The sequence below is a fragment of the Alnus glutinosa genome, chromosome 14 (genome assembly GCF_958979055.1).
Source record: "Alnus glutinosa chromosome 14, dhAlnGlut1.1, whole genome shotgun sequence".
Taxonomy (NCBI): Eukaryota; Viridiplantae; Streptophyta; class Magnoliopsida; order Fagales; family Betulaceae; genus Alnus; species Alnus glutinosa.
This window is the reverse complement of record NC_084899.1, coordinates 12,131,892-12,203,980: the sequence shown is the minus strand read 5'-3', so window position 1 is coordinate 12,203,980 and position 72,089 is coordinate 12,131,892. Positions and strand designations below refer to the sequence as shown.

The 72,089-nt window shown below is 38.1% G+C and overlaps 1 protein-coding gene across 1 annotated transcript; it reads right to left on the bottom strand.

Moving 5' to 3' along the window:
• Positions 1-25,687: 25,687 nt before the first annotated feature.
• Positions 25,688-71,087, bottom strand: LOC133856929 (ultraviolet-B receptor UVR8). The gene is made up of 11 exons (XM_062291986.1): positions 70,705-71,087; positions 55,384-55,570; positions 54,480-54,626; positions 43,474-43,555; positions 42,951-43,106; positions 32,720-32,893; positions 30,341-30,412; positions 29,599-29,960; positions 26,708-26,793; positions 26,562-26,614; positions 25,688-26,105 (listed from the first exon to the last, which is right to left on the bottom strand). The coding sequence occupies exons 1-8, from the start codon at positions 70,793-70,795 to the stop codon at positions 29,847-29,849; spliced, it is 1,023 nt and encodes a 340-aa protein (XP_062147970.1). The 5' UTR covers positions 70,796-71,087; the 3' UTR covers positions 25,688-26,105; positions 26,562-26,614; positions 26,708-26,793; positions 29,599-29,846.
• Between the last annotated feature and the right edge of the window lie 1,002 nt (positions 71,088-72,089).

The window sequence follows — 72,089 nt, the reverse complement described above, 5'->3', positions numbered from 1 at the left end:
CGAGAAGAAAATAAAAGAAAAGAAAGAAAGAGGGAGATAGTGGGACACGTGGCAGTGTCTGTGTGGTTGTGAGAAGATAATGCTATCTTCTCTCAGCCAACCGGATGCTGACACGTGGCAAGGGGATTTCCTTTTATTTTAAAACTTCAACTTTCATTAATTACATCAAGACCTTTATTTCTAATAACTCTATCATTTAACCATTTACATTAACCCCCACATATTTTAATTACATTCAATCCATTCAATTAATTATTTATTCTATTATAACCCATTATTATTATTACTATAGTTCTATTATTTTAACATAGACTTATTTTGTTTCTTAACATAAATATTACTACCTAGAATATAATTATTTGTCCCATCTATTTAATAAATATAATTTAAACTCCATATTTAATTTCTTGGTCTTTACAATATATGTGTATGTATGTATGTTTTTGAGTTCTTGCCTTTGTTTGTTAACAGAAGAATCTCGGGCCCAAAACCAGTAGCCAAATCAGTAAGTTCAAGCTTTGAAATATGATATGGATTATACATATAAGTTGGTTTTATGAATGATAAGAATAAGTGTATATATATATATATATATATATGGTTTTTCATATGTTTTTCAAAAGAGTGTGCGAGTGCTGGAAAGTGATTGTTGATGAAGTGTTTGAGTGAAAACAAAAGTGTGTGAATACTGGAAAATGAGTGACAGTGAGTGGCTTGAATGTTTAAGAAAAGATAAGAGAGAAGAGAGGAAGGAAACGTGGGTGTGTGTGCTGTGTAGGTTCAGCTAGAGAAGAGTAAATATGTGTGTAAAGTGTTTGAGTGTTGGCTAAGAGAAAAGGGAGAGATTAAATAAAAAATATGAGAATGGGTGGGTGCTGGACATGCAAAGGCAGCATGTGTATGTGAGGTGTTTTCAGTGAAAATGGATGAGAGTGATGGGTAATTTTTGGATGAAAAAGAAAGGTGTGTTGTGTGTATATTGGGTGGGGACAGTAGGTGAGTTTGAGAGAGAGAAAGACGTTTATGTGTGTTGGGGACTTTTGTAAAAACATGTGTGTGTTGGGGATATTTCTAAAAAGGGAATGGATATGTGTATATATACATGTATATATATTTGTATATAAATGTGTTTTATAAACTATTATGTATGTATATATGTATATAGTGATGTTTTAAAAAGAAAAGAAAAGGGAATATTTTGTAGCACCATTACACTTCACAAATGTTTTAAAAATAATATTTGGCATTTAATATATTATTGTCTTTATTCTGTCTAATTTAAAAGGATAGAATAATAATATTTTATACCACAGTTTGTATTTGGGTAAAAGAATATTTTATAAATATAAGATGAGGTTATATTTGTAGCCGTTGTAATAAGACAATAAATAAGTAGGTTCATTTAGTAATAGTTACTAATTTATTAATGTATAAATGTAATTATGCAGTTACTTGAAAAATTCTACGAACAAGAACTGTAAGTATCTTTATACTTACGGAGGATGATGCTGGTGGACTTTTCCTTAATATTATGTTTACTGTTTTGTTTATTTGGTTGTGCATGTGAATTTACATGTTTTCTATTTTAATTAAACTGTTTATTAACAAAGCTGGTAGGCAGAGGTGGTATTGGCCAGTGGGACCTTTGGATTCCATGTTAACTTAATAAATAACTGACTCTGTGACCTTTGGCTTCTAGTAACAAACCAATAAGTTTTAAGTAAGGGGACCTTTGCCTCCCAAGACAACACGTTAATCCGGACCGTTGGATTCATTACGAAAGGAGTGCAAAAGAAGAATAATTAACACATTGTATATAAAAATGCCATATCACTGCTTTAGGGTTATATTGATATTCAATCTATGTCTGTGATTCATGACCTTAGACTATATATTGCATATACACGTGACCATGAGGCTATATTTCATTATGTTGCATTTCATAAATAAATCAGCATTCATCATATTATTGAAAACAGTTGACTCACTTAGGTATTTTCTTTTGTACTATTCTTTTCTTGATATTAAACATTAATACAGGTTATGAGGATGGGGAGTATCAGGATTTCCTAGATGGTTAGACAGATCCTTATAGTAGTTTTTGAGGCTGACTTGCGTCCAATTTTGTGGACCACTATGTAGTAGTCCATTAGGTTATTATTCGGATATATTATATTTATATTTCAATTGTATTGTAATAATAATACTTTTGCTGACATGATTGTATATTATTCGTGCCCTGCGTGGCACAAGTATTATCGTATGTGTAATTATCTAATTACACTTACTTATCTATTATGAGGTATTTTTATTAGAAGTTCTGATGTGTTGACTATGTTAAGTTTATTAGATAATTAAATATATTCCGATGCCATTTTGTAACTCTGATGATGTCATAACGACACATGCAAAAATTAAAATTTTTCACTTACACCTTTTTGTAAAAGGTGGGTCATTACAAAGTATGAGTTCACCAGTCTCAGTGGTATAAGACTCACTAAGTTTACTCATAAAATGGCATTTTACTTAGCCTCTTGTTTACAATAACAATTATTGTTTTGGTTATGAAAACCTGTCTCTTGAAATCACATCATTGTAGATAGAGTAAACGTAGACATAACATAACAATATTGTTCTTATTCTACATGCTCACATACAAATTCATACTATATTTCAATCAACTATTCATAACTATATCTCAATTATTAATTCTTAGCTATATCTCAATCAACCATTCATAACAATATCTCAATCATCATCTCATATCAGCATATCATAAACAACGCTAAGCATGCTCAATTACCAACCCAATCCAATACAAAGCAATGCAGTGCCAAAGGGGATACAAGCCCATTGATCTACCCAAAGTTGCGCCATAGGGGATACAAGCTCATTGGTCTTTAAAGCTATGCCATAGGGGATACAAGCTCATTGGTCTTTAATCCTATGTCATAGGAGATACAAGTCCATTGGTCTTTAAAGCTATGCCATAGCGGATGCAAGCCCATTGGTATTTAACCTAGCCATAGGGGATACAAACTCATTAGTCTTTAATCCCATGCCATAGGGGATGCAAGCCCATTGGTCTTTAATCTTATGCCATAGGGGATACAAGCTCATTGGTCTTTCACAATCTATGCTAAAGGAGATACCGGCCTTACATTCTTTCTAACCCAATGCTTTATGCTCAAAACCATATAACTTTGCTTTTCAAGAACTACGCCTTTAACACATGCTTTCATTATAAAACAGTAACCAATCAACATGTTATTTTAGTAAATCATAATTTGTATAATTTAAATCCCAACAACAGTAGGCTGTCAAACATTTCCATTCACAATTCAAATCACACTTTTCAATCATACTTCAACTCTCATAAATAATTGTTAGTATGTAATTGGCTACACTCTGTTGGAAAAAATCATTTTTATATAAATGATGCTTGTATACAGGGATTCAGCTATTCAGAGTTTTTCTAGAAGATTCTGCACAGTCTACAAGTCAGTGAAATCGGATCCCTTGAAGCCGTCCGGATGACGTGACATACCGTCCAAACGCTTAACTGTCCAAACATCATCTGTCCGGATGACGAGAACTTCCCATCCAGACATTCCTCTGTGTCGAGAAGCTTTGAACTGTTCTAGCTTGCAGCACGTCCGAACGCCACTCAATGTTCGATTAGCTATGAGATTCCTTTCCAAAACACAGATATGGGAAGACAGCTACAATCGTCCTGACGATGTGGATTCCCGTCCGAACGCGCTCATCCATAAGGCAAGTCATTCATTTAAAATCAAGACATCCAGATGCCAGTCTTCATGGTCCGAACGCGCGAGCTACATATATGGAAATTACGTGCATCAGATCAACCGTCCGAACGACATGTTCTATGGTCCGGACGCACAAAGCCTTGATATGGAAATTGCGTACAACTAAAGTGCAACTGTGCGGACGACAGGGCAACACCGTCCGAACGTGGCTTAATTAAGGAAAGAATGTCTGTGAAATTTAGAATGCCGATCTCACAGTTGTCCGTCCAGACGCCTTATGTCTACAGTTCGGACAGCTCCTCGGTATTTCAAGCTAGACACTCATTTGAACCTGCAGCCTATAAATAGAGGTCCCTATGCTTGAGAACAGCAAGAATTCGGTAGTGAATTCAGTAGTGCTTAGAGAGTTATATTTTAGAGTTACTGCGCTGATCTGCTCACTCTCAAGCCGTTGCCAAGTGCTATTGTTGTACTTAAACTGAAGTCTATCTTAGGGGTTGGCCCTAAGGTAAAGGATTCTGAAAAATGAAATTTGACTTCTAAAATTAAATAGCAAGTGTGTGCACAAAGTGTCAACAAAAATAACTATGCGAAAAATAAATGACACAAAGATTTTTGTTAACGAAGTGGAAACTCGATTAAGAGAAAAACCACTCTGAGGCAGCCAAACCCAGGATATCCACTATCAGAAGACAAAGCTAGATACAAGATAGTAACACTCACATATAACCGATACAGTAGTCGTACCTTGCTCTCTAACGTGTAACCCAACACTAACGCTTCCCAACCAGGTCTCCCACCTGAAGGGGTCTTTAATGGAATTTACCTTAAGGCTAACCCCTAAGATAGACTTCAGTTGTAGCGTAGCAACATCACACTTGCAATGGCTTCAGAGGAAACTAAATTAGCTCAACAATCTTCAAAATAACTTCTCTGAGCACTTGTGGAATTCAATACCGAATTCTTGCAGTTCTCAATGCCTAGGGGCCTCTATTTATAGGCTGAGGTGCAGAATGGGCGACTGCTGTAATATGTACGGACGCCGTCCTGACGATGTACCTGGGCCATCCGGACGGACAACAGTGCGACAGAATTTTCTGAGATTTTCGCTGAAAATCTTTCCTGTTTAAGAGCCGAGTCCGGACGGTAAGATACAGTCGTCCGGACGGTCGCACGTCCACTACAAGTAACTTCCATATAAGGCTTCGTACATCCGGACCATGGGGTATGAGCATCCGGACGGCTGAACTTCAACACGCAATTTCCATATCTGCTATGCGCGCGTCCAGACTATTGAAGTCGAATCGGCAATTTCCTTAGCTGATGAACGGGCGTCCGGACCAAGGCTGACTATCATCCGGACGGTGATATTTGAATTGCGATTCTTGCCTTATGTATGAGCGCGTTCGGACGGAAAATGCACGTCGTCCGGACGGATGATGCTTGGTCTGTCTGGCGTCCGGACAGTAAGGCACATCGTCTGGACGGATGGAACAGTGGACAGATGGGCATCCGGACGGGATGACACGTCGTCCAGACGGCTGACAGGGACTCTGAAATCTTCAGTCTTGAAAGTAGTGCAAAACCATCTGAAACACTTCTGAATAGTGGAATCCCTGTTTAAAAAACATCTTTACAAACAAGTGATTTTGTCCAAACACAGAATGAGGCCAATCACAAACTAATAGATTCCATTGAAGACTCTTTCAAGTAGGAGACCTAGTTGGGAGGCATTCATGTTGGGTTACACGTTAGAGTTCAAGGTACAACCACTGCATAAGGGTATGTGAGTGCTACTACTTTGTAACTAGCTTTGTCTTCTGAATAGTGGATATCCTAGGTTTGGCTGCCCCGGAGTGATTTTTCTCTTAATTGAGTTTCCACTTCGTCAACAAAATATCTGTCTCTTTATTTTTCGCATTGTGATATTTTGTTGCACACTATTGCACACACTTGATAAATTAGAAGTCATTCATTTTTCAATAACATTGATATATCTTAACATAATTGAAACTACTTAAATCATCCAAAACATATAGTCAACATATTGTTTTATTTTTATAAAATGCATAAATTTAGTATCATTTTCTCAGTGAGTGGAATACTCACCTTGGCTGGGCGGATAACAAACTCAACTAAGCTTCTTAGACAATTTATCGCAATGTGCCATTGTAAAATAACACATTGCAATTACTAAACATTTTTCTAAAACTAAACTAATATTTTAGCTCTTAAATTACCAAAGAGCTAACCAATTGGAAAACCCATAGAATTTTCTAGGATTTCAAACATATAACCATAAACCTTATTTACTTAATTTAACGACAATACTATTAACCCAAAACACTTATTTAGGGTTAAACATTAAAATCACATCCTAAATAATTACCCATAACATTGAACACTAACCCATAAATTATTTTCATTTACCTAATCACATAAAACACTAACATATTTAAAATAACATTAACCCATAAGAAAATCTTAGGGTTAATTTCACAAAATACCATTTAAATTAAATACCCATAATCTAGGGTTTAAAGGAACTTACCCCAAAATTTACCCAAACAATACCTGGAGTTTGGAAAATTTTTGCAAGCTCCAAATAGCACAGAACATAAAGAATAATCAAGATTAAACTCACATTTTACAAGATTTCACCAAAAATCTCTAAAACACGAGTTTAACGATTTACCTCAAAACGATCGGTCAAAACGTAGATCCTCATGCGTAGATCACATTTATGAAGTTAGATTTGAGGTATAGGGCTTAAGATTTCGTAGATATAGGGTTTTCTCTAAAAACCCTAAGAGAAAATGAGAAAAATGCCTTAAACTTTTAACTGGAGTGCCGTCCGTTATTTCTTTCTTCCTTTCTTGAAATGTCATTTGTGTCCCTTTTTTTTGAAAGGCCGATTGTGCCTTTGTTTCTTAATGGCTGTCAGGCCCTTTCATTTTAAATGGCCGCATGTTTTAAAATCAAAGGTCATCCGGCCCTTCTTTTATTTTTTTGACCGTGTCTGTGTCTTTTAAATGTCCATTTGGCCTTTTAGTTTTAATGGCTGTGTCTCTCTCTTTTAAATGGTCATGTCCTTTTTTCGTTGTTTTCATCTGATTTTTACTTTATTAAATTTTTCTTTTCTTATTTTAATTTTATTTCATTTTCTATTTCCATTTTATCTCCTATTTCTTTTCTATTATTTCTATTTCCTATTTTCTTTTTCTTTTCTACTTCTTTTCTTTTATATTTTCTTTGGACCTAAAAGTATCACTTATATTTTCTTTTTATGGTTACCATTTACAACTCCATAGGATAAAAATAAAACACTTTGTTTTATTTTACCGTACTAAATAGTCTTATTTTTATTTACTCCTAATAAATCCATTAAATATTTTCTTGGACATTACATGAGGAGTTCATTGGAGATTATTAGTATAAAATCCGTCAAAGCTAGAATTGGATTAATTTTAGAAGCTTCTGATTTACCATTTTGGATTAATTTACTCCTATTCCAACCTTGAAGAATTTTATGACAAGTTTTGGCTAACAAGATAAATATTAAGCATTAGTATGGAATTTACAATGGCTAATGACTTATATGATGATTATGAACCTTAGCCAAATGAATTGAGGACCTTGATATTATTTTAGATGATCTGTTATGGACATAGATAAATTTTAATTGAGGATTTACAAATTGATTTACATTGGCTAAGCTTGAGGAATGAAAAAGGATTAAATATTGATTCTATGATATCAGTCCAAGATTAAAACTTTGATGATAGGTTTATATTTTGAGATGATTTTAAATCATTGGATTAAAAAGATATGATTTTAGATATTGAAAGAATTATGATGTCATTATAGAGATATGATTTGAATATTTATTGTTGAAGAACAATATGTTGTGATTAAATCCATTTTGAGGTATATTTGGATTGAAATCTTATTTATGGGATACTGCTGTTAAATTCATTTGATTATAATCATATTGGCATGGTTATGACAAATGTGGAGACTAGGTTATGATTCATTACTAATATCGACGCCTAGTTGATTTTTAGGGAAGTAAGAAATGCTACATGGTAGATAAAAAGAATGTTGTTCTTAAATCAAGTAACAAGAACAAGGTAACTAATTTATGGTATTTAATGTTTATACCTTGATAATCCTAAAGATTGTTGCATTGCTGATTTACTGAATTCGGTACTAGGTATATATCTGAGTATCAGTTGAATTGTGTTTGAGGTTGAACCATACAATGGAACATATCTATAATGTATGAATTATAGACCTTGATCTATAGAATGATTGAAGATAAGTTTGAGAAACATTATTTTCTTACACCCTTTTTGAGGATAAAGAAAACAAGAATTATTTATAAGACTTGATTTTAAGCCTTACATCTCAAATTGATGATAGCATGAATTTAAATGATAGTCATGATTGAATAGACCAAAGTACCTACAGATCTAAGATCGAGGTAAAAATTCTGAGATGTATGATGTTAATTTGATTGAGTGCACAAGACAAACAACTACTTGGTGTGTTCATTGGAGAATCCCATAAATTAAAATGTATTTGAGGTAAATGTCTCAATCTTTCACTAAGCTGCATTTGAGGATGATTGAGGTAGGCACAATCTTAATTTATATTTCTTGCTTAGTGTGAATTACTGTGAATGATATGATTTATGTTTTCGAGGTCTGAAGAATTAAGGACTATTACTTGAAGAATAGCATTGGTAGACCCAAATTAATGTTTAAAGATTTTCTAATGGAAAGAAACTTTGACCCTATGGATAACTAAGGACGAACATTTTAATTAAGACGTTAGACCTTGAACTAGTTTCTTCCCTGGAATTGGGAGGTAGAATTTCAATAACATAAGATGAAATTTTAACAATAGAAGATAAGAAGAAATTCTAGTATATTACTTAAGGTATTTGAAAATATAATGATCTGATCAGACATTGCTGACAACGGACAAAGCAAGTAGACAAAGTCTATGATAAGAGCAGACCTTTACATTGAAGTAGAGAAATGGAAATGATGTGGATGGTGAAAGTTAAATGTTCACCATATAGTTTAAAGTTGAATTACTTGATGAGGTACAGAAAAGGAATGTGCATTATTTTCTTACATCATTTTTCCTTATGTAGAATATTTCTAAGATTAGAAGTGATGTACCACCCATGTTTAGCAACTTAATACTATGTTTAAAATCTGAATTGCTCAATTTAGATTTAGAAATCTAAATCCTCCTTTAATGTAAACTTTATGTGTTGTATAGTTTACGAATTTCAATGACAAAATTCTGTTAAGGGGGGAGGGATGTAGTGCCCCACATTTTAAACTCAAGATCATACCGTCTTAAATTAGAATTTAAGACTAAATAAAATGACTCTGATATTTATGAATACTTATGAATATAAATATTCACTAGTTTCATAAACTCTAGTTTAATAAAATGATTACTAAACACTGAATAATTAATAAAAATGACTCTAATTATATCACAGAATAATTAAATAGATAGACTAGAATATTCAGTAGTTAAATTTGAGTAATATTATTAGTATAATAATATTACTAATTCAATTGATGTTATTATAATATTTATTATTGTGCATAAATATTATTGAGCATAATATTATTCGGTATAATAATATTATCAGTGTAACAATATTAATTATGAAAGAAACTAGACTCAAAATAGGTTTAAAAGTATACCCTAATGAGATATTAAATGGTAAGAACCTAATATAAAATACCTACAGAGATATTTTATCTGTAGATTAACTGAATCTATAACTTAACACGTAAACTCAACGCATGGTGAGAAATATCTGTCTAAACTTAGCGTGTAAGTTTAGGAGATATCTGCTCCTCTCCCCTGTCTATATAACAAGCATCCCCCTTCAGTGTAAACTCGCACCTCTCAGTTAAAATTATTGAGCTTTTCTTTCTTCTTCATTTCTCTCTTCTTTCTTCTCCTTTTTAGTTCTGTTCTTCCTTTTCTATCTCTCATCCGAGAGATTACAAAGAGTCATCGGTGCCTTCTTCCTTTCTCCCAAGATTTCTTCTCTTCTTTCCTTTTTCTTTTTTCATCTTCCTGGTACTTCCTTTTCTCTTCCACCAGAGAGAGGACCAAATCAAAGAGTGAAAAAGGGAGATCAAGAGGAGAGGGAGAGAACTGGGAGGAAAAATCTGAGGAAGACTCGAGAGATCCATGTAACCCGAGTGAGAAGGAAACCCGATTCCCTAAAGGTTCGAATTCCCGTCAATGTCCAGTGGGTCTGAGTAGAGAAGACCGAACCCGTGAGGAAGAGAGGCTGGCCAGAGAGCTGCGTTCGACAAATCGCCAGTGGGTCAACGGTGGAGCATGGGACACAATTTTTGGCAAATCAGAACTGGTTTTCCAACAATTTTCAATAAGATTTCCGGTTGGGTGATTTTGATGATTTTGGTAATTTCTGAGGGGTTCTCTATAGGTAATTTCAATAAATCGATTTGATTTATACTTATTAATTTCAATAAATCGATTTGATTGGCTAATTTGGGTTGAGATTTTGCTTGTGTTCCCTGTTATTGGCCGAATCAGTGTGTGTGTGTGTGTGTGTGTGTGTGTGTGTGTAGTGTTTTGACCAGATGGAGGTGTGTGAAGTGTTTTGGGTTTGCTAATGATTTCCAGGTGAAATAGGTTTTGGAAACTCCTGTAATCCTCTGATTTATTTAGTATGGTATTTATGATGGTTTTCTTGGAGCTTTTTAGATATTGATTTATGGGTTTTTAATCGGTGGTGGATGATTTTGAAATGGGATTTCTGTGGGTGTGTGTTAATTGTGTGGTGTTTGATCGTATCCCCTGTTTCGGTTATATATAGTATTTTAGCCGGATGTATGTCGTTTACCCAGTTGTGTATGTGAATCCCTATTCCGGTTATGTAATGTTTCGGCCAGTTGAGTGTGTGTGTAGATGTTTCAGTCTAAGCCAGGTTTCGGATTGTGGATTTAGGTCCTTGTTGATCGATTGTGTTGATTGAAAGTTGGTTGATTTGAGTTTAGGATTTTGAAGCTGGCTGTGGGATGTTTCGGCCGTATATGGATTATCGAATGTGTACCTGATCAGTGCTGAATGTTACACATTCAAGCCCCTTAATTTACATATGTTAAACTCTTAGTTTTGTTATAGTTTGATGTTTTGTGTTGTTTTTGTGTTTTATTGTATTTTACAGGTTTTGGAAGAAAATTCATCACATATCAAGATTATAACAAATTTGACAAACTCACTTTTGGAAAGATTGAACTCCAAATCAATTTTGAATTTAAGGAAAGAGAAGTCGGCAAAAATTCTTTATTTTTGGAAAGAATCCAGAATGAGTATGTCTCAGTAATTTAATCATAATTTTCAGCTCAAATATTAAATTACGACAAAATTAGTGGCATTAGAAAGCTAAGACAAAATGCAACAAATATGTTAGAAATAGGTTTTTCCTAATTCGAATGTTTATCATGCCAAAATCACCCCAAAATAAAATACCGCAAATCTATACGAATTTTGGAATCCTTTTCCTACTTGGATGAAAATTTTAGAAAATGAAAAGACTTATACTTATTCTATTTTGACTAGAATACCTATTTATAATTGTTCTAGGATTTATAGAGCTTCTAGAGTTTCTCTAATCCCTATAAATAGGCCTTTAACCTTTGAATAAAAATACACACAAGCTTTGAGGAAGAATCAAAGGCTGCATCAAGAAAGAGGTTCTTTCTAGTTTTTATTTTGTCTTCCTTTTTTTATTTTCTGTATGTATATAATTTTAATTTATATTAGTTGTAACTAATACTTTAGTTAGGGCTCGATTGAAGCCCTAATTATGTTTCGTTAAGGTTTTCAATTGGCGCCTTTACTACAATTCATATATTGATGATTAACTTGATTATTTCCTATTTTTTTGAATTCCTCTCATGTTTATGCTTGATCATCATATGCATGTGGTATGGATTTGTTATTTATGTCAATTTGGATGACCGAGTCTTAGGCATAATAAAGTAACAAAAGAACCCCATCACAGGTCCTTAGATTAATCAACATAAAGACAACTGGAATAGATACCATGTTCCAATCTGAGTGTGTTTACCGATTTCCATAGATTTATACTTTCTTGAAAATACCATTCTAAATCCTTTAAGGAAGAAAAGAGTTAGAGTAGATACCATGCCTAACTCGTTGCTCAGGAAAATCAATAGCTTTAGGAGAAGATACCATTCCCTTGTGGCTGGTAAGCATTAAGTATCAAGTTATGATTGTATTATTGGCATTGTGAATCTTAATTGAGTATGATTAACAATGGATATCGAAGTCCTGCCTTATCTCCTATTATATTTCTTCAATATTTTTATCTCTTTTCTTATTAGATCTGATTAATATTTTTATTGATTTTCACTCATCTTAATTATTTAGGAAATCTTTTAAGCATAATTTACCAATCCTCGTGGGAATGATCTCGTATTTGCTTACTCTATCGTTTTGATCTTGTGCACTTGCGAGTAAAACGTACAAGTATTTGCCTATTTATTTAGGTAGATATTTGCACAATAGTACCCAGTTGTGTGTATGTGTCACGACTGAACCATGCGTATGGTTTAGTGTGTGTTCAGTTATTTTTATTTTTAGGGGTTTGATTGTTAATGATTTTTGGGTAAAAACCCATGTAGTTGAGTCAGCAGTGTTCTTTGTTTGTGAATTTTCCTGTTTTGGGTTATGGTGTTGAATTTGAGTACTTATTATTTTAGTTTGAGCGATTTTATGCTTATAAATACTATCAGAGTCTTGGTTTGATGATTTTGGAGTTAATAATTGAATGGATAAAAAGAAGTGTTTTCCTGGCTATTTGAGTTATTTTAATATTAAATGTTTTGGGATTTTATTACTCGGGTAAAAATGGTTTAGTTACATATTAAGGGATCTTTATTAATATTTTTAAAATAACCTTTTTTGAGAGAAAATGTTGAATATTGTTGATTGAGTTTTAATGTTTATGGGTTGGATTCCATTAATCAAATATCAAGTTCCTTAAAACTCATAAATGATTTTCTAAGTATAAAAAAAAAAAGATAATTGTCTCTATGTGAATATGATTAGAATTTATGAACTGAAGATATTGACATTCTATGCACGTATATATATGTTTTTATTACAAATAATGAGCTATGAGAACTGCACCAAAGTACTATGAGTATTCCTTACTCACTGAGAGTGATACTAGTTGGTTTTTAATAGAATCATGGTTATGGATTTATTTATGAGAACTTCTACGCATCCTCCCCTCATCCTCCCCTTATCACCCTTTTATAATAAAAAAATTGATTTTTATTAAAAAGTTGTCTCTGATGTCACATCAGAGACAACTTTTTTAATAAAAATCAATTCTTTTAAGGAAAAGAGGGTGATAAGGGGAGGATGAGGGGAGGATCTTTAGCATTTCCCTTTATTTATTTGTTTGTGCATGTGAATTTATATATATTTCATTTTATTTTTAATTAATGAAGCTATGCAACAAAGCTGGCAAAACTACCAGTGGGTATAGAGTCCCGTGAAAGATTAATATTGAAAAATTGGAGGTGTCCGGGGTGAACAAATAAGTTATTAGTATGAAGAGCTGGTGCACTAGAAACCCGTTAAAATACATGAGACTGCAACGAGATGAGCAAAAGCAAGATAATCTTTTAAGACTTGCATTAAGACTATCACTGTATCATTACTTTATAGATATATTTATATTCAACTCATGACCACAGACCATGAATTGCACATACATATAGATATAGAGTTATATTACATTGTGCAAAATATTTTCTAAACAAAATTATAAGCATCTTATAATTGAAGACGGTTGACTCACAGAAATAAAGTATAGGATTGTGGAAGTATCCGCAATCACATACTCATTGATGCAAGCTCTAAAGAGGAAAGAATGGACTATGCTAGCATTAAAGATTTAGAGTTAATGTAGTTGTTATTATTTCCTTATAATTGTTAATGTTTTGTATTCTTTTGGAATGTAACATGATTAAAAATGTTTGTATGTAGTATATTTTCAATGTATGCTTATGTGTTTCTGACGACACATGCTTTTATGTAATTAATGTAAAGAGAAAGTATGACTCATAATAAATGTCTAGAGGTATTTTAGTCAGCTCAACATGTTATGGTATAAATTCTTAAGTCTTTAAGTATAAAAATATATTCTGCTGTCAAATCTTAACTCTGATAATGTAGTAATGTCCCGTAAAAATTCGAAAATTTCACTTATGCCTTTTTGTAAAAGGCGGGATGTTACATGTCCAGACACAGGTATAGCCTGTTTGGACACAACCCACAGAGAGTGAAATTTCACTCTCGAGAACTTGCATCCTGTCTCGCGTCCTATGCCTGTCCGGACATGACTCCTAGAAACTTGATTATATTTTTTTCTTGGTATTTTCTTGACATTTTACTAACTCTAATTATTCATTTAATCAAATTTATATTTTAAATATCCAATTAATGTCTTGGACATTACATCAAGAACACTAAATACCTAAAGAGATTGAGATATTAAGCTCAAACATCTAAGGATTTACTCAAAATCTAGCAAAGTTAGAATTTTCGAAATTACCTCAAAATGATTGGTGAAAACGTGGATTCTACCTTGAGGATCACGTTTTCGAAGTCAGATTTGTGTTTAAAGGCTTCAATGAGAGAGAGAGAGAGAGAGAGAGAGAAAGCGGGTGAAAAGGGCTGAAAAACTTGCTCAGCCATTAACAATAAAGGCCTGTACGGACATGCGTGTGAGGAATAGCAGCTACGGACTTTCTGTAAGGCCCGTCAGGACACTCGTGAAGGTAGGGACTCACTGGGAGTCCCGTCCGCTGGCCCGTCCAGACACAGCAGCGAACACAAGATTCCTGCCAAGCCCATTCAGACTCTAAAAAGGAAAAACAAGAAGGCAAAGGGGGTCGAATTTAACCCTCAAATTTCAAGTTACAGATTTATAGGTACAAAGGAGCTATCTTAGAGATAGGGAGACAACCCTACAGATAAAACAAGACTGGGAGAAAGCCCTCGGTTTTAAGGTTTAACCCTTGTTTTTCTGGTTTAAACATCAATTTTCAGGTCTAACCCGTATGAGGGGTACATATTATGTTGTGCGTTAACAAATTTGATTGCAGAAATCACAAAGGCATTACACAATGTCAGAAGATATTACAGGAAAAAGCTCTTTCATTCATTGCTGGGAGAATATTACAAAGTTCACTAAGGAGCACTACCCTCGGCAACTTCAGACCCAAGACATTCAAAGGTAGGAAGCTAAAGATTGTTCAAGCCAAGGCTTGGTTTTTCTTAAACATAAAATTCTCATTATCCGAGCATGGCTTGGATAAGAAAATTAGGGGGTAACTGTTTGGAATAATTCTACTCTAAGTTGAATTGGGTAGTAGTCTCAATCTGGGTCCAATAAGGACTTCTTTAAGAATCTGGTCAATAATCCAACTCTCAATTGAATGGGGATAGGACTCTTAGAACAAATGAAACTCCAGGCACTCCTAGTTTAAGTGGGAGTAGTAAACCTAATTTAGGTTCCACTCCACCTTTTTACCTATAAAAAGGCTCATACCAATAAACGATAGGCTGAATAAAATAAAATAAAATCTATTATAGCAGTGAGCACATGTTTTGGTAGCCGTGAAGGTAGCAGCCGGACCTAGTCATTCAGCCTAAGGAAAAACAAGAAGGCATGGGGGGCAGATTTAATCCTCGGTTTTCAGGTTACAGATTAATAGGTACAAGGGTGCTATCTTGGAGACAAGAAGACAACCCTGTAGAGAAAACAAGACCGTGACCTCATTTTTCAAGTCTAACCCAGGCTATGGGGGTTGCATATTATGTTGTACGTTAACAAGTTTGATTGCAGAAATCACAAAGGTATCACACAATTTCAAAAGATATTACAAGAAAAAGCTCTTTCATTCATTACCGAGAGAAGATTAGTTCACTAAGGAGCACCACCCTTGGCAACTTCAAACCGAGACATTCGAAGGTTCCTAGCTAAAGATTGTTCAAGACTCAGAACAAGCCAAGGCTCGGATTTTTCATGACATAAAATCTACCTGAGCATACCTCGGATAAGGGAATTGGGGGGTAACTGTTTAGAAACTCCAAGTCGAATTGGGTAGTAGTCCCAATCAGTGTCCAATAAGAACTACTTGAAGAATCTAGTCAACAATCCAACTCCTAGTTGAATAGGGATAGGACTCGCAAACCAAATCAAACTCCAGGCACTCCTAGTTTAAGTGGGAGTAGCAGGTTTAACTCTATCTCTTTGCCTATAAATAGGCCCATACCCCAGGTATAAACGACAAACTGAATATTTTATGCATAAAGCATACTTTTCTCTCAGAAACTGACTTAGGCATCAGAGCAAGACCCCCCAAAAGGGTTTCTTGATTTTAGTTATTTTTTAGTATTCTTTGGGAGCGTGAAGAACATTAAAGAACCTGTCGTTCACACCATACCAGAAATTGTTCTAACAATAGGCCATGCCTATGAACGATGAATTGTTCTACATCCTAGTTTTGTTTAATTTAAGTAGACCATTCATGTCTTGCCGAAAGATGAGTCATATGTATCCATTGATTGCGTGTATGCTAATTAAGCGATTTTATAGTTCATACCTAGGGAAGACGAATCGTACCGCATCTTAGTAGTTAGGTGGACGATACGTGCCTACCGAAGATAGGTCTTATTTCTTATTAAAAGTGTTTTCTTGACGACATTATTGGATGCTTGACAAATACATACAAGTCATATCATTTATGTAAGTGAAATTCCCATGTTAACTACGGTTTACCATCATTATGAGGTTAGTAGTGAAGTCAATCCTCTATATCTTCTCCATCTTATCTTACTTTTACTTTTACGTTGTTATTTAATTTCAACTGCAATTGAAAATCAATCATCTTTTTTGAATTAAATCAGAATTAATCTTGATAACTTAACAACCAAAACCTGCAATCCTTGAGGTTCGACACCCTCACATAGACCTATCCTATAAAGATTCGTACTATTACGAGTGGTAATTTTATTATTGATATATACATACACTTAAATCCCCAGTCATAACCTTAAGTCAATAAATATAAGTTAGTAATATTATAGAAATACATAATGGGCTTTGTATCCATTTAGAGAAGTAACCAAATATTTAATGCAGTAATTCATGCAATAAAAGTATGTTTGGTCCATACATATATAAATATGGACCAAACATACTTTGTCAACTTAAATAGATAAAGCAAGGGACTTTGAATGCAAAGATGGAATCTCTTAAGTATATAGTCGATAATCAAGTCAGCACAATGTGTAAAAATATAGTAACCCTTAGGTGTCTTAGGGTAAACTAATTAATTAGAGTAAGTTCTTAAATGCGTTATCTTGCAAGAGGATAACTGTTCTTAGCTAGTTTTAAGAAAACGAGAAACGCTATGTGAGAGCACGCAGATAGTTTTATGAGATTAGAGATATGAGGTTTAGGGTTCAATAGCTTAACAAAGTCTAACAGTGCAAATTATTGCAGTCATGTAATGCAATATTGGAGGCTGGAGGCTCAAACTAGTCCTCTAATGTAGAGTACAACGTAACTGGAACGAGGATGAGTACTTGAGTCGTGAGGCCTATTCAGTCTACTAAAGGTGAGTATATTTAACTCACTAAGAAATGATACTAAGTTTTTGTGGTTTTATGTTGATACAAAATTGCTATAGTTGTTTTAATTCGAGCCGATAATATTTTGGAATGATATATGTTTGAGAATGCTTTCAATACTTTGAATTTTGTATGATTTGATGATGGTTTATGAGTTTTAAAGTATGCTTATAAAATTGAGAATTGAGATATCTCTCGTGAAGTTTTATGATGAGTTAAGAATTCATGTTATAGAGAAAATGGTATGAAAAGCATATGATGTTAAGTGTATAAGTGTGTGAAAGCATGTGTTTGATGATTATAGCACGAAAACATGAGTATGAAATAAAAACATAAACGCTGAACTTAAGACCATTTGGGTTGAAGTCCCATTGGCACTCAAGTATAAGACAGGTTGGGTTAAAGTCCCTTTAGCATCAGCAACAAAATAAGTCAACTTAAGGCTGGTTGGGTTAAAGTCCCATTGGCATTCAAGTGTAAGACTGGTTGGGTTAAAGTTCCTTCGGCATCAACAACAAAACATGGAAAATGGATGAAAGGCAAGTATGGCCATGATGATGATGTGTGACATGATTATTATGGTTTTCATGCTAGATGTATCAGCATGTATATGAGTTTGACTGGAATAGAACATATGTATGTATACCGTTATAGCTAGATTACAAAGAATGATTTATGTGGTATTTCATGCTAGATGTATCGATATGCCTATGAGTTTGAATGGAACAAAACATAGGTATATTATTACAGCTGGTTTGCATATGATGATTTGTAAGGCCTTGTGCTTAAATGTGCTTGTATGCTTGTAAGCTTGTATTTCCTAAAGGTTTGGAAAGTTTGTATACTAGTATAGATGAGTCACATGATATATATATTTAGATGGGTTTGTATGTATGTGCTACCAAGCGGGAGATTTGGACATGTATATATAAACTCACAGCTACGAAGTATGATTTCATTTGTTTATAAACGTTATATTGTAGGGTGTTGTACATGTTTACTAAACGTTATGTTGTAGTGACTTGTACATTGTGATAGTAAATTGAGAAATATTTTTATTGTATAATGATATAGAAGCTCTAGTTAGTTTGTTGGATATGTTTATTTGGTCAATACAAAGGCAAAAATTATTATAGGCCACTGCGTTAATCATTTTAAGGATGTAGAAGTAGCGTCTGTTGATAATTGTGTAAATTTTCCTTTTCACCCTTGAATTTAGGGTGGGACGTTATAGCCACTCTTTGGCTATTTGGAAAACTTTTCTTCTTGCTCCAATAGAAATCACGTGTAACCTCAAGGATTTCAAAAACTTTCAAGTCTTCTCACCAATGACTAAGAATAACCAGAGTGTGGTCTCTTATCTTGTTCTTCAAAGCTTTTAACTTATTCTTGAAAATACTCAAGAATATAAAGTTTTCAATAAGTACTAAAGAACTAGAGTGATTTGTGAGAGCTACAAGGTTAGTAGAGAAGGAGAGGAAATAGATTTTAGCAATGTCAGACTGTAGTCCCACTACATAGTGGACGACTAGTGTTGAAAAACCCTAGCCTCCACTAGTTAAAGATCCCCAGCCTAGGTGCCTCCTATAGTGTTCTTGGGCTTGGGTTTTATCCCAAGTCCAATCTCCTATACATGCACCTCATATACTATTTCTCTCTAACTCATGTTTTAATAAATAAAAACAAGCCGTCCAATAAATAAAAAGCTTGACCTGGTTAATTTACATTACCTTGATGAGGGATCCAAAAGAAAAAAGAAAAACTAGCTTTAAATAGGCTTGATTGTCACAAGTCCCTATTTTATTACAATTAATTTCACTAAACAATTGTAATTGCACTATAATTTATATTTTTTTTATTAAATCAATTAATCCCTTAGGCTTTTCTTAATATTAACATTTGATTCATCCATGAAATTTCTGTAGCAAAATTAAAGCCCATGCCACTATCACTTTAATTCTCTACCTCTTTATCCTTGAGTAACTAATTTCACTTATTATTCTCGTACTTGTAGAAACATTTTCACCATGTACATCAGTATTTTGGTATCCTTACGAAAATTGTAATATCCAAGATATTAAATAAGTGTTTAAAGTAAAAATTAGAGTAATTAAATGATTAGGGTTAATTAGATGTCAAGAAAATGCAAGAAAACACTTAAAAAGTTCAAGAAATTGAGTTTCTAGACACCGCGTCCAGAGAGGCACTGAACGGGAACCACAAAGAGCAAACATTTGCTCTTTGGGTTGGGTGTCCGGACAGCTATAACTTCCGTTCGGATGGCAGCCATATAGAAGAAGTTCTACGATTTAAACCACGCGTGTCCGGACCCTATCATATTCCATCTGGACAGCTCTGCACTTAAAACCCAAGAATGAGTCTTTTGGCTCATTTTCTTCCAGTTTTTCTCCCTATTCTCACCGTTTTCTCTTAGTTTTTCACCTAGAATTGCTAATCTACGAAGATCTAGCCTTTCAACCTCATCCGACTTCGGAAACGTGATCTATAAAGCCCGATCTACGTTTTGACTGATTATTTTGAGATAAAGCGCTAAACTTGTATTTTTGAGATTTTTGGTTAAATCTTGTAAAATATGAGTTTAATCTTGATTATTCTTTAAGTTTTGTGTTATTTAGAGCTTGCAAAAATCCCCCAAACTTCGGGTATTGTTTGGATGAATTTTTGGGTAAGTTTCTTCAAACTTTAATTTATGGATATTTAGTTTAATTGGTATTTTATGAGTTTAATCCTAAGATTTTCTTATGGGTTAATGTTATTTTGAATATGTTAGTGTTCTATGTTATGGGTTAGTTTTTATTGTGATTAGGTTAGTGAATATAATTTATGGGTTAGAGTTTATTGTTATGGATATTTGTTTAGGTTGTGATTTTTAGTGTCTAACCCTAAGCAAATGTTTTCGGTTAGTGGTATTTTGGTTGGTTAAGTATTTTTCTATTATAGGTATGTGTTTGGAACCCTAGAAATTTTATGGGTTTTCCATGGGTCTAGCTCTTGAGCGATTTAAGAACTAATTGTAAGTCTAGTTATAGAAAATGCTAAGGGTTGTGCAATGTGTAATTTTACAGTGGCACGTTGCGTAGAGTTGTCTAGGAGACCTAGTGAAGCCCAATATTCATGCAGCCAAGGTGAGTATTTACTCACTGAGAAACCAAAGTATTTTTAAGATTAATTTGTTATATGATTAATGCCCCGAGCCAACGGTATTTTTGGATGATGATATTGTGTTTGATCTTGTTTGCTATATCTCAAAGAATGATAGAAAAGAACGTAGAAATGAATAGTAGGAAATAAAAGATAAGTAGGAAAAGATAGCAAGAAAAGAGAATAGGAGAATAACTGAAATGGTTTGATGTGTTGTGCTTGATTGCAATGATAGTTGGATGAATGATAGGTAAAGTTAAGATAATGAAATTGTTAATGTATAGGTGGTTTAGAATGTGTGAATATAATGTAAGAAATATAACGAATGAACTGAGATAGAAGATGCTATCCTAGGAGAGGAAAATAAAGAATAGAATAAGAGAATATAATGCATAAATGGGAAAAGAGAAGTAGAAATGCATGAAATTGAATGATTTGCATGTGACACATCATGGACACAAGAATAGGTAGTGCAGAAGCACATAGTAGGAACACATGGCCCAAATAGTGTTGAAGCACATAGCATGGACAAGCACAGATAGTGTTGATGCACTTGCATAACGAAGCACGTACACAGAACAGTCCCTAGGGTTGATGGCTCATGGGTGGCAACAAGGGGCCGATGCCTCGAAAACAAGGGTTGATGCCACAAAGATAAAGAATGATCCTTAGGGTGGATGCCTCATGGGTGGAAACAAAAGGTAGACGCCTTAGAAACGAGGTTGATGCCATAGAACAAGGTGGATGCCTTAAAAAGCTAAAGAACAATTTCTAGGGTGGATGCTTGATGGGGGGGCTCAAGAGGGTTGATGCCTTAAAAACAATGGTTGATGCCTATAGAACAAGAACGAGAAACGAAACAAAAGCATACATAGCATTGTGATGGATGAATTGATTGTGCTAGACATATTGGTATGTGATGCGGGCCAGCTAACATGGGTATACCCAACAAGGATGATTTAACAAAGGCCCATGTTTCAGCCCAATTAAGTCTATAGGCTCAACAGAATGTAAAGGCCCAAATTGAAGAAATCCTGATGCAGTCTAGAGAATTCTAAAAACCTTTGTGGCCGTCCAATTACCCATCATTTCCAACAAATTCTAATTTGAAGTACAGAATCTTGTTTTATTCCAAATGGAGTTGTGTGCCAAAAGGTATAAATGTTTGAAGTTTAGTGGTCAGACTTCTAGGGAATATGCATTAAGGTGGTTGTTTGTCCCCTTATCTTCTGCCCCTAATTGATGATTGTTTTCTGTCATTATTACTTGTTTAACTCCATTAAATACTTATCATATGCTTATAGGGTTGTTCTAAGCTTATATAATTCTTGTGTGTGCAAGTGTAAGGTAAATTAGAGTTTTGTGTTAAACACCAGTTTTGTGTCAATTCTTATATCTCTGTATCTCTTTGGTGTGATCCTTAGAGTGATGAGTTTCTAAAGTTCTGTATCCCTTATTGTAATCCCTTTGGGTGGTGATATTTTGTATCCCTTTGGTGTTATATCTTGGGTGGTGAACATTTATCTTTCATTTTGAGCGTGATTTGGAGTAGTTGTTTCCATCACCATTTCTGTCCGATATCAGTATGCCTATGTTTCCTAGTATGGGATAGGGAGCATATGTATAGTGATATCGGACTAGTTTGTATGACATTGATTGTGTTGATTGTTTTGTGTGCATTGCATTGATGTAAAGTTTTGGAGTGTATTCATACACGTCTTCCTCATAGGAACGGAAGAAATGCATGGGCACAAATCCGGAATGTTATATCAATTGCCTCTAAGCGATACCACGTTTGGGAGTGTGCGTATATTAGGATTGCCCAAAAGCACGGATGACTCTTATGCGCATGCGGTTGAAACGTAGTGACACTCAATGCTTAGATGCTCACTTATGCTTATAATTCCTCAAAAGTACGGAAGGGCTTGCGTATGGGAATGTTTGAGCCTTACACTCTATTTATATTTATTGTTTTCGAACATATATTATCATGGTTTACTTTATCGACGAAGAAACATATTTATAAACTTACTCCTTAATGATAGCCGTTATTGTAAACATATGGTAATGATAAAAAGGGTTGGCTCACTGTGAAAACCAGTGAGCACTATACTACTGATACCTCAGTATTTATACTGAGGTAGTGAACTCATACATTCACCTGTACGGATGTAGTTAACCCCACAACTGCACAAATGCTGATGCTTTGGCTGCAGGTTTAGCGGATGTAGAAGGTGACCCCGTAGCACAGTATTTGGGGCACTGCGACTGAGGCATATAGCTGGAGCCGTAGTGATGCGGACTTGGATGTCCCCTTTTGATATACTTTTGTAGTTGGCTCGTGTCCTACGTGACACTTGTATTTTGTAGAGCCAATCTTATGGGTATGTAATTAGATTAATATGTATGGATGCCTTAAACAGATAGACGTGTAAATGGCTCTTATTTTTTATTAACAGTTATGTTTATATAGACGTATTTCCGGTTTGATATGTGTTTGACTACACATTGATTATTGTATTCCACTGTTAAATGTAACTCTGATTATCAGGTACATGTTATGGGATGTGTATCGTATGTTAACTTAGCGACAAGTAGTCGTGCCACTATGATAATCCATTTTGTATGTTTACACAAAAAAAAAAAAAAAAAGGGTGGTCACAAAAATGCCCTAGCTATAATTTAATCCAAAAATCTATGTGAAGGAAAAATTTCTTATCCTTCGAATTAAGGACTTTGATTCTTTCTTAAAAAAAGTGTTCTCATAATGCTAGATGTGATCACCCAACACATCGAGAATTTTGACTGCAATAAATGTCTTACTACTAAATGCATCAAAGTGACCTCCACTTGACATATGAATTCTCAATCCTCTTAGGATTTAGAACCAATATCATAAGAAGTCTCGGGAGTTACAATCATTCCTATTAACAGTAGTTTTAAGGAAAAACATTTCTCATGGTCCGTTCAGTGCATTACACTAATACATCAACCCGAAGTCTTCAACTTCGCTTGACAGAGATAAATCATCATGATTGATGTGTAACAGTCCTCACAAATGGAATGCCCAATTCCTTTACTGATTGCGAACAAAAAAATATTTAAAACTACAAGGTTTATGGCCTAAGAACTTGTGTGATAAACTCGTTACTCACACTTAGACCATATTCAGTGTAATCTTAGGACCATTCACATGCACAATATGAATGGCTAAATCTCTAGCTAAAGCTAGGGGTGGAGCCTAGTATTTTTATTATGTGTTTTTTAGACTATTTTATTTTTTCTTCACATATTAATGATTAAATTTTGGGGATGGTTTTTATTTGAGAGTAATTTAATTAGACAAATTTATTTTGATTCATGAAACACTAAGGTTTCAGAGATCCACATAGAATTATATTACGTATTCCTGACAAATATATTTTAAACTCAACTAGGTAGAGAATCAACTCTCATAATTAAAAGATAGAAACAATTAGGTACGAATCAATTATAAAATAAATCGAACATGGGTTGATTGAGAATTTGATTTCAAAATCATGTTACAATAAATTATGTATTCAATATATTCTCGAATCATAACAAATCAACCGAAGTAACTATTTGATATAAACAAAAATCATAGTGAATCATTAATTTTCTCTAATTCACTTTTTATTAATTTAGTTTAGTTAATTTAATTTTAGTTTACCATCTCTCCATTGGTCAACTTTTTAGTGGAAAAACAGCTCAATTTACTTTTCTGCTCAATAATCGAAATTTTACTTAGTATCTACCATTCCCTGTGGGTCGATCTCGTACTTATGAAAAATTCATTACTTACGAAAGCTTACACCTGAGTTTGCACTCTTTTAACTCAGTAGTTAGTGGAAGGTGTTTTGACGCCTTCGTATTTTCATTGAATATCGTGAAGAAACCTTTTAGAGGCATCATGGACGTGCACTATGCTGTAATGTTTTTTACATGCAGAAATTAGGTATTTCCATCATTTCTCTACAAAAGGGATGTTCTTAGTTAATTGGGGTCTAAGGCTAAGCCTTCATAGAGTCTAAACACTTTGCTTAGCTTCATCTTTTATGTGTACCAAAAGAGTTTTGTTGTAGAGCTTCTACTGCTATCTCTCTTGGAGTGGTTTTTACTTTCCAGGCCACAATCATCGTTCTTTCAACCTTGAAGTCCACCAGTGGGTTGGTAAGGATTCCATAAAAAAAAGATCGGCCAATGAGGAGTTGGAGCTGCCGTGGGCAAGAGGCCAGCAAGGAGTTTGTCTTCGCACAGTTTGTTTCAGTTGTGTTACAAAATATTATAAGTGTATTATGCTTGTGTATTGAATCTTCTTTAGTGATTGGTTTCCGGAGTTTAGTTGTACTGAAGTAGTTTTACCTTGGATGAGTTAATCAAAAGGTTTTCGCATCGTCAACAAAAATTCTTGTGTTTTGTGTGATGAGTTTTCTTTGTGGATTGTTTTACTGGCAGAATTCTCTCTATTTTTATGCATAATTGTGTGTTTGTCTTGAGGTCAAAACCCGTTCTTTCAAATTGATTCCCTAAATACGCATGTAGGATGCACCCGGGTTAACGCGGGCTTAAGGTGCGGACCACGTGGGCTTACCAGCTCCTAACCCAACAATTACAATTCTACAAAAACATTACAAATATTACAAAATTCCGTCTATAATCATAAAATCAAAAGAAGAACGCTGCAGTAAAGGAATTAAAAAAGCATATCACCAGTGTAACAAATAAGGTTGGGAGCCCATTTCATACGTGCTTTTTCCCTTTTGACTTCACTGTGGTTTCTTACTTCAATTTGAATATCAAACTCATCTACATCTTGTTAAGACAACATCTCAAAATTCTCAACATACAAGGACTCTGGTACTGGACTTTGCTGTCTTAATAATATTTCTATCTGCAGAACTATGGCTAAACAGCAGCTTCTCGTTTCCTTATTTCTTTTCATTGATATTATGATAATTTGGTGGAAGTTTTCATACTCATCATGGTACCTTAATCAGAAATTATTTTTCAGTAGTGCCTAGAAGTAAAGGATCCCAAAGAGAAGCTGTTACAGAGCATTATTGAATGCTTTTCCACAGCCATGGAAACAAAACAAAACCAGCATTCAAATAAAAACTTGTTACAAAGTGAGTTGGGTTAGCTATATTTGCTCCATGCATAGAACAACATAACACAGAAATGATTAAGAATTTACAGTCGTGGATGATGAGGGCATCAACATCTCACTTATGGCGTTGCTTGTTTCATCATATGATGTTTGTTGGTTCAGAAGCCAGGAAGACTGGTGAATCTACCATTCCATGGATATCTAGAATATCAAACTCGCACCCGTTTGACGTCATTTTCAGGGACACTTGCATCACTCCCATTACGCCGGACTGAAACAGCTGTTTGCCCTGGGAGCTGCAAAAGCAAAGGCAATATATATATGGACTTTCCACAATAGAAATGAGCGAAAGAGAGAGAGAGAGAGAAGATGCCCATTTCTTGCTTTCTCTGGAGTGAAGGCATCAATGAAGGTGGTGAAAACATTTTCTTTTTTCTTTTTTTTTTAAAAAAAAGTAGGGTGGTAAAAACATTCTTGCAAACAAAAATATTTGGAAACTCTTGAAAAGAGTTTTGCTGTCAAAATATTTTCAAAACTACAGGGTGTAATGTTAGATTTTCTGGTTACTTTTCTTTTTGTTAACCTTTCATAGGGAATCAGAAAATCTTGTCTTCAATCTTAGAAACTCATAAGTTTTTTGAGTCTTTCGCAAAGCTATGCTTGTCATTGCTCAAATTTTAGTGGGGTCAAATGTCCACTACAGAAAGTAACAAACTTTGATATTAAAAATTTATACTGGAACAAAATCTTACATTTTCACCGGGAACAACTGTGTATCGCTCTGATGGTGAGACCCAGGTTTTGCCTATCCAAGGAAACATTCAAAATAACATCCAAAAATTAAGAAAAAGATTTTTCAGATACTAACCAAAAAAGAAAAGTACTTAGGGTGAATAACCTGACGATGGATCAAACTTGGAGGATTCTATCTGTTGCCCACTAGATCCATCAACACTCAAAGCCTCTATGATCTTTGGAATGTTCCTGTAGATTACATGAGACACAAACATCATCAATTTGAGAATTTAGTACAGAGATGTCAAGAATTTTTTAAGTAGACTTATTTCTCAGTTTCACAAACAGAACGGTAATAAACCATAGCTGGCAGTAGGACGAAGAAATCTAATTGAAATTAAATGAACCCGGCTTACTGAAGTCACTTATATTAGACATGAGATTACGTTCTATTACAAGTGAGAGAGTTCTCAAAGAAATGAAGTTCTTCATACAGGGTGAAATTCTACCAGACTTTTGGCAGGATTCTATATTCACAAGCAAGGACCAAAAGAATACCTAAGTTTTTAGTCATCAGGTCACAATTAACAAAGGTTTACCCGTTTGATTAATGCTGTCAATTCTTAATAGGAATCATCTCACCAGTAGAGTAATAAGTACTATAAAGATGAGACGCACCGTATTATAGGCAGTACATAATATTCCAATCAATGGAGATTTGGATAGTATAATAATATTACTAGGATTTAAAAAGGGTTGGCAAGATATCCAGGTTTGAATTTGAATTTTTCCTTATCAAGTATAACATTGTATCCAATATAAAACAGACATGGCTTTGATGTAAGCATCAAACCATATCAATAAAACCTTTTTATTCAAAAATCATGCATGGTATCAAAGCAGGTCGAGTAACACCTATAAGTAGTCTTCCATAGCCTTTCAGTTCCCAGCAGGAAGCATAGAGCCACCCGTCTTGTTAAAACCCTTCTTTTACCTTACGTTATTAATTTATTAGTTGTCATTTATTTCATGCTCCTAGCATCTTTTCTTTCAGATATCTAAGTTCGCCCAACAATAGTGGTTGGATCCTTCAATAGTCTTAGTGAAAGCAATTTCAGCGGCAGATCCTCAATTGTTTTAGATCTCTAAGTCCACCCAATTGTGCAGCCGGATCCTGATTTTGCTTATCAATCTTTTTGTTAGAATATAAATTAAATAATTAAATTAATCCCTTCCTATTAGCTTAAGCTTTTGGGACAAACGATAATTTAACATTGGTATCAGAGCAAATGTCCTGAGTTCGAACCATGTTGGAGAGTTTGAGCTCACACGTGAGGGGGAGTGTTAGAATATAAATTAAATAATTCAATTCATCCCTTCCTATCAATTTAAGCTTTTGAGACAAATAATGATTTAACACTTTCTTCTTTTTAAATTTCCAAAGAGTTAGATTTCCAACGGTTAGGCTCTCTTCTTTCTCTCAATCTTCAAGCCCACTCTCTTTCCAAAAGCTAGGTTGCAGTGATACCCTTTTCTCCTCTTACTTAAAATTGCACACCCTCTCTTTTATTTCCAAGAGCTAGGTTTCCAGCAGAGAGACCTTCTGCACTTGCTCACTCTTTTAAGTTGTCTTTTTGTTACTCGTCCCTAAGTTCACCAATTGCAGCAGTATCCTTCAAGCCTTTAGATCTCTAAGACCACTTAACCTAATACAGCCGAATTATCCAATTGTTTTGTTCTCTTTGCTCTGATTTTCCAGCATAGCCCAATCCTCAACACATCATCACCATCGGATCCTCACAGATCATCTACAGTAGTAGATCTTCCTCAATGTTAGTGGCATTGTGTAAAATATTCCCATCACCAACATTATTATGATAGCAATTGACAGTGAATACTTCTGGCTACCATATATTTCATAGAAAAAACATGATAATTTTCCTAAATTACCATCTACTTGAAGGGGCATGATAGAGTATATACTTATTGGGCGACTTGCTGTAAATAACAACTGGTGTATCATATCTCAATCAATGGAGATTTAGTTAGTAGGATAATATATATCTAGGATTTAATTAGGGTTGTGTGATATCACCTCCACAGTTATCAATAAGTTTGAAGTTTGAATTTGAATGTTTCCTTAACAGGTACATTGTAACCTATATTGCATTCAATGTAAGCATCCAAGCAAGTCAATAAAATCTTTCTATTAAAAAATGTAAAACTCTAAAAGGATACAATTATGCACAACAGTTATCAGAAAAGCAGACATACAACCTATGCTATTATTACAAAAAAAAAAAAATTGATCTTACATGCCTGGGAGTCGGCTGGGACAACAATCTAGCACTAAAGTCTAAAGGGCTCCGCATAGCATGTAATCACATATAAACCAATGGACAAAGCAAGTTTTTTAATGGACTTACAGAATTATTAGATCAACCTACATAAATATTAACTCTTAAAACAAAGGCAGCACTATGTTGCAAAGATATTTGACAGGGATTATTCACCAGCTACGGCCCAAATGCTTGGTGCGGAAACCAGATATTATAGTTGCTGCCTTTGTCTCTTCTCCCCTTTGTCTTCTTTCTCTTCTTCCTGCTTGCTCTTCTCTTTCTTCTCTCTCTTTCCTGTTTCTTCTTCTCCCTTCTATTTTATTTTTAATTTCTATAGCTGTGTTGCATCAGTGCTCTTCCTTTGTTTCACTTCTCAGTTGTTTCTTATCCTTTTTCACCTCATCATATTTCCAAGAAAAATCTTTCTTTATAGTAACACTTCTTTCTGCCTTTATTTCGTCCTCATAAAAAAATAATATAATTCTCTTAAGAAAGAAACACTATATTTGATAATTTAGGAACTTAAGCTTTTTGCCCAAAATTAAAGAAATTATGACTTAGCAATCCTGTCTAAAAACAAGAAAGAATCCAAATCATGTTCTGCCCTTGTGCACAGCTTACAAAGTAATGATACCATTTCTAGAAAAAGTGCAAATAGAATAACAATCAGAATGCATGCACGTCCAGATATCGATTCAGATCTAAATGGTATTACCGGTCAACTGTCTCCCCATGCCCAAGCTGTCCATTGGTACCTCTTCCCCAAGAAAATACATTTTGCCTTTCAGTAACAGCAAGTGTGTGCCTCCATCCACAAGAGATTTGAATTACTTTCTGCCAAGTGCCCAATAAAATACGCACACATAATTGAATAATAAGACTAAAAAAAATAGAATAATAATTCAAACTGGGAGGGCCCAGGGGGGTGCAACTGACTCAGACAAGAAATATCAATGCCATGGCCTATCTTAACCAATTTTGGGAGCTATAGTAAAAAGAACGTGCCTGCTCTTGGGGAAATTTAACTTGTACAGGAGAGCAATGATCGACATTGTTGCCAACGCCAACCTGTCCAAACTGAATATAGAAGAGATAAAGGTATAAAAACAACCAAAAGGTTTTGGACACAATAAATTAGCTAATGCAGATGAAGTGCAAATATATTGAATTAAACGGGGTATAAGTTAAAAAAAAATTGGACAAATAAGAGAGTTATCAAGTTTCCGTGACAGAAACATTTGGTAACAATATTGTAACCATGTCAAACAAACATGAGACGGGTAAGGATATGGCCATTGACACTCTAAATGGTAGAAATGACTACCCAAAATATTGACATTTTCTTCTCATCCATTACATTTTTGGGGCCCACATTTTACTAAGCTATTAAATATTCACGAATAAAGGCACTTAACAAAATATTTTAGAGCGAAAAACTAAGGAAATAGATTGCTAACCTTATTCCAACCCCAGCCGTAAAGTTTTCCATCAGATGTAAGTGCCATAGTATGCCTCCAACCACCTGATATCTGAAAAGCGACAATCAAAGAAAAGTTCAAACAAAATGGATTTAAAAGCACAACAATTAAGTCCATCATATCTAACTCAACATGTTCCTTATCAAACATACTCACAAAATTATCAAATAGAATTGAACATTTTCCCATGATACAACCTAGCACTAAAAGTGATTTTTTTTTTCCCAGTATATATATATAAATAAAGAACTTCAGTCATGTTCAGACATAGAATGCAGATGCACAAGCACAAGCACATTCGCATGCAATCGTGCACACACAAACAAACACATACACATGCATAGAGCTCATTGCATCAGTTATATTTTATTTTCTCCATTGGGCAAAGAAAATGACAGGGTTGTTGCTTTATAAGTTCTTTACTATCCTCGGCAATATGAAAAACAAAGGCGCACTTAAAGACATTTTGTTTGCCATTTCTATGAATTAAGCATGGTTCACAATTCGACCACAATCTTGCTAGTTGGATATTTCTTCCTTACCACTTAGATTTAGAGTTAGGTGAAGGATGCTTAACACTGCCTCCGATCTTTTTGTTTATTCTAAGGTTTAACTGTGTTCAGGTTTCTCTCTATTTATTCATCCTCAATTTTGAGATTGATGCCCCTAGGTTCTGGTTACAGTAATAAATGGATCATGTGGGATCAAGGTAAGCCTCTAAGTTCAAATCTTACAAATTGAAACAGAAAGAAAAAAAAGTATTGACATTGATAACAGAAGTTATCCGTAATCATTACTGCGCTTACAGTTGTACTCCTACACATAATGATACAGAAATTTTGTCAATTAGTTTACCAGCTCTGACTCATTCTGAAAATTGAAGAACTGGCTGAAAATAAAATCTTGTTTAAGCATACCAACAAATGTGAGTATTTTCAACAGAGTTTAGCATTCTCCGAAGAAAAAAAAAATTAAAGGAAAAAGAAAAAGGAACTCCCCTCAAATACTTTTAATTCCAGTATTTACTAAGGTTGAAATAGATTATAGACATGATAACTTGCGTAAGAGGAATGTAATAGTAATGGAGTGGTGCTGTTTATGCAAGAAGAGTGGGGAGTCTATAGATCACTTGTTGCTTCATTGCGAGGTCGCCCAGGCTCTTTGAAGCTACATTCTTATTTTATTTGGGGTTGAGTGGGTTATGCCACGAATGGTGTTGAAGTTGTTAAAGAGTTGGGGAGCGGCAATGGGGAGTGGTCAAGCTATAGAGGCTTGGCGTTTAGCTCCTTTGTGCTTGCTTTAGTGTATTTGAAGGGAGCGGAATGCTCGTCTGTTTGAAGATGTAGAGACATCTATGGTGGAGCTTCGGAAGCGGCTGATCGATACTTTATATTTTTGGATAGCGCCACACCATAGTTTGAGTGTATTTACTTTTGTAGATTTCTTAAATTTATTTTCTGTTCGACCCTGTTAGGGGCTCTCTTGTATACTTCCCGTGTATAAGGGTTGCGCCCCTCTGCGCTTTTTAATAAATTGCTATTACTTATCAAAAATAAATAAATAAATAAATTATAGACATATGGTCATCCGATGTCTCGATTTGCAAAACCTATAGTGTCTTTTGCTTGTGTAAGCAACTAATAGATTCTTGTGCAAACTACATAATCTACAGCAAGAGTTTTGTTACTTTAATCCAGGGCCTTCTTCCTCAGACCACTTAGGCCTAGCCCTCCAAACCACCTTGCTCCCTCCATGACCCTCTCTCTCACACACACATACATATGCATAATGCTTGTCCTACAATGTCATTCTATAGATCGGCACTGCTAATATTTCAAATCACAACAATGACTCGAATTCAGCCAAAGTTGGTTCTTGAACAAACAAAACCAAACCTACATCATCTGCATATACAAGAAGAAAATAAAGGGAGAAGTATTCAGAGAGGTTTAGATACAAATTTACATACAAGCAAAGAAAGAGTGAAGTGCAAGCCAAGCTGCGGTAACAAATTGTTCTGAGCAGAGAGATTGTTCAATTAACTAGATTCAATTTGACAAAAACAATTCAGTTACATTTGGCAGCAGCATGACATATTTTAATATGAAGGATAATTCTATTGAATTGTACACTTAATATATAGAGGACAACTTGACTCGTTAAAAATTGACTAAAAGAGAGATTATGTCTCATAGAACTTCTGTTGATAATTATCAATAATATATAATTTGTTGCCAAGGCAATGGAGGCCACGAAACAACCTGAATCTCAAAACTAGCATTCCAACCTAGAAAGTTGTAGGATATCATAAAATATAATTAAGACACCATTACCAGCACGATTGGTATAAGAGATCACCTGAGAGAAATAATTGTCACACAAGGTCTCTAGCTTGTGGGGAACAAGGTGGTCTTCAAAATCCCCGTGTCCTAGTTGACCATATTTGCTCCATCCATAAGTGTATAATCCACCAGAAGAGGAAACAGATATTGTATGTCGCCATCCACAAGCTACCATAACCATCTTCTCACCCTATAAATTTATTTAACAGCAAATTGATCTTAAAAATAAATCTGAAAGGTGAAGGGAAAAAGGGGAGGGGGGGGGGGGGGGGGTGGGGAGTACTAATGAGAATGAGATTTTAAGACCAGATACAAGCTGCTTTGCAGTTTGTGCAACATACAAAAACATATCTTATTATGGACAGTGAAGAACAATGATCGAATTACAACACTACCATATAAACAGTCTCTATCTGTGGAAAAGACAGTGCACTGCATCTGCAGTAGAGTTCACAAGTACAATTTACAATTTGATATAGCTCTGCCTCTACAGACCTTCCATTCAAAGTGTGGCTTCTGATCCGAGCATGAAACACAGTGCGTTACCAGTAACTTGACGTAATCATCTTGGTCACAGAGCTGCTAACCAGTAAATAGGGTGCAGTTTCTGGTTTCTAGCAGCAGCAAGGAAAACTGACTAGCATACCATGTGTTTCACTCAGCAATAAATCTATATATGGGCTGTAATGACCAAGATTTTAAAGCAGGTAGCATTCAATTCGCACAACATGCCTATAACTCAATCGATTTTATCCAAAGTTTGCAAAATATTAGCCATGCCTTAATCAGGTACCTGAACTAGTCTTACATTTAGAGACAATTAGATGAGAACCTTTACTTGAGTATTCAGTCAAGCTTTCTGTTTTAATAGAACTTTATATAGTTCTTGATTTGAAGTTCAAAAATTTGATAATTAATTTGTAGTGCAACTATTTTAAATTATTTGGGTCCAAAACAATTGATATAATAGTGAAGTTTCTTTAATTTTCTGGAAGACAAATACATTCATGAAATCTGATTATTTCATATTTAGGGGAGGGGTACAAGAAACCAAAAAAAAAAAAAAAAAAAATCCAAAGCCTTCTAGAAAACCAAGACAAGAAGCCAATGGAGCACCATGAAAAACCATAGTAAAATGAACCATGATTTAAAGACAAAATGACAAAAAGCTAGCAAACTAGTAAGTCAACTATACCCCCCAAGCCTTAACATCCACAGATATATTCTCTCTTTCCACAAAGACAGCAAGGGTGCAAATCAAATTTGCTGCAGCAACTGCCCCAAACTCTAATCAACTTTCTGCCACCTCTCATCTATGAAAGGTCAAAGTGATGGACCAAACACCAGTATAGAAAGGCCGATATAGCCCAAATGGACAAATAACAGACTGAGTCATTCTCTAAGTCACAGAGAACACATTTCTGTGTGATCATCCAACTGCATGCTATGAAGTATTCTATGGTCAACTATATCCAGCAATATTGGTGAAACCCAACCAAAAAAAAGGGAAAAGAAAATCCACCTTCTAAGGAATGGATATATCCAAACGAAATTTGCTACGAATACTTCCTCCTGATGACGCATGAAACAAAACAAGCTCTGACTGCAAAGACTCCATACTGACCCCACACCCATCTTCATCCCCACAACTGGCACCAACCTAGGACTACTAAGATGCCTAACAGTCTGTTCAAGACCCCATTTCCCAATCTAAGATTTTTATGAAACAAGGACAACCACAACCAGAACATTCACATTTTCCCTCCATAAGATAACTCTAGTCTCCTTTGTGCAGTGGCGGGGCCAGAATTCTTCAGTTGGGGGGGATCTTTGGGAAGCAGACTTGGGAGGTGTTATGTGGCAAAGGCCATACAGCACACGAGAAGGAGAAGAAGGGATGATGTTTATCAGGTTCTGCAGCATAGTTACGTGCAACTGAAGAACTCATGGAGTCAAGTAATGTTCTTAGCATAGGACTTAGTAGAATAAGAGGATTATCCTCATTAGTTTATCTTTATCAGAAATTGTTTGGGTTATCTTTATCAGTATTTGCTGTGGGTTCTATCTTTTGTCAGTGCACTATCCTCATCTTTGCATTGTAAGGGGGTAGCTCATTTCTCCAAACTGTTACAGTTTGTTTAGGAGGTCCAGGGTGCCTCAAACGACCCTACCACAATCACCATCACCATATATCACTTATCAACCATGGGTAAACTTAGGAAGAAAGACTCAGCTGCTTTGCCCATCCAACATCCCATTACTTGATCCCAAACCCAGGCCCGTAACAATTTGGTATCAAGGCCATGTTCAGCCATGACAGACCACCCTTTGGGGCGGCTAGAAGAGGTGGGATCCTTGAGTACTGGTCAGCAGGATCTGAAGAAGGAGATGCATGCAGGTCAAGAGAGGATGATCAAGCAGATGGAGATGTTTGTAGCCATGAGCAATCGATTTGTAAACTTGATGGCAGGAGTAGGAGGTTCTAGCGGTGGGGTTTTGGAGAAACCACTTCATCACGAAACAAAAATGGGAAAGGACCTGCTTCACGCATGGAGAATAACAATTTAGCCGTACCAAAGCTCTAAACTTGATTTCCCTCAGCATAATGGAGAAGATGACCCAACCAGCTATGTGTGAAGAGTTGAGCAATTTTTTTGAGTTTCAAAATACAGCAGAGGAAGAGAAACTCCCCTTAGCTGCATACTACCTCAAGGGCAACACCCAACTATGGTATCAGCTTTTCCAAGGGGAGGTGAGAGAAGTCTCTTGGGAAGCCTTGAAGGAAGGCCTCCATGCACGATATGGCCTTACTCTCTTTGAAGACTTTTTTGGGGACTAGTCAAAATTGGAGCAGGTGGGTTCGGTGAGAGACTATCAGGTGAAATTCGAGAGGCTTTTGAGCCGAGTAGGATGGTTAGCACCTGAACACCAGATTGCATGTTTTGTCAGTGGCCTTAAAAGGAGGACATACGCACGGACGTGCAAGCTGCTCAACCAACTAGCCTCTCTGCAGTTATGGATTTAGAGAGATTGTGTAAGGCTAGACAGCAAGCGCAACATCGACTCCCCATGGATGAATCCCGTAACTCACCCAACTGATGCAGGAGGATCCGAGTCAAACGATGTTGAGCTGTCAGATTGCACATTGATGGCGCTGAGTTACCTGGTGTTAAGGATACAACCCTAGTCGCCGAACCCTCTACAGAAACCCTAGCCGCTACTACAGCTCACAAACAAACCCTAGAGCCGTTAGGAAGATTTCCTAAATTAGACAACCAATTATCTCCTCCATATCTCTCATTAACTCCACCTCAGCCAACGGCTATATTGCCTATGAGGACATGATACTTATTCCTTATTTAAACCCTTGTAATTATAGAATAGAATAACTACTGTATAATATGCCATATATACATGGCAGCCTGTAACTCTATATATATTGCATCAATATCAATAAACATTATTCAGCGCCTAAAGCTTTTACCCTAATTCTGTATTTAGTTTACATGGTATCAGAGCCTACCAATAGCCAACGCTTTCCCATGGCCAACACAAATACTGCTGAAACCAATTTTCTGCCCAATGTTACTCAACTCGGCAGCATCAAACTGGAAGGTCCTAACTACCTAGGCTGGGTTGCTCAGTTTCAACCAATCCTATGTGGTTATGATCTCCAAGGCCTACTCGATGGAACCGATCCCTGTCCGCCCAGAACCGTCGCCAATACCACTGGTGACGCTCAGATTCCGAACCCAGCCTATGTTACATGGCTGAGACGAGACCAACAGCTCCTGAGTCTCATCATATGCTCTTTAGCACCTTCTCTTGTGCCCTCGATGTACGGTTTGAACACATCGAGGCTTGCATGGACCTCTCTGTCCACACGGTTTGCTGGTCAATCTAAATCACGCATCTCCCATCTCAAGCGTCAGTTGCAAAGCTTGCAGCAGGGGACTAAGTCGTGCACCGAATATCTCAATCAAGCCAAGTCGTGGGCTGATGAACTTTCCGCTGTCGGTAAACCCGTCGACGATGATGATCTTATTTCCTACATTATTAACGGTATCAACCCTACTTTTAACCCTTTTGTTACTGCCTTCTCCCTACGTGATCGAGAAACCACATTCCATGACTTTCAATCCGAGTTGCTAAGCCATGAAATACTACTCCAGAATCAACAACAAGCCTTAACCCCTGAAACTGGATCCTTTGCACTCCATGCACACCGCTCCAAACCATCCTACAGCAACAATCCGAGCCTCAGAAAAACTCAATTTCCCAAACCATCTGGTCAATATCGTCACTCTTCACCCCATAATCGTTTCTCCCATCCTCCATTCTCCCCTCGACACAATCCTCCCTTTTCTCCCAGATATCAACCCCCTCCTCCTCCACCTCGTCCTACTACTGAGAATCTTATTCCCGTATCCTCTTCCTCTCCACGCCAATACTCCCCCTGCCAGATATGTGGAAGAACAAGCCACCGTGCGTTGGACTGCTACCATCGCATGGATTATGCATACCAAGGGCGCCATCCCCCAGTGCAGCTCGCTGCCATGACAGCACAAGCCAATGAAGAATTTGTCACTCAAGACTGGCTAGCCGACTCTGGAGCCAACACGCACGTCACTGCAGAATCCTCCAATCTCACCAATGCTCAGCCCTTTGATGGATCCGACACTGTTGGTGTAGGAAATGGCGCAGGTTTGCATATTCAAAACATTGGTTCTTCCTTAGTTAATTCCCCTACATCTACTTCTCACAATTTTCTCCTTAAAAATATCTTACACTGCCCTACTGCTTCAGCCAACTTACTATCTATTAATAAATTTTGCAAAGATAATAAATGTTGGTTTGCTCTTACTGATGTTGACTTTACTGTGAAGGACAACTTGACAGGAACAATTCTACTCCACGGTCCCAGTGAAAATGGGCTCTACCCCATTCCTTTGAATCATCACTCCTCCAATAAATGCAGTGGGTTCACTGCCTTCCTTGGTGTCAAAACCAATGACATGGTTTGGCACCAACGGTTGGGCCATCCCTCTACTTCAGTTTTTCAGTATCTCCTTCGTCATCATCATCTTCCTCTCCTTGGTCCAGTCAGTACCCCCTCAGTGTGCGAGTCCTGCCAACTTGGCAAGTCCAAGCAGTTACCTTATTCAGCAGCCACCAGGGGGTCTACTCAGCCTTTAGAAGTCATTCACTCGGATGTTTGGACCTCCCCAGTTCCTTCTTTGAGTGGATGCAAGTTTTACGTCATTTTTGTTGATGAATTCAGTCGTTTTTCATGGTTGTACCCCTTACTTAATAAAAGTGATGTTCTTACTTGTTTTATCAAATTCAAATTGCTTGTTGAAAATTTATTTGACACCAAAATTAAGTATTTTCAATCCGATAATGGTGGAGAATACACCTCCACTGCCTTCAAACAATTTCTAAGTAACAATGGCATTTTTCATCGCCTCACATGCCCCCACACATCTCAACAGAATGGCGTTGCTGAGAGAAAGCACCGCCACATCGTCGAAACTGGTTTAACTCTCCTTGCCCAGTCCGGTCTCCCTGCCAAGTACTGGGTCGATTCTTTCCTCACTTCAGTCTTCCTTATTAACAGACTACCCACCACAGTCCTTCAAAACCAGTCTCCCTTCTCCACTCTTTTCAAGAAGGAACCCGATTACACACTTCTCCGAAGCTTTGGATGCCTATGTTATCCACTCCTTCGCCCGTATGCCTCCCACAAACTTACTTATCGAAGCAAACCTTGCATCTTCCTTGGCTATGGAGCCAACCAACGCGGCTACCGTTGCCTTGAACCCCAATCCCAAAAAGTATACCTCTCCCGCAATGTTGTGTTCGATGAATCAAAATTCCCCTCTAAGAGTTCAACTCTCCCATCCGGTTCCTGCACAATCACTACACCTCCAGCAACTCCGATCCTCTTTCAACCTGCCCAACTATCCACCCACCTGCCCTCAACTCCTTCCTCACAACCTCCCATTTCCCCCTCCACTCATTCCCCAACCCTTGACTCCACTCCATCATCCCCCATCTCTCCCCCTATCCCTCCTTCCCTACCCGCCCCTCCCAACCCTCTCTCCCCTATTCAACCCAGCCCTGTCTCCATTCCCTCCCCTAACCCTGCTCCCCTTCTCGTTCCAAGTAACCGTCCCGTCACTCATTCCCTTACTGGCTCCTCCAAACCCAGATCATTCCCTGGCTTCACCTCCTTCCTCAGCAGACACCCCTTCGTTACACTCACATCTGTCATTCTTCCACCCGCACCATCTTCATATAAGCAGGCAGCCTCTAAACCCGAATGGGCTACTGCTATGACTACTGAATTTCAAGCTCTCTTACACAATGACACTTGGTCCTTATGTCCTCGTCCTTTGCACCAAAATGTTGTTCGCAACAAATGGGTGTTTAAAATTAAACAGAATCCGGACGGCACTGTCGAACGCTACAAAGCTCGCCTCGTCGCCAAAGGCTTTGACCAACTTTGCGGTATTGATTATCATGACACCTTCAGTCCCGTCATTAAACCCGCCACCATTCGTCTACTCTTAGTCTTAGCCATTACCTTCAACTGGACCCTCAAACAGCTCGATGTCTCCAACGCCTTCCTCCATGGATTACTTGATGAAGATGTGTACATGGAGCAACCACAAGGTTTTGTGGACCCTGCCTTCCCCCATCATGTATGCAAATTGTGCAAGGCTTTATATGGCCTTAAACAGGCTCCTCGGGCCTGGTTCACCCGTCTCAACTTTACTCGATCTTGGTTTCTCTAGCTCACAAGTCGATCCTTCCCTATTTTTATATCACTCTAACAGTTCTCACATTTTCCTTTTAGTGTATGTGGATGATATTATTATTACAGGTAACAATCCGGTCACCATTCAGTCCATCATCACCAAGCTCAAAGCTGCCTTTGCTATCAAAGATCTCGGCTCACTCTCCTACTTCCTTGGAATCCAGACTACCCGCGACTCCTCTGGGTTACACCTACGGCAATCCAAATACATCCAGGACGTTCTCATCCGTGCCAGCATGCTTGACTCCAAGCCTTATCGCACCCCCTACACATCCGGCTCCAAAATGTCCAAGTTTGATGGAGACGCCCTTCCCAATCCTTCTGAATATCGCCAAATCGTTGGAGCTCTCCAATATGCCACCCTCACTCGTCCAGACATCGCCTACTCTGTCAACCAACTGTGCCAGCATATGCACAGCCCCACATCCACTCACTGGACTGCAGCTAAAAGGGTGCTTCGGTATCTCAAAGGCACCATTGATTTCGGCCTTCACTACACCCCAGGCTCCCTCCACCTAACCGGATTCTGTGACTCTGACTGGGCTGGTAACCCTGACGACCGCCGCTCCACCACTGGCTTTGGCATCTTCCTCGGCTCCAACCTCATCTCATGGTCCGCCAAAAAGCAACACATCGTCTCCCGATCCAGCACAGAGGCCGAATACCGTGCAATGGCCCTTGCCACCTCAGACCTTTACTGGCTCCGTATGCTATTCCGAGAACTGCAGGTTTCACTTCCGTCTCCACCAACTCTTTGGTGTGACAATTCCGGAGCACTATCCTTAGCCTCCAATCCGGTTTCCCACGCCCGCACCAAACATATTGAAGTTGACATCCATTTCATACGGGAAAAAGTAACCAACCGAGACATCCAACTTCGATACATCCCCACACTTGATCAAGTAGCTGACATCTTCACCAAAGGCCTCAATGCTGATCGGTTCTGCTGCTTGCGTACCAAACTTCCGGTCGTTCCTCCCATCAGTTTGCGGGGGGGTGTTAAGGATACAACCCTAGTCGCCGAACCCTCTACAGAAACCCTAGCCGCTACTACAGCTCACAAACAAACCCTAGAGCCGTTAGGAAGATTTCCTAAATTAGACAACCAATTATCTCCTCCATATCTCTCATTAACTCCACCTCAGCCAACGGCTATATTGCCTATGAGGACATGATACTTATTCCTTATTTAAACCCTTGTAATTATAGAATAGAATAACTACTGTATAATATGCCATATATACATGGCAGCCTGTAACTCTATATATACTGCATCAATATCAATAAACATTATTCAGCGCCTAAAGCTTTTACCCTAATTCTGTATTTAGTTTACACCTGGAACAGGCATATCAGCGCAAAATTGGCAAGAAATCGTAATCTAGCCTAATTGGGGCAATTTCCGAGTGCGCTGTAGTAATTTGGCCATAACTTTGGCTACGAGTATCCGATTAGCGCATATGACCCCAATTCGGAAAGTTCTCTTCAGCGCGCACGTCGTGGCCACCCAGCTACGCTCGGTGCGCCTTGTTTCGAGCCCAAAATCCGCTGTTTTCCTTTCCAAAACCCTAATTTTAGATATTTTTTACCATTTATGGTAATTTTACATTTATTGTTTAGGAAGTGATTCTGAGCCCGATTTGGGCCAAATTTTCGGCAGACTACTTATTTTATTCCGTATTTCGTTTTATTAGGGTTTTCGGGATTTTTCTATTTTTGGTAAAATTCTGCTAAAGACCTAATTTTCAGATATATAAGCCCGGCTTGTGGGCGTTTTTCCAACGGTTGTTGTTTATTGAAAATTTTATCGAATTCAGAGTTTCTCTCTGTTTTTGGGGTGAATTTTCTATTTTCTTCCTTGCAAACCACTTGTTGATTAGCCTGTAGAATAATCGCTATTTTGTCCAGCGTCACCAACTCACCACCCATTCCTTCTCCGTCATGACATGGGCAAGAACACCTGCGATACGGAAGCTTACTCCTGAGGAGATGAAGGATCGAAGTGAAAGAAGATTGTGGTTTAACTGTGATGAGAAGTTTAGGCCGGGCCATTGGTGTGCTAAGCTATTCTGGTTGGAGGCATGCGGTGATGATGAGGAACCTGTGGAAGAAGAGGTGCTGACCAACAATGGCCGAGTTTCAATTTTTTTTTCCCACTTTTGCCCTTGAGGAAGGGCAACCCAAAGAAGGGAGGTGTGTTCCGTGGCAAAGGCCATAAAGCAGACGAGAAGGAGGAGGAGGAGGAATGATGTTTATCAGGTTCTGCAGCATGGTCACATGCAACTAAAGAAGTCATAAAGTCAAATAGTAGAATAAGAGGATTATCCTCATTAGTTTATCTTTATCAGTATTGTTGTGGGTTCTATCCTTTGTCAGTGTAGTTCTATCCTCATCTTTGCATTGTAATGTTATTTAACATGATAAGATGATCAATAAACGGGGGTAGCTTATTTCTCCGAACTGTTACAATTTGTTTAGGAGGTCCAGAGTGCCTCGAACGACTCTACCACAATCACCATCACCATATATCACTTATCATCAACCATAGGTAAACTAAGGAAGAAACGCCCAGCTGATTTGCCCATCCAACGTCCCATTACTCAAACCCAAACCCAGGCCCGTAACAACTTCGGGTTTGTGGTCTATTGACTCTGAAACTTTTGCCTGAGAAAAGTGAATGGAATGAATCTCCAAAGAGTGGATCTCAAGAAATGGGAGAGAGAAACTTCTTTGATGTTGCTTAAACGGCGTTGGAGGTGAAGAGACGGAAATGTTGAAGATCTTCCATTTGCGCCTAGGCATGGTAGTCTGTATGATTCTTTGTGCTTCTATGCCCTTTTAAAAAATTCCAATTTAGGTTTGTGTTATAGGTATTTTAAAATTTTTGAAGAGATCAAGGGGTTTATTTAGAATCTTTTGTTGAGAGGGGGGGGAGCAGTTGGGGTTTCAAATTTTTAAAGAGGTAGGAGGGTTTTTCCAAAGCCCCCTCCCTCTCTCCCTCCCTCGCTCCCTCCACCACTGCCTTTGCGGCAGCTGAAATGTACCCAAAACCCATGCCAAATATCATCGCAAAACCCTAGTACCTCTGTCCATGACACCCCACTTTCAAAGCAGAACCTGCTTGAATAATATCTATCAGAAGACCACAGCCATAAGCAGTAGCCCTCAAAACGTCCCACGTATTCCTATCAACAACATAGATAGCTGCAATAATTCTTCTGAAACTCCTCTCATTCATGAATCAACCCAGCCACTTCCTATCAGAGCCACAGACAAAGATCTAATATTCTTCTCTTCACAACCAGAATCTTAAGTCCAACAAACTGTACATATATGGAACTAGTTTGCAAGCGCTCCTACAACTTAGATGATCATATAAACTGTGACCTTTGAAATAGAAATTAGTAATACCATATTTTGTACATACATTAACAGCAGAAACTTTCTCAGGAACCAAGCGATCATTTCTGTCGCCTAAGCCCAAGTTTCCATATCGGCCCCAGCCCCATCCATATAGCTCCCCATCTTCTGCAATAGCTGCAGTATGTTCAGCGCCAGCAGCAACCATTTTGATAGAGACTCCCTAACAAAAGATGTATGAAATTTAGATGCATAAATCCTTTCATGAAAGAGTATGTATGAGAACCTGATTGAAAAATTAGATTCATGTATTTCGTAAGTTGCTTTTGTGTTTGATACTGGATATGTAATGAAAAAATGATATAATAATATTTGGCAATTCTTTATCTTGATAAATTCATTAGTTACTGCTTTTTCTCTTTGATAAGAATATATTGAACTATATCTTAATGTAGAAGAGTATAAGGGGGGGTTGTTATGACTTGAAAAGAAAAGGTCTTGAACATTAAACATTGATAATTAAAAGTGAGGAAGGCGGTATACAGCATCTAATGAATGTCTATTGAAAATAAACAAATGACTCGGAGTACCTGAAATGCTTGAATTTTCTGCGGGACAAGAGAGTCCTCTGTGGTGCCAAGACCAAGTTGACCATTTTGGTTCCGCCCCCAACTTCATTAAAATACAGACAGATAACTCAATAGCAAAGAATTTTCCTAAGAGTAAGAGCTGATATGAACAAGCAATAAATCACAGCTGGAAGCAAGAACACAAAGAAAACGGGCAAACACGTTAGACACAGGATATAAATCAATTGGTATGGTAGCATACTTAATGCTCAACATAGTTCCATTCAATATTAATTTGGTGCAGAAACATTGAATACAGTTAGAACGCTCCAACCAAATTTAAAGGTTGATACCAAGCATTGTGTTCATGAATGTTTATGAATAGGGAATTCAAATTTGATCTCCTTCCATACTTCACAAGCGGCAGCTAGCTCAAGACTCCATTTACCAGCCAAACGAATAATTTCATTACCCTCACATACTTCATTAAGACTTTTTATGGGTTGGGATAGGTGAAGAGCTCAAATTTCACCTAGTTGGCCAGTCCAAGGTTTGCTCTCTGATCTTCGAGGGTTTGGGGTTCGGAACATGACGATTTTCAATCGTGCTATTTTATGGAAATGGTTATGACACTATGTGCATGAGAGAGGAGTATGGTGGAGAGTTGTTGTGGTTGTTAAATAAAACAGTTTGTAGGGTGGGTGGTGTTCCATTGAACCCCATGGGCCATAGGAGTGGGTTTATTTTTTATTTTTTTTTTATAAGAAGATTTTATTAAAAAGTGTAAAGCGACCCTAAGTACACCAGGAGTATACACAGGAACCACCAAAGCTAACCCACAAAAGGAAAAAACCCAAACAAACCCACAAGGATCAACCTTAAAATCCAAAACCCACAAGGAGCACCCAAAACACCCAAAGCCCAAAAAACAGAAGAAGCCCCCATCAAACACCCAAATCTTCCCCGAAAGCACCCCAACCCAACAAAACCCCCAAAACGTACAAGAAAACCTGAACAACCCTCCCAAAAAGACACCTACAACCCAAAATACATATGAAAATCAAGCCCAAAATACAAAGCTAACCCGAAATACAAAGAAAAGCCAAAGCTACAGGAAAGAAAAAAGAAAAAAAAAAAAAAAAGAATAAGAAGATGAAGAAGAAAAGAAAGAAAGAAAGAAAAACATAGGCAATGGTGCATGGAGCCACGCACATCGGTACATTATCGACACAGGGCGAAAATCACCGGAAGGACCACCAGAAGAAGGAAAAATAGCCGGAGAAGTCATTGGAGAGGCATGTGTGTGGAGGAGAGGTCCCAAACGCCGCAAATCTAGGACCCAAACACCCACGGCCACGTGCGTCAGAACGGCGCGGGGCAGCCACCCGCAGCAATGCTGACGGCGGCGAAGAGCCAGACCACAACAGAGAGTCCTTCGGAGAGGCACGTGCACGGCGGGGAGGCCTCAAAACCCGTAGATCTACAACCCAAGAAGCGCATGAACCAAACAGCCACACAACGGCGCAGCGACAACCACAGAAACGATGGCATCGGCAAGGATCGAAACTAGCCGGTGAGGTCACAAGCGGGGCGCGAGTGCGCTGGATAATACCCAACCACTAAGATCTACACCCAACAGAAGAAAACCCCAAAACTAAAAGACCCATGAGAAGAAAAAGAACTTAGAGAACCTAGACCGGAAAGGACCTGGAAGAGGAGGGAGGGACCCTCCCTCACAAGCGAAGCAGAGAAGGCTAAGGGTTTTTCTGAAGAGAGAGAGAGAGAGAGAGAGAGTTCCAAATTTAACATTCACTCCAATTAAAAGGATGGAAGAACATCAGGAGGGGATGGAGGATTTTTCTAGTAATACCAGATTTAAGCTGGGAGACTGCTCCAAAATTAGATTATGGCACGATGTGTAGCGTGGGGAGAAGGCCCTTAAGGAAGTTTTTCCTGATTTATTTAGTAACACCTGAGTGAAGGATGCCTTAGTAGAAATTCATTCAGAGCTTTCTAGTGGTTCCCCTTAGTAAGCTTCATTAAAGCAGCTCACGACTGGAAGGTGGATGTCTTTGCATCGTTCTTCAATTTGTTGTATTCCTATAGAGTGAGACGAGAAGGTGAAGACAAGTTTTAGCGAGTCCCATCAAAAAAGGATGTTCATTGTCAGCTCCTTCTATAGTGTCGTTGTCTGTAATAATCGCATTCCTTTTCTCGGTAAGAGTATTAGGCGGGCCAAGGTTCCTTTGAGAGTGGCTTTTTTGCTTGGTCGCCAGCCCTAGGGAAAATCCTTATACAACCTTAAGAAGTGGCATGTCATTGTGGTCAATAGATGTTGTATGTGCCTAGACCATCTTCAACTCCATTGTGAGGTTGCTTGTGCCTTATGGAATGCTTTTTTCAATCGCTTTGAGTTGTCCTGGGTTATGCTTAGCTGGATAGTTGACTTGTTTGCTTGCTAGTGGACAAGTATTAGTACTCAAAGTGTTGTAGTGTGGAAGATGGTGCCTTCTTGCCTTCTTAGGTGCCTTTTCGAGGGAAGGAATGATCGAATCTTCGAGGACTACGAGAAGACGTTAGAGGAGCTTAAGTCATTTTTCTTTTATTCTCTTTATATTTGGATATCTGCATTTGTAGCTCTATTGGAGATTAATTTTCATGATTTTCTTATTCATTTTTCTCCTTTTAGCTAGGTGCTTTTATTATATACTTTTGTGTACCTGGGTTGCACTTTCAAGAATGTGGATTCTATGTTATTAATCATTATTAGAAGGAAAGCAAGTTCCTCACTAAAAGGAGATGGTCAATAGGCCTAAAGCTATTACTTCCATTGCAGGTATTTGAAACAAGCAACCTTTAAGAAGTTGGTACAGGTGTTCCATTACACCACAAATGGACTTTTCAATCAGTAGCATGAAATTCAAACTAAAAATAGACTGATCTGGCAAACCAGTGCAGCTAGGCATCAAGGGAGTAAATAGGTATAGGAAATTATCTTCTGTGTTTCCCATTCTACAAGTTTCTGAAGATCTATATTAAGCACTCATTTTCTTCCCTAAATGGGAACACGTGCATTCACAGAGCAGAAATTCCGTTCAATTTTGTGATTAGGATCATGCATTTCTTGTATTTTTTACGAAGACAATGGTCCCAAGCTTTAGAAACTCCCTCGGCCAAGCGCGCCAAAAAGGCGTGTGGCAGCCACCCGCAGTTGCGTCGACGGCGGAACAAAGAGTCTCCCAATGAGGCACGTGCACAGGAAGGAGGTCCCAAACACTGTAGATCTACATCCCAAGATGCAAAAGAACCAATCAGCCACGCAACCTGGCGTGGCGGCCATCTATAGAATCGACGTCAACGGTTAAGACCGGAACAAGCCAGCGAGGCCTTGAGCGGGGCGCGTGTGCGCAGAAGATGACTCAACCACCGTAGATTTACTCCCAAGATGTAGAGAAACCCAAAACTAAAAGACCAAAAAGAAGAAAAACAAAAAACACTAGAGGACCTAGACTGGATGGGAACCAAATGAGGAGGAGGGAGGGAGGGAAAAGCCTCTCCTCCCTCCTCACTAGACGTTATCAGAGAAAAGACCTAAGGTTTTTTGTTGAAAGGGAGACGAGAGAGCTTTGATCAAATACACTCTTCTCCGTCAGATTCTGTGCCTCTCCGATGTCTTCTTCGGCAGATTCCACACTACTATGGCGCCACACGCCACCGCCTTTGTAGTTCTTTTTTCTGTATTTCTGGCTTTTCCTTTGTATTTTGGGTTTACTTTTTATTTCGGCTTCTATCAGTTTGGGTTTTGGGTGTCACACGTGGGTTTTGGGTTTGTGGGGTTTTTTTGGGAGGGTTGTTCAGGTTTTGGGGGGTTTGTTGGGTTGGGGTGCTTTTGAGGCAGGTTTGGGTGTTTGACGGGGGCTTCAACTGCTTTTTGGGATTTGGGTTTCGTGTGGATTTTGGGTGTTGTGTGAGCTTTCTGAGTTTGTAAGAGCTCTATTGTATACTGTTTGTATACATAGGAACGCCTTACGCTTTTCTAATAATGTTGTATTACTATTAGATCTTCTGATAAAGATACATCTGTCCAAATTTAAAAGGATTTGTTTTATCCTATTATCTAGGCTAGAAGTTGTATAGCTTATCCTATTATCTAGGCTAGAAGTTGTATAGCATTAGGTTTATAATTCTCTATTATTGATAAGCTTAAGTGATAAAGCTTAAATTCAAATATTGTACAGTCCTACTAAAGGACTAACACTGTTGATATTATATAAAGAACTCACTGCCCTACGGTTGAGGTAGGCAGTCAATCAAAACTACTTTGAATTTCTATATGGTATCAGAGCCAACCAAGACTAACGTCTATGGCTATTCCAACTACTAAAACCGATTCGTCCACCCTAACCTCACCCCCTCTTTCTATCCTTCTTACCTCTTCCGCCCCAACACCCCTTCAGAATGTCCATCATCATATTTCTGAGAAGCTTACCCAAGAAAACTACATCTTGTGACGATTCCTCATGGTCCCTTTCCTAGGAGGCCAGAATCTATTCGGGCATGTCGATGGTTCAACACCACGACCCCCTCAGCTTGTCCCAGACACAACCTTTGGTCTCCTTATTGCCAATCCCGGTTATCAAACCTAGTACCATCAAGATCGAATGATCTTCAACGCCATCATATCAACGCTATCCGTAGAAGCTTTACCTCATGTCATTGGCCTCTCTACTTCCCGAGAAGTCTGGCTCACTTTGGAGACACTATTCTCCGCTCAATCCCAATCACGCATCATGCAGCTCAAGCAGCAGTTAGCCACCTTGAAGAAAGGTTCTTAATCAATCTCCACTTACTTCCAAAAAGCGCAAGGATTTTCTCATCTATTAGCTGCCATTGGCAAGCCTGTCGACGTCTCGGAACTCGTCTCCAACATCCTTGCTGGCCTTGGACCAGATTATGATCCTCTTGTCACATCTGTGATTACAAGGCAAGACTCCATCTCTCTTAATGATCTTTATGGCTATATGTTATCTTATGAGTTACGGTTGGAACAACACAAATCTGCTATTGATTTGAACATCTCTATTGCCAACACTGCCCAACGTCAAAGTCCCTCCCATCCATGCAACAACCGTGGCTCCAATCCAGGCTATCGCAACAATTTTTCCCGAGGTAGGGGCCGTGGCCGTGGTAGAGGGCCACCTCAACAGTTCCCTTCATCTGGTCCTAGTTCCTTCCAACGCCCCACTTGTCAAGTATGTCACAAACAAGGCCACACAACAGCCACCTGCTGGTTCCGGTTTGAGCAGGATTATCAACCTACCTCTCCTTCACTGCATGCCAACATGGCTTCCACCTCTACTGCCACCGACTCTTCATGGTACCCGGACACCGATGCCAACGTTCATTTGACAAATGATCTCTCTAATCTCAACTTGCATGCTGAGGACTACACTGGTATGGACAAAATCCGCGTCGGAAATGGCCAAGGTTTGGAAATTTTACACTCTGGTCGTGGTCTCTTACCTACACCCTCACATAACTTTTAATTATTCTCCCTCTTACATGTTCCTGAAATACAAAAAAATCTCATTTCTGTAAATCAATTCACCCGTGACAATCATGTGTTTATTGAATTTCACCCAAATTTTTTATCTGTTAAGGACCTCAAAACCCGCCAACTGCTCCTCCAAGGCCTGAGTAAACTCGGTCTCTATCCTTGGCCCTCCTCTCATGCTCCTCCTTCCAAGTCCCTTGCTGCCTTCATAGGTGAAAAGGTCTCCCTGGATCAATGGCATCTCCGGTTAGGTCATCCAGCTTCCCCTATTGTCAGCCGTGTCATTCAATCCAATAAGTTGCCCGTGGTTTCCTCAAAGCTATCCACAATCTGTTCTTCATGTCAGCAGGGCAAGAGTCATCATTTTCATTTCAGCATCAGTCCTTCTATTTCCAGTGCTCCCTTACAATTGTTATTTCTTGATGTCTGGGGCCCAGCCCCCCTCACTTCTGTAAACAACAATTGTTATTACTTAAGTATTGTGGATGATTTCAGTAAATACACCTGGTTTTATCCTCTTGCATTAAAGTCTGATGTGTGTGCAATTTTTCTTCGTTTCAAACATCTTGTTGAAACTTATTTTAGTTCCAAAATCCTTTCAGTCCAAAGTGACAATGGTGGCGAATTTCGTCCCCTTCAAACATCTCTAAATGCATTGGGAGTGTCTTATCGTTTAAGTTGTCCACATACCCATCATCAAATGGGATCCGTAGAAAGGAAACACCGACATATTGTTGAAACAAGGCTCACTCTTCTTGCCACTGCCAGTGTTCCCTTAACCCTTTGGGACTCAACCTTTGAAACTGCAACTTATCAAATCAATAGACTCCCTTCCAAAGTCACTAAGTACAAGTCTCCTTATGAGTGCTTATTTCAAATTTCACCCGATTATAAGTTTCTAAAGACATTTGGCTGTGAATGTTGGCCATTCCTGCGTCCCTATAATTCCACCAAACTTGCCTTCCGATCCACTTCTTGTGTTTTTATAGGGTACAGCAAAAACCATCTTGGATACAAGTGTCTTCACCTTCCAACAGGCAAAGTCTACATTGCCCGACATGTCATTTTTAATGAAACCAAGTTTCCATTCCTCACATCCACTCCCAGCAGCCCCTCTTCTCCTTCCTCCATTCCAAACTTAGTATCTGTCCCCATTCTGCCACCATTACATCCAGCAACCAATGATGCACCCAGTATTTCTCTCATACAACCATCTCCATCTCCACCCCCGTCACCTCCTGCAGAAACAGCCACTGATTCCCATAATCAAATAATCTTAGCATCTTCTCCTGCATCCGAGCCACCTCCTCCCTCACGGGTACATGGTATGATAACACGATCACAGAATAAAATTTTCAAACCTACCACATTCACGGATGGCAGAGTCAGGTATCCACCTCCTCAAGCACTCACAGCTCTCCTACACGGTCAAGAAGTTGAACCAACCTGCTACACTCAAGCAAGTCAGCATACTCAATGGCGAAAGGCCATGAATGAAGAGTTCGATGCTCTCCTTCAAAATGGAACCTGGTCCCTGGTCTCTCCCTCTCCAGCCATGAACGTAGTTGGGTGCAAATGGGTCTTTTGGATCAAGAGAAAGGCTGATGGGCAAATAGAACGGTATAAGGCTCGGTTAGTAGCCAAAGGGTTCCACCAACAACCCGGGATCGATTTTTCAGAAACTTACAGCCCCGTAGTGAAGCCTATAACTATTCGAACGGTGCTCTCCATTGGTGTTTCTACAGGCTGGGCTATCCATCAAGTCGATGTCAGCAATGCCTTTCTCCATGGCAATCTCCAAGAAACCGTGTGTATGGCACAACCTCCTGGGCTTCAGCATCCTTCCCATCCTACGGCTGTTTGTAAGTTGCACAAAGCCTTATATGGCTTGAAGCAGGCGCCAAGAGCATGGTTTTCCAGACTAAGCACCCGTCTTCTAGAACTACAATTCAAAAGCTCCAAGGCTGATTCATCCCTTTTTATCTACACTGCTCATGGGATTCAAATGTTTGTGTTAATCTATGTTGATGATATAATCATCACAAGTTCACACATTGGCGCTATTTCTAGGCTTATTCAGGATCTGAAATTATCATTTGCTCTCAAAGACCTTGGACCTTTACATTTCTTTTTAGGTGTCGAAGCCACTTGGTCCTCAGATGGTCTCCATCTCTCTCAGCAACAGTATATCCTTGATATCCTAAAGAAGACAAATATGGAGCTTGCCAAACCGGTTGCCACTCCAATGTCTTCCTCTTCTATTCTCAGCAAGTTTGAAGGCTCTACAATTGCGGATCCTACACTATACCACAACACCATTGGATCACTTCAATACTTGTCTCTCACTTGTCCGGACATTGCCTTTGCTGTCAACAAGGTATCTCAGTTTATGCATGATCCACGAGACCCTCACTAGACTGCTGTCAAGCGCATTCTGCGCTACTTAAAAGCCACAGTTGACTACACTCTTTGCATTCACAAACGTTCATCACATCCGCTTCTTGCTTTCTCGGATTCTGACTGGGCTGGCTGTCCCGATGACCGGAAATCGACGTCTGGATATTGTGTTTTTCTGGGTAAAAACTTGATCTCATGGAGCTCCAAGAAGCAGCTCACTGTGTCACGTTCAAGCACGGAGTCCAAGTACAAAGCTCTTGCAAATGCTTCTACTGAATTGATATGGATTCAGACTCTCTTACGTGATCTTCGAGTCTCCCTACCACGTGCACCAATCTTATACTGTGATAACATTGGTGCGACTTATCTCACTTCCAATCCAATCTATCATGCGCGTACAAAGCACATTGAGATAGACTACCAATTTGTTCGAGATCAAGTTGCAGATAAGTATCTAGAAGTTCGGTTTATTTCTGGAAAAGAACAGCTTGCGGATGTCCTAACTAAACCACTTCCTTCAAGCCGATTTCTCCAGCTCAGTTTCAACCTCAACGTCAGGGTGCCTACGTCGAGTTTGAGGGGGCATATTAGATCTTCTGATAAAGATACATCTGTCCAGATTTAAAAGGGTTTGTTTTATCCTATTATCTAGGTTAGAAGTTGTATAGCTTATCCTATTATCTAGGCTAGAAGTTGTATAGCATTAGGTTTATAATTCTCTGTTATTGATAAGCTTAAGTGATAAAGCTTAAATTCAAATATTGTACAGTCCTACTAAAGGACTAACACTATTGATATTATATAAAGAACTCACTGCCCTACAGTTGAGGTAGGCAATCAATCAAAACTACTCTGAATTTCTATAATTACTACCTTTTTTTTTTTTATAAGTAAGAAAATTTTATTAAAGAGCGTAAGGCGCCACTAAGTACACAGAGAGTATACACAAGAACAACCAAAACCAGGCCACAAAAAAGAAAAACCCAAACAAACCCACAAGGATCAACCCTAAAACCCGAAACCCACAAGGAGCACACACAACACTAAGAACCCACAAGAAACCCAAAGCCCAAAAAACAAAAGAAGCCCCCATAAAACACCCAAACCTACCTCGAAAGCACCCCAACCCAACAAACCCCCCAAAACCCACAAGAAAACTCGAACCACCCTCCCAAAAAGCACCCACAAACCCAAAATGCAAATGAAAAGCAAACCCAAAATACAAAGCAAACCCGAAACACATGAAAAGCAAACCCAAAATACCAAGCAAACACGAAATACAAATGAAAAGCCAGAGCTACAGGAAAAAAATAAAAAGAGGTGGCGGCGCAAAACATGCCGGAGAAGCCAACGGAGAGACGGAGAAGCCATCGGAGGGTCGCGTGCACAATGAAGAGGTCTCAAGCACCGTAGATCTAACTCCCAAACTTCATAAACTCCCTCGTCCACGCGCGCCGAACCGCGGCGTGTGGCGGCCACCCACAACTGCGCCGACGGTGGGGAAAAGCCAAAACACGGCGAAGAGACTCCGGTGAGGCACATGCACGGGGAGATCCCAAACACCTTAGATCTACAACCCAAGATGCAAATGAACCAAACAGCCACGCACACTGGACGACGGCCATCCATAGAAACAACGTCGACAGAAAAGACCAGAAACAAGCCGACAAGGCCACGGGCGGGGCGCGTGAGCGCAAAAGGGGACACAACCACGGTAGATCTACGACAAGAAGCAGAAAAACACAAAACAAAAAGGCGAAAAAGAATAAGAGAGACCACTACACCTAGGCAAGAAGGGAACCGGAAGAGATGATGTGGCATCATTTACACGTTAGATGCAATAACATTAAATCTTGATTATGAAATGACTCATCTCCATTTCACTTGAAATAAAGAAGATCCTTGTCCCTGTTCTTCGCACTATAAATGGAGCTTGTTAGTTTAAGCTTACTTAGGCATTGTGCTGCTATACAAGTAGAGCTCTAAATGAACTGAGTTGATCATGAACATCGGAACTTGACTCATATAAACTCGACTAGAGTTTGATTCGTTCATTAAATAAACCGAGCTTCAATGGAAATTTAGGCTCATTTACTAAATGTGTTGAACTTGTATAAACAGCTCGACTCGTATAATTTCATTTTTATTATTTTTTATAGTATTGTTTCCAATAATAAGATCATCTTAAGTATATAAAAAGATAAAAGAAAATTCTCTTTATAATGTGATAGATATAGCTTAAATCCCTGTGATTGTGAGTCTTGATATATATATATATATATATATATATATATATATTGTATGTGCGCGCGCTTCCAAGTGTCTCTATGATGAATTTATATATATACTGTAAAACATACATATATACTCGAAATTGGATTGTTTAGGATTTTAGATAAGGTTATAAGATATAATATATATTGTCCATTTCATGATTAAAAAATTATATATCATTACAAATATATGGTTTGGTTGTGTTAATTTATCTTATTAACTTGAATGATAAAATCTTAACAATAATTAAGCAACAAATGCTAGTATCAAAATATATAAAAAATAAAATAAAAAAGAACAATGGTAATATTTACTTTATTACTTATCAAAAAAAATATATATTTACTTTATAAAAAGAATGAATGATTTAGTTGAGTAACTCGTTAATAAGCTCAAATTCGTTCGAAAAATAAATTAACCAAGTTTGAACAGATTATTTAGCTCGGTGATAAGCACGAGCTCGACTTGTGTTTCGAAACAAAATTAAATGAACTAAACTTGAACATTCAATACTTGGCTCGATTAGAGCTCTATATGCAAGTGTGCCTGGTGAAATTGTGAAGCACAATTACTAACAAACTTTTTCAGTTCCTTTCAGTTAGTAGAGTTTTCTCTATATTTTTCTTCTGCTAATGATTCTTCCATTAAAATGTGGCCAAAAATGAATTGTGAAGCAACCACCTTGGATTGGATCATTACTCTAGTTATATTGAATTCACCTAAATTCTACTAATAAATCAAATTATAAAAAAGAGAGAGAGAGAGAGAGAGAGAGAGAGAGAGATTAGGAAAGACTACTAACCTCTGCACCTCGCCTTCCATAGTCACTGCCAAGCAATGGCTGTCCCCACAAGCAATTTGCTTTATTCTTAGACTATTTAATGCTTTGATTGGCTGAGGAGTGAACAAGTCACTAAAGTTGCCATGGCCCAACCGCCCAAAGTCACCCCTGGAAAATAGGTAAAAGTGTACAAGCTACATGAAACCTAGAAAATCCAACAAACTTCATATATCCATATTTATTAAAAAATAAAAAATAAAAAAAATTAAGCCATGTTACATGAGGATCTGCCAAGAACAGAAAATTAATAAAATTCTGTCAATGAGATTAAAGAATATAATGTATCTTATAACATCCCATGCTGCTTATACAAGTGAATATATATATATATATATATATATATATATATATATATATATATATATATATATATATATATATATATATATAAGTACAAGTGAATATATATGGCAATCTGCAGGAAACTGATCAGCCAGGCCGTTCATCTCATCTCATCTCATGAATATATATATATATATATAAGTACAAGTGAATATATATGGCAATCTGCAGGAAACTGATCAGCCAGGCCCTTCATCTCATCTCATCTCATGAAAGTTCCCCTCATCCAATGAAGGAAATCTTCTTCTTGCATTTTCCTCGAGCCAAAAAATTTCTCCCAAAAAAAAAAAAAATGATTGTACTATTATTTACCATATGATCAATCACTTTCTTCATGCAGGATCAAATAAATGAGAACAACAATTGAACTTAGTATTACCTACGTTCTATATTTAAAATTTGCACAGAGGAAAAAAGAAGAAGCATTAGCTAACATCTAAACTGAGTCAACTATGTAAACATATTAACAATGCATCAATGTGGCAAATTTTCGAGAAACTAAATTAAAAGATGCTAAACAGACCATCCCCAACTATACACTTCAAGACGTGACTGAGAATATGCAGTTGTATGATCAGCTCCAGAAGTAACAGATACTATTTCATGGTCATCCAAGGCACTCAATTGAATAGGCGAAAGTCGATCTTCAGCATCCCCATGGCCTAACTGTCCATCCTCTCCTCGTCCCCAAGAACAAACAATGTTTCCAGCTGTAAAATATTAACAAAATCCCAACAAAGCAAATTCATTAAAGTTAAAATAGAGTTAAGAGACTGAAGCTGAAGATATTTCCAAAAGACAATTACCAGCTGAATATGCACATGGTGAACTAGAGGCAACCAAAGACTATTCATTAACTTTTTTATGATAAGTAATTCAATCCCATAAAAAGGCACAGAAGAGTGCAACCCAAGTACATGGGGAGTATAGAAGAGAAACACCAATCATGAAGCAAAAGAGAAACACAAATCAAGAAGCACTGAGAAATTAGAAAAACGAGAACAGTTGTAAGCAGTCATCCAAACATAAAGAGTTTTGAACACAATGGCCAATTTTGCGAGGAGGCATTGTGTGTGGTGGTCCATGAAGTAGCGGCATTGCACAAGGGTGACTCGGTCATTGGGTACTGGGCGCCGACATGGAGGTGTGCCGCGCATGGTGGAGTGGCGTGAGCGGAGCCGCCATGCAAGATTCTGGCACTAAAGTCTAGAGGTATGGCTGTTCAGCAAGTGATCTACGATTGTGTGCAACTTTGAGAGAAGAATGGGAGTGTTTGGCTGCACGTTTAAGTTCATCCAGGTTTGAATTTTATTCCTATTCCAGTTCAAGGATAGACATATTCCAGGTTATGAGCTATATTACACTAGTTTGGGTATTAGAATAATATATATTTGGTTATGGTGTTAAGGTAGCTTTATTCCAGTTTTACTGTAACCTAAGAGTATTCTTCGTAAAAAGAAAATGGCTTCAAATACGAACGTTCCCCATGAAGAAACTTCACTAGAATCGAGAATTGTTCCAAAGATTTTGAATAGTTGAAAAAATTAACAGAAAAGTCCATTGAGTGATCCATCGACTGAGCCCTAGACTGTCAAGGGGTGGGAGTGAAATCTGGGTTGGTTGGACATCGAGTTTCACCAGAAATATGATCACGAGTAGGGCTGGCAATTATTGACACAACCCGCGAACCTGACATGAAATTAAAGAGTTAGGGTTTAGTTTAAAAGGGTTCAGGTAATTACCGGCTAACCTGCCTGACCCCCATAGGTCAACCCGTTTAACCTGTATACTAATTTTTTTTTTCAACACTAAAAAATAAGACTACGTTGTAACGTTAACATTACCTCTCTCTTTCGTGTTGGTTTAGTCCATTACGTACAAAACCGTCAAAACGCAAGACACTGTAACACACATAAAACACAGTGAATTGACTAATTTGACTTTCAAGTTTTCACTTTTGGTTTTCACCCAGTTTCGACGTTTCATCACTTTCCAACTGGATTTTTTCACTTTTCAGCTTGCATTTTGCAAGCCTTGCATCTCAAAACAGCAGAACCTATTGGGTACTTGGCTGTTGCTAGAGCCTGCTACGCACACGTTGCACAGTAACACCTATCAAATACCAATCAGTCTGAAACTCTGATACCTTGACCTTGTTTCACGCACATCACTACACAGTCTCCTAGCCGAGACTCTTCAGTCTTCTCCTTTACACTTTCCTTTCAAGCCTTCGCCTTTATTCTTTCTTAGTTTTTGATTGAATATGCAGCAAAACTCAAAATTCAGCAAAAAAAAAAAAAAAGAACAAAGTTTTGCCTTTATTGTGAGCTGGGAAAAGTTGATTGCAACTCGCAAGGAAGCTCTCCCTCTTTCTCGCCGTGACTCAGAACTTCTGTGGGATCGTGGGTGTCTTTGGCTGTTTGTCCAGCCAAGTTAAAAATTTTGATACTCAAGGTAAATCATATATTTCTCTAGTCTTTTTCCTAGCTTTCCTTTCTTTCTTTTTTTGATAAGTAAAGAAATTTCATTAAAAAAAGCGTAAGACGCCCCTAAGTACACAGGAAGTATACAAAGGAACAACCCAGCTAACCCAAAGTACAAAAGAAGCCCCAACAACAACCCAAGAAGCAGAAAAAAACCCCCTCAAAATACAATAAGAACCCCCAACAAGCTCCCAACCAGAAGCAACCTCCATAAATACATCAAAAACCTCCATCATGCTCCCAACCCTAGAGAAGCAACCCCCAAAAATACATTAAGAAACCCCAACATGATCCCAACCCTAGAGAACCTATGGTAGCAACCCCCAAAAAATTTTATAAAGAACCCCCAACATGCCCCCAACCCTAGAGTAGCACCCCCAAAAATACCAAAAGAACCTCCGTAATGCTCCCAACCCTAGAGAAGCAACCCCCAAAAATACGTAAAGAACCCCCGGCTTTCCTTTCTCAACTTGCTCATCAGATCTTGAGCAAAATTTTGTCAAAAAAATTCTAAACATATCTATTCTTTCATGAGATTGGTGCTCTGAAATGGAAAAAGATTTGGACTTCACTTTAGTTTGCTTTTATAAAAAAATAAAAAATAAAAAATAAAAAATAAATAAAAAATAAAAAAAAAATCAAAGCCATAGAAGTTGCCAGATATATATATGCACCGTAATGATAGGAAACATGGTGTACATCTATGTCTGTCTGTTAAAATTGTTAAATGTTCTTAAATTTACTTAACAAGTTCAAAATTGGGTGTTGGTTTTTTTTTTCCTACTGCCTCTAATATTCAGATTCTTTGTTCTTAAACAATCCATGATGTGTGCAGATGAGTGACGAAGAACATGTGGAAGATCTTCTTGATGTAGAAGATTATAAAGATTTGATTGAAGTAGATGCAATAGAAGATGTTCCTGTTAGTATGCGGAGTATTAAAAAGAAGGCCCAAAAGCGTAGGAAGACATCGGATGTTTGGAACTGTTAAAGTGTCCCACATTGCTAAGAGATCCTTGTCTTGTAGACTTTATAAGCCATGAACACCCCTTCTCTCTCAAAGCGTCTTTTGAGAGTAAGTAAGGCCCATGGACTTTTACATGATATCAGAGCAAGCCAGGTTCCTTTGACAATGATGGGTCTTTCCCTTCCGTTGTTGAACACGTGTTTGGCCAAAGATGTCACACGTGAGGGGGCGTGTTAAAGTGTCCCACATTGCTAAGAGATCCTTGTCTTGTAAACTTTATAAGCCATGAACACTCCTTCTCTCTCAAGGCGTCTTTTGAGAGTGAGTAAGGCCCATAGACTTTTACAGGAACTATTTTTATCCCCTTCCTAGTAAGTGTCCAAATGACGACAAGCCGCGGGCCAATTGCAAGTATTGTGATGCTACAAATGTAATTCTAGGTGCATATGGAACTGGAAATCTAAAGCGTCACATAAAAAAATGCTCGAGGAGAAACACACATGATGTTGGGCAGCTGCCCATATCCCGAAATCAAGGGTCTTTGTCAGTTATTAAGTATGACTTGCCATTTCGATTTGTTGAGTATGAGGGCATAAGAGAAATGTTGCAATACTTGCGAAATGATGTGCCACTCACCTCTAGAAATACTGTTAAGTCTACTGTAATTAAGATGTATCAAAGGGAAAAGCAAAGGGTTAAATTTATGTTGAATGCTTCTCCTAGGAGGGTTTATTTAACATCTGGAGGCATGATATACAGGAGACAGGAAACCGTCCCCTGGGAGCCTCATTTTAATAAAATATTGATTTTAATCAAAAAGTTGTCTCTGATGACATTAGAGACAACTTTTTGATTAAAATCAAATATTTTAATGTAAAGAGTGTGCTGGGGGATGCTCAACCGTCCCCCATAAATCATTTCCCTAACATCTAATTTGTGGACTTCTTTGACAACTGATGGGTATATGTGCCTCACAGCGCATTTTCTTGACAAAAATTGGGTCTTACATAAAAGGGTGTTGAATTTTTCTTTCATGCCCCCACCACATAATGGTATCTCTCTGTGTGAAAAAAATTTATAATTTACTATAAGAGTGGGGGATTGAGACCAAGGTTTTCTCTATAACCTTAAATAATGCTTCTTCCAATGATGTTTCTATTGATTTATTAAAAAATTAATTGAACATTAAGAAAGCTCTTCCTTGTACTGGTGAATTCTTTCACCTTCGATGTTGACATGTTATGCACATATTCTTTTTTTTTTTTGATAAGTAACATGTTGTGCACATATTCCTAATCTGATGGTTCAAGATGAGTTGAAAGAGATTGATACTGCTCTCCACAATGTTCGTGAGAGCATCAAGTATGTTAAAGGATCACAAGGGAGGAAAAAGAGGTTTCTTGAATCTGTGAATCAAATGTCTTTGGATAGTAGAAAGGGGTTGAGTGAAGATGTTCCAAATATTTTTTTTTTTTTTTTTGATAAGTAATTTCAAATCCATCAATAAAGCGCATAGGGGTACAACCCTAATACAAGGGAAGTATATAAGAGCGCCCCTAAAATGGAGGAACAGGTAATAAATTTAGAAAGTCAACAAAAGTAAAAACACCTAGGTGGTAAAGACGGGACGCTAACCAAAGAAATAGCGTGTTAAGCACACGCTTCTTTAACACTACCATTACAGTCTCTACATCTTCAAAAAGCCTCGCATTCCGCTCCCGCCAAATGCTCCACAAAACATAGTAAGGAACTAACCGCCAAGCTTTTTTAGCTAGGCCATGCCCAAAAGACGCACCCCAAGTAGTCAACAAATCCAGCACCGTTTGTGGCATGACCCACTCAACTCCAAATAAAGAAAACATAAAGCTCCAAAGCTCACGGGCGGTGTCGCAATGAAGTAACAGATGATCAATAGCCTCCCCCTTCTTTTTACACATACAACACCACTCAATAACCACAATATTCCTCTTTCGCAGATTGTCATGGGTCAGTATTTTTCCTAAAGCTGCAGACCATACAAAGAACGCCACCCTTGTCGGAGCCTTAGCACACCATATATTCTTCCACGGAAATGAAGGGCCTTCTTTCCTACTAAGCACTTCATAATAGGACCTTACTTCAAATAAGCCCCTTGTAGATGGATTCCAAACTAACCTGTCACCCTCTCCTTGTCGAATCGAAGTGGAGTACAACTGCTCGAAGAAGGAAAGCACCATCTCCATCTCCCAGTCCTGGAGTTGCCGCGTAAAGAGAACATTCCAATGAATATTTCCATTATGAACTGCCAAGTTATCCACCACTATTGCAGCTTTGTTCCTCACAATACTATACAGAACTGGATAACAATGCTTCAAAGATCTCTCTCCACACCACCAATCATGCCAGAAACTGATATGTGACCCATCCCTTACCGCAAACCGAACAGAATTGCAAAACTTCTCCCATCCTTTCCTGATATATTTCCAAACCCCCACTCCATAGGAACCCGAGACCTCAATAGAACACCACCCACCCTTTAGGCTCCCAAATTTGGCGGCAATCACCAAACGTCATAAAGCCTCTCTCTCCCTACCATATCTCCACAACCATTTACCCAGAAGTGCTTGATTGAACTGGATGAGATTGTGAACTCCCAACCCACCTGAATGCAACGGAGTACAAATCCTGTTCCATTTCACTAAATGAAATTTGGCCTCATCCCCTATGCCACCCCATAAGAAATCCCTTTGGATTTTTTCAAGACGATTAGTCACCTTTAATGGAATAGGGAACATCGACAAAAGATATGTGGGGAGATTGGGCAGCGTGCTATTAATAAGGGTCAACCGCCCGCCCGCCCTTCGACAAATACATACACTTCCATCCAGCCAACCTCCTTTCCATTTTCTCAACAACCCCTTTCCAAGTAGATACGGAGTTGTAAGAGGCACCCAAAGGTAGACCCAAGTAAGTCATAGGCAAAGAACCAACTCGACAACCCAAAAGCTGAACCAACCCTTCAACATCCTCCACCTCACCAATAGGAACAATTTCTGATTTTCCTAGATTGATCCATAAGCCCGATGCTGCCTCAAAGCACAGAAAGATACACCTCAGATGTCGAATTTGTTCTTCTTGCGCCCCACAAAAAATCAACGTATCATCAGCAAAAAGTAAATGATTCACTACTATTGCCTCTGACTCTCTAGGTCCCACTGCAAAACCTGTCATCGAACCCTGCTCCAACGCAGCAACCAGCATCCGGCTCAAAGCCTCCATAACCACCACAAATAATAAAGGTGACAGAGGATCACCTTGTCGCAACCCGCGAGAGCTGGTAAAGAAACCCGACGGAATTCCATTGACGAGGATGGAGAATCTCACCGTAGAGATACAAAAACGAATCCAAGCCCTCCATTTCTCCCCAAAGCCACATCGTTGCAGTAAGTAAAGCAAGAAATCCCAATTCACATGATCATAAGCCTTTTCCAAATCCAACTTACACAACAACCCAGATTCTCCCGAACGAATTTGACTATCCACACATTCATTGGCAATAAGCACTGAATCCAAGATTTTTCGACCACCTATGAACGCATTTTGAGTGTTTGAAATAATCTTGCCCAAAACTGATTTAAACCTGTTCGCAAGATCTTGTAAATTCCCCCAATTAGACTGATAGGCCGAAAGTCTCTCACATCCAAGACATCAGTCTTCTTTGGAATCAAAGAGACAAAAGTAGCATTGAAGCTCTTTTCAAACTTGCCTCGAGAGTGAAAATCTGCAAAAACAGCCATAATGTCATGTTTTAGAATATCCCAACACTTCTGAAAGAAAGCCATAGTGAAGTCGTCGGGGCCCAGTGCCTTATCTCCGTTGAAGTCTCTGATGACATCTCATACCTTTTTCTCCTCAAACTCTCTTTCTAGTGTTCCAAATATTATTGAAAAAAGCAAAAGACGCCCCCAAGTACACAAGAAGTATACAAAGAAGAAACCAAAGCAAACCCGAGGAAACCCAACAAAACCTCAAAAAACCCTAGAACCTGAAAAGACACCCTAAAACAACCCGTACAAAAGCACCTGCCAAAGAACCCAAACAAGAACAAAAGGAAAAATGCCCAGGGACCTGAGAAACAACCCACAAAAACCACCAAGGCAAACAACCCTACAACAATTGGGCCTTGGCTTTCCTTCACCTAGAAAAAGCATTAAAGACGCCATAATTGATGGAGCTTTACATATTCAAAAGCTCCCTCTTGTCTTTGGACTTCTAGGGTTTAATCAACTCGTCCACCATGAACTCCTTGCCGTGACTCTCCTATCCACCTCGCACTCCTAGAACCTCTCCCAAAACTATGCAGCCTTCTCCCGAGCATCTAACTCCCATTTGTGATAAAAATAAATAAATAAAATAAAATAAAAAATAAAACCACAGGTGAAGCCTGGGTTTGGAGAAGCCATCTCTAATCTCCCGAGCCGAAGCACTCTGGCGAGGGTTAAGAAACTCCTTCCTAAGAAGGCCCTTCTTCACAGGAGGCTCTGCAACCTTCATCAAAAGAAGCTCTGCAACCGTATTCTCATAACAAAGTTGGCAACCATCTTTGAGGCTTCCAGAGAATCTGAGAGTAACCCATCATTCCACTTCACAGAATGACCTCTCCTGAGCTCCCTAGCCCTCCAGTAATATTGCTGAAAATGATTGGAATTATGCATCAAGGGGAGAGAAGAACGGATCTTCTCACCCAACTCAGCTGCCCCTGAGAGAGTAGGAGGGGCGGACCCAAAGCTGCTAGGCAAAGGGGCAGCATCAAACCTTCGACCCCCAGAGGATCCAAAACCAAATAGAAAACTCGCAAGAGCTGCAACCAAACAAAGCTCCAAAACCAGCAAGGGCGGGAAAGAGAACGGCTTGACAAGGGCTGCCTAAGCAGCCAAAACAATAGCACTAGAGCCTAGGCTTGATTGATTCTAACTTTAAGCATTGCCCTAGTATACTCGAGTGGGAAAAGGTGGATAGTATTAGAACTTTCTTGGCTTGTTTTTATCATGCTACTTGTGACTTTTTTGGTACCAAGTATCTCACAGCCAACTTGTACTTTCCAGCGGTTTTCATGATCTATGTGACCTTGAAGCAACATAATGAGAGTGACGATGAGTATAAGAGATTAATGGCAAATCGAATGCTCTCTAAATTTGAGAAATATTGGCCAGAATTCAATGTAGTGTTGGCCATTGCAATTATCTTGAATCCTCATTTCAAGCTTTATTTTATAGATTTCTGCTATAAGAAGCTTTATGGAGAGAGTGGTTCTAGAGAGTTTCTGCTTGTTTGGGATAAATTATTCTCTCTTTTTATGGAATATAATGGTACGTCTCCTACAACTTCAAGCACCATAGCTGTTGAAAAACATGCTGATCCTCAAGAATATCCCCTGGAGACTACGAAAATGATGAAGACAAAATTATATGTTTATTTATCGAATTATGTGACATTGTTAGTATATATCATTTTAGTTTAGTAAATTATGATTATTTTCTCTCTTTTTCATGTAGGAGTTTGATACATTTGAAAGGGATGATGTTGGTATACAAAAGAGTCAAATGGAACTTTATTTAGATGAACCTAGGCTGGATAGGAATGCGAATTGGACATTCTTGCATTTTGGAAAGGAAATGAAGCTTGTATGGCTCTTGATATTTTGAGTATTCATGTTTCTACAGTTGCCTCAAAATCCACTTTTAATGTTGGTGGGCGTGTGATCAATCAATTTAGGAGTTCGCTCAAGCCTGATGTCGTTGAGGCACTAGTTTGCACTAGAGATTGGTTATATGGAGAGCAAGGTAATATTATTTATATTATTAGTTATTTGCATATTTAATTTCTTTATTAACTTGTAGAAGTTTTTTACTACACGAAATAAAAACTCTTAACTCTTTATCTTTTGATATAGAACACACATAAATGAAGTTGGATGAGCTAGTAGAAGATATTATGACAATGGATATCAATTCCAAGGACATTTCATCTGGTTCCAGATCTGTTATTATTCCTTAACTTTGTGAGTTTTCAGTTTTCAGTTTTAGTTTATGTAAGTTATTGATATAACAACTTATCAAAAAAAAAAAGTTATTGGTATAACAAACTTGTTGTGTCACTGTTTGCTTCTATTTGTATTTGTGCAATTTCTTTTATTCAATACCTTGATTCAAGACTTTAATTTTAATGATTAGGCAAATTTTGCTTTTGTGTGTTTAGTGAGCATCTCCTCTTGTGTCTCTTTTCCACTCAAGTTCTCAAAGATATAATTTCAACTCAGTAAGGGCAGTAAGGCAATCCAAAGGGTCAATTGTGGAGCTATCTAGCTAAGCCAAAGCCAATGAGCCTCAACCAATGATTGAAACCTGATTTTGGGCATATTGTTAGTGAAGCAAATGATATGAAGGCTTATCATCCTTGAGCTTAAAGTTTTTGGAGACCAGCTTAAATTTTAGAAAGACATTATTAAGTTCAACATTTTGGAATTTTTATTACTTACTATGTTGATGTACATTTTATTTGCAACTCAAGTCATGGTTGAGTTTTTGTAATATTTATATAGCATTTCCATGACAAAGAATCAAAGATTATCACAGATAGTTGACTCTTTGATAGCCATTTTTTGTAATGAAACTTGAAAGTAGTAGCTTGTCTTTTTTAGTTTGGTTGGATAGTGGAAGTGGAGTACAATATGATTTTTTTTTAGTTTATATTTGTGTTTTTTATTCTTATTTTTATAGAGTTTATTATATAATGGGTCAAACCGGTTGAGTCGTGTCAATCTGCTATTTAAGTAGGTCGTGTTAGGGTCAAAGAGTCTGACCCTTTTATATAAATAGGTCATATTAGGGTTGACCCGAACCCGACACGTGAACCCGTTTTGTCAGCCCTCCACGAGAGCAGGAATACAAAGTTTCACGTGTAAAAAGTGGAGTTCCCACTTTGGGATGGTGGAGATCCCTCTAGCTAAGTATCACGAGCAAAACATTATTTTCAATCTCACCAGATAGCAAAAATATCAAAGGTGGAGATAGCAAGTGATAATCTTGAAGGGAAGGCATTATAGTGGTTTGATAAGTTGTTAGTGTGTTATAGAGAGCCAACCTAGAAGGAATTTGTGGAAAGGCTCCTTGTTCGATTTGGTCCTTCAACAAATGAAAATATAGATAGCGAGCTTCCGACAACAATCAACAGTTAAGGAATACATAAATCGTTTTAAGTAGTTATCTGATCAAACCCATAATTAGTCCTAAGTACAGTTAGTGAAGATGTTCCTTGAAGGACTTCAGCCAGAAATCTGACAAGAAGTCAAGGCTCAACAACCCCAAACCATGATAGCTGCTATTTCACTTGCAAGGAGAGAGGAGGAGCAACTCAGGGAGGAAAGCTTCCAAATAATCAAGGTGGTAGATCAACCAACAACAGGAAAAAATAACTCATTTTCTACCCTAACTTGCAAAAGTCCTACCATGCTAGATGAGTCAATCGTGACAAAGGTAAAAGTTTTGGAATTAAAACTTATTTCATCAAAAAATTTAGATGTATCTGATATTGATAATTGTTCTAATATTGAGGAGGTCATGAGTCCCGTGATGGACGAGGAGAATAAAATGTTATCCTTAGTGAGTGCGGGGTACACGGTGGATAATGAACTAGTTGAGATACCGCCTCTTTAATCGAAGGAAGAAGCCACTTATGATCAAGTTTGGTAAGGCTTCATTAAAAGGGGATCGATTCTACTAAGTCAAACGATTGTAGAGATGTGTTTGCTCCAAATTCTGAGGTTCCATTATATGGTGGGTCATATTGATTCGGAATTTTGTTGTGATATTTCTGGCAAACAGAGCATTATTGAAATTTTTTTCTCTTGCTCCTCTTCTACAGCATACTAGTCATGAGGCATTACCCTTAACAAGGACGTGGTGGCCGCCAGGGGATCGAGAACGAGATTGGAAACATGTTTCATTAATAATCAACTTAGAGGGCAAGGTTGTTTTTAAGGGTGGGGGAATGTTAGGAAACCCTAGATTTTTATTTCCTTAATAAGTTGTATCAACATATTTTGATTCTATTTCTCTAAAATGTTATTCCCCAGTAAGCTAAACCCTAGATTTTATTACCTAAATAAGTCATGCTTTATTCTATGAATTCAGTGTAGATGTCGTATGGCAATTTAGTGAAAAAGAAACATAATTTTGCCTAATGCAATTTGAGATTGATCCTCTCGAAGCGATCCATCTATCCCCCTTTTTTTTTGGATTTTCAATCGATATCCCAGATCCACAGTTCACCTAAATAACTAGTTATGAAGTTGGAATATGAAATGAAAATAGCACACAAAATAGTAATTCCAATTTCATCGCAAAACCAAGCACCAATCTATTAAACATAGGGCCAAATCCAAGCAGGATCAGACAATGATTACTAAGAAGGCCCCGCCAAGATACCAAGTAAATTACTAATCTAAGAGAATGCCAGAGTACTTAGATGCTGATATCATATATAACAGTCAGTGATCAATCACATGAACATTGGTGATCATGATGGATACTCTTCCCTGACTTTTGCTTCAAATAGACCAAATTGTAATGTAGTCTATAAGAAAATGTATTTGGGTGCCCTTAGTCTTTGGCGCACAAGTCTAGTCCTAAATGGTAAATGGGGTTGGTGTCCATAAAAGTTTCGAATATCTGCACACGTTAATCAGTAAGACAAAAGATCTACGTTTGTCAACTAAACAAGGCAATATTTGTAAATGCTAACACAAATGCTAGTCTATGAACTTGCTTTGTAACTCTACCATGCGTTCACCAATATGGTAGTCCCTGCACCATCTCAATGTTCCAAGAAATTTTGAAAGCAAAGCAGTGACTATATGTATCACACTATACTAATCAATTCTAGACTTCCACCAGAAGGCAAATAAGTCAATAACTCTTCTAGGCATAACCCAAGACATACCAAACCTAGTAAAAATGTGATTCTACAGAGCGGAAGCCACATCACAATGAAGAAGAAGGTGATCCACAGATTCACTATCTCTCTTGCACAAGCAACATCTGTCCCCAATGATAATATGCATCTTTCTGAGATTGTTCACCTTAAGGATCTTTCCTAAGGCTGCCGACCACGCAAAAAAAGCCGGCCTCAAAGGAGCCTGAGTCCACCGCACACTCTTCCAAGGGAACCGTCTACCTTTAGAGCCAGCCAAGGAGCTGATGAAGGACTTGACCTTGAACAAACCTTTTTTGGAAGAGACCCACCAAAGCCTATCAGCGCAATCTCTACTCACCATGGCTGAGTGCAGCACCTAGAAGAAGGAAGCAAAGACACCCAATTTCCAACCATGCGCCTCTCTAACAAAGCTCACGTTCCACTAAGTAGAATCGCCCAAAACCTCCATATTATCCGCAATGGAGGCATCCTTCACCTGAGCAATACCAAAGAGATCAGAAAAAGAAAAATAAAATAAAAATAAAAATAAAATAAAAATAAAACAACTTCCTTCAGAACCGTATCCCCGCACAACAAATCGTGCCAAAATTTTGTCCTAACACCCCATCCCCCACCTCAAATCTAGCAAAACCAAATAAAGTCTCCCACTCTTTCCTGATGTTCTTTCACAACCCCACTCCAAAGGTACCTACAGGCTCACGAAAGCACTACCCACCCCACAAACTGCCAAACTTGGAGTCCACCGCAACTCTCCACCAAGCATCTCTCTCAATTCCAAACCGCCATAACCATTTTCCTAACAAAGTGTGGTTGAACACCCACAAGTTTCTAATACCCAGCCCCCCTTCAGAAATTAGGGTACAAATCTTCGACCAACTTACCAGGTGATATTTGAACTCTTCACCCATCCCACCCCATAGAAAATCCCATTGTAAGTTCTCAATGCGGGTAACAACACACCCTGGGATGGGGAACAGAGATAAATAATTAGGTAAATTGGCAAGGGTACTCTTAATAAGGGAGACTCTACCACCCTTTGAGAGGTATGACATTTTCCAACTTGCCAGTCGAGGCTCTATCCTCTCGATTACCCCGTCCCAAATATGAGTGGACTTATAGGAAGCCCCCAAAGGAAGACCAAGATACTTCACAAGTAAGGAAGCAATCCCACACCCTAGAATGCCAGCTAACCTTCTCACTTGATCTACATTCCCTACTGGAGTTAAATTTGACTTAGCCAAATTAATCTTCAAGCCCAAAGCAGCTTCAAACAGATGGAAGAAACTCCGCAAATAATGCAACTGAGAAGAATGAGCACAATAAAAAATCAAAGTATCATCGGCAAACAGAAGATGCGAAAAAGTAGCATTACCAACTTTAAAACCTTCTAGCAAACCCCCACTAACCGTAGCAAAAATCATACAGCTCAAAGCCTCCATCACAAACACAAACAATAGGGGTGACAAAGGATCCCCTTATCTCAGACCTCAGGAACTATTGAAAAAACCATTAGGAGAGCCATTGACTAACACTGAAAACCGCACAAAAGAAATGCAATGAGCTATCCACGAACACCATTTTCCCCCAAAGCCACACCTCCTCAGCATATACAAAAGAAAGTCCCAATTTACATGATCGTATGCTTTCTCCAAATCCATTTTACATATGACACCGGGCTCCTTCAATCTTAATCTACTATCAAGGCATTCATTTGCAAAAAGGATCGGATCAAAGATCTGCCTCCCTTTGATGAAAGCACTCGATTTGAGGGAATTGGCACTAGGAAACTTTGGAATAAGGGAAATGAACGAAACATTCAAACTCTTCTCAAACGCCATAGAGAAACCATCAGGACCCAGTGCCTTATCACCATTCATAGTTAACACTACCTTCCTAACCTCTTCCTCCTCAAAAGCTCTCTCCAACCAGCTGGCTTCAGACTTCAGAATAGAATCAAAGGAAATACCATCTACCACAGGCCTCCACCTACACGGCTCAAAAAAGAACTTTTGATAGAACCTTACCACGTGCTCGCCTATTTCTGTCTGATTAGAAGGAGTATCTCCAATCAATAAGGAGTCTAAAGAGTTGTAACTTCTATTAGAGTTGGCTATGGAATGGAAGAATTTAGTACACTTATCCCCTTCCTTTAACCACGTCACCTCAATTTCTGCCTCCAACTCACCTCTTCCAAAAGAGAATACCTCTCTATCTCACTGACAATCTCTGTCTTCTTTAGTAGTTCCTCCTCAACTAAAGCCCTACTACCTTCAATAGTATCAAAAGCTTGAAGTTCTTCAAAGAGCTTCCTCTTATTTCTCTCCACATTACCAAAAACTTCTTCATTCCATTTCTTCAAATCCTGTTTCAGGGCCTTGAGTTTGCAAGCTAAGACATAACTAGGCGTACCTTGAAACGAATAAGAATCCCACCATTGTTTCACCAACCCCACAAAACCATCCGCCTTAAGCCATATGTTTTCAAATTTGAAAGGCCTGCTCCCCCTATAGATGTCACCACAATCAAGAAGAATTGGAAAGTGGTTTGAATAGAGGCGGGGAAGCCTCTTCTGAGAAAGCACAGGAAAATGAGCTTCTCAATCTGGGGGAGACAAGAAAACTATCAATCCTAGACCAAACAAGAGGATCCAAAGTGAGGGACCAAGTGAAAGAGCCCCCAGTGAGAGGAAAATCCATGAGACCTTGATCAGAGATAAAATCAAAGAAATCTCTCATAGCAGACATACTACCCTCTACAGATCTTTCACTAGAGAACCGTGTTACATTGAAGTCACCCCCTATACACCATGGCAGAAGCCACATCATAGTTAAGGATATTTTAATTTCGTTTTTTCATACGTTGTATCTTTGAACAATGGCCTTTTTGTCACCACTGCCGATTAGCTTTGCTAATTTCCTTGTTCGTTTATCTATTCCTAGTTAGATGTTTCTTTTTGTATACTTTCAGTGCACTAGGGGCACCTTACGCTTTCAATAAGACTAAATTTACTTATTAAAAAAAAAAAAAATTGGAAGAATTCTAAAATCCAAACTGAGAAAGAAAAAAATACAGCAATAAATAAATAGAATAATAGTTAATCATAGGACTTGGTGACCGAGATCGAGACTATACATATAGAAACAGTTGAAAAGTCATTTCCAGAATGACTTTTTTATGTACGGAGACAAGAAGTAGATCAATGTAAAATCTGAACCGACAACAAAAACTACAGTACGTTAAATGAAAAGATATGCCCAAATGGTGCCAGAAAAAGAAAGAGACTACTAGAACTTTGAATCATACGGTGGGGGCTTTCCTGAGATTTCTCAGCGCGCTAGAAAGAGGGATAACTAACTTGAAAGAAAAGAAATAAAGAAAGAAATGCAGAAATGTGAAAAAAAGGGGAATGTGAGGAGCTTACAAAGAAGAGCAACAGAATGGCTGCCACCAGCGGAGATGAGAAGAATCCGACGAACTGGACCGGTAACCTCACTCGCTCCCTCCTCTGCCATTTCCAATGTTCCAACACACTTTCTTGCCCTCAAAAAGACAACACAAACGTGCCAAAACAGAAACAAAAGGAGATATTCAGAGGATATTTTGTGTCTGGTTGTGTAGATAGTGATAAAATAGTTGATACTGGTAGTAATAAAATCCCAAGAGGTTGGGTCGGGTCAAAGAAAGATTGGCACATGCGCGTCCAAACTCCAAAGGAGAGAGAGAGAGCGCGCAGGCGAGGGGAAGAAACTAGACAGATATAGGCAGGTACTGCAAAAAACAACGGCATTCATTGCTGGGCGGGTCCCAGTTCGCGGTTTTTAGACAGATATAGGCAGGTACTGCAAAAAACAACGGCATTCATTGCTGGGCGGGTCCCAGTTCGCGGTTTTTTTTAATTTTTTTGGAGTTTCGTCGGTAACGCTCCGCCATCTCCGCTTCATTTTCACCTTACAGTCAGACTTACCTAACGTGCGGGTATGTTAGGTAGAGTATTTCATGGAAAAAAAACTAGAAATTTAAGTCATTAATTTCTCTTTAATTACTAGTTTTTTTTTCATGACTTTAATTACTAGTTTTTTTTTTTTTTTTAATGTGCCTCAAATATTTCAATTTATCTAATGTTCTCTCCGACCTATGGTCAGTTGCAATGTCCTTCTTTTACTATCTAAAATGACCAAAATACCTTTATAAGATTTTAAAAAAATGATAGTGATTGCTGCACTACAGGTGCACAACATGTGCACTCCCCCCCTCACATGAGGGAGAAGCCCACACAAATGTGAGGGGGGAGTGCACATGTTATACACCGGTAGTAAAACTGACATTTCCCTTTAAAAAAATTGACTTACTTTTTTCTAAATCTTTTATATTATAGAATGTTATTTTGTCATTTTAGGTCGTGGATCAAGAAGATTGCAACCCAATGGCAAATTGGGGGACATTGCTAAAAAATAACATTGAATAGGACATTTCAAAAATTATGGTAATTAGAGAAAGGTAATGTAGCTTCTCGTTGTTTTGTTGTTTTGAAAAGTGTTTTGATATAAGATAGAGATAAAAAATACTTATGAGAAATATTTTATGAGGTACACATTTGAGATTTTTTTTTTTTTTTTTTTTTTATATATATATATAGAGTATACCTCTTGCTTATTTTGAAAAACTCGAACTATAATTCTCCCAAACATTTGAGAAATTTTTCTCTTATAAAGTACACCTCTTGCTTATTTCGAGAAACTCAAACTATAATTCTCCCAAATTATTTAACTAATAAATAGTTTAGAGTATTACCATAACATCTCTATA

Bases quoted from the DNA above. Each gene is read 5' to 3' on its own strand.
- LOC133856929 (XM_062291986.1), bottom strand. From the start codon at position 70,795: ATGGCAGAGGAGGGAGCGAGTGAGGTTACCGGTCCAGTTCGTCGGATT. The intron at 54,627-55,383 runs GTCTGTTTAGCA...CCTATTTTCCAG, and splicing joins GAAGTGTATAGTTGGGGATG to GGGTGACTTTGGGCGGTTGG. The intron at 43,556-54,479 runs GTTAGTAGTCTT...ATTTTAATGAAG, and splicing joins ATGGAAGGCGAGGTGCAGAG to TTGGGGGCGGAACCAAAATG.